The sequence below is a fragment of the Ambystoma mexicanum genome, chromosome 6q (genome assembly GCF_040938575.1).
Source record: "Ambystoma mexicanum isolate Mex_15411 chromosome 6q, UKY_AmexF1_1, whole genome shotgun sequence".
In the NCBI taxonomy this organism is placed as follows: Eukaryota; Metazoa; Chordata; class Amphibia; order Caudata; family Ambystomatidae; genus Ambystoma; species Ambystoma mexicanum.
In genome coordinates this window covers 1132080762-1132152850 of record NC_090937.1, presented here as the reverse complement: position 1 = coordinate 1132152850, position 72089 = coordinate 1132080762, and positions in this window count along the sequence as shown.

Genomic DNA, 72089 nt, shown 5'->3' with positions numbered 1-72089 from the left:
TTTGTAGTTCTAATTCCGTTTGAAAATCATCAGCCATAGTGGTGGGTATAAAGCTTAACACTTTGCTGAGAACTTCAATTTCTCAACTAGAAAAAATATGATCTGTAAGGTTACAAATTGGTATCACCATCCCTGATGCTGACCGTTGTACCATTGGAGGGTCCACATTCTCCATGTGCCTTATTGTTTGTTCCTGCCATGTTTCCCTCTCCTCTGAAAAAGATTGGGGCTGTTGGGCTATTGGTCCCCTAGAAGTCATGCCTTTGGAAGTCAGGCTTGCTTTGAATTTCGCAACAAAATGTTCTAAAACCAGAAACAATAATTATATAATGCGGAACCAGACTACTGCAGCCCATTACATATGTTTTGCAGGAGAACGCCTCCATTCACTGCACATCTACGTTTTGAAGTACCGACATGAACAGAAGAAACATTCCAAATTGGAATGAAACAGACGAAATGAGGTTAATACTGAATAGAATTAACGTATACCAGTGTTTCAAAATAAAATACACATTGAACAGTATAAATACATACTTAGATGATTTTTATAACTGTCTTTTTTCGAAATACTGACTGACTGAATTATCGTCCAGTCTCACCTTCAGACACAAATAATTTCTCTGAACATGCTGCCCATCTCCCCAGTGCCTCAAATATGTTTATATTTGTATTGTGTTTGTATTACACTGCTGGTGTAGTTAAACATCTATGTGGGTTCCTAGATAAAACCACAAAATCGATACCATCTCGTCCTGAAGAAGGCCCTACAACAACAGTTGAAAAGTGTTAGGGATAATACAAGTATCGCGCTCCGAGAAGTGGCTCAGAAGTGGCTGTTGTGCTGGGGATTATGTCCGTTTGAAAGATGACTGCTGAATACTTGAGGAGCCCGTCCGATTTTGGCCATGCCCTTTCCTATCGAGTCATCTTAAACAGCCACCCGCGTGCTCCTGCACACGCGCTCCGAGAAGTGGCTCGGAAGTGACTGTTGTGCTGGGGATTACGTCCGTTTGAACACTGACTGCTAAATACTTGAGGAGCCTGTGCTGGTATGCACACTAACAACTATTAAGCTCTTTAAGTGGACTAATGTGGACATTTTAATATAATTACCTAAGTTTACACTGAATTCTAGTATCTAAATATACTATTTGTTTGACTTTTAGATTTTGGACACGCCCCCTTTCTATCGAGTCATCATAAACAGCCACCCGCGTGCTCCTGCGCGTGCGATCCGAGAAGTGGCTCGGAAGTGGCTGTTGTGCTGTTCTGCTGCTCGGCAAGCGAGCAGGCGTGTTATTATCTTCGGTTTAGGTTTATTCCCCTATTCCTGCTGCTACCACTACTACCGTTGTTGCATGTTGCGCGACGCGACGAAAGTAGAGATACAAGGGTGAGCGTATTTAACTAATTATCATCGGGCTACAGATTACTGGAGGATCTTGCGGATTATGAAATGTAAATGAAACTTGCATCCATTATTTGTGCTGTCTCTGCCTGTTTTATTCGTTGATGCAAGTCGATGCAAGTGTGAAGCTTTGTTTTATTAGGGTTTTAATACGTTCTTTATTTTTAGTGAATTGCGTTTAGTGTTAAATCTGGTGCCTGATGTCACTATAGAAATAGACCATCTACGCTAATTGCTGTAGTTGTGCTTCTACGCACATTAATTCTGGTTGGCTGTTAAGTGTTCCCGTCAGCTCCTGCCTGTTATGAGAATACTGAGGTTCTGGGATTAAGCTGTGTGTTAGTCATACACAGAAGGTCGCTTTAGGAACTCGGCGACCCACATTTGGCGACCCACCCACCCACTAATAAAGTATAATAGCAGTATTGTAGCCTGCAGCGTCTTGATCCATAATAAGTCCTGCATTTGGTTTGTTTGTTTTCTACACATATATATATCATTCCATTATTACTGATTGTATAAGACTTATAGTTACTAACTGATTTGCTCGATTTGTGAGCCGATATGGACGAATACGATAAAGAAATCGCAATGCACAAAAATCTGCGCAATAGGTGAATTTGTGTCCGTAAGATCATTTCATGTCCAAAAAAGGGGGTTGTACAGGGAAACCCAATCACTGATTATTTTGGGAAAACTCCCATTGTAACTGCTCAATCCGGTGTCATAGACAATGATCTTCGCAAAATGGCATCTGCTGATCTAGTATCAGAATTGACATGTGATCTGGGATGTGTAAGCGCAAAACTTTTGTGCGATGTACTATGCGCCCATCCGAATACCAATGGCGAGGATTTGTCTGATGTGACCCATTGTAATAATGTTACTCCACGTGTTATCCCTCGTCTCCTTGACCCTAATGCTGGTGATTTTGCGCCCGATATAGTTAAAATGCCTATATCTAATACTGAAATGTGCAGTATAATAAGCAAAAGCGAGCTACTGGCTAATGGCTGTACCGATTCAGTAGCCCATAGGGAGTATGACAGCAATGTAAAGAGTACCATTGACATATCCATCTCTGAGCTTGAAGAACTCGACATCGAGTACCTGGGTATTGATCCTGAAATGTCTCTGGCTGAGGTTGTTGCAAACCCTTTGTATTTCACTCCTCCCACTACGATGGTGCTGTCATCAGTACCAGACAATACACATGCCATCAATGACAAGTCTGTATCGAAGAATGAGGCAGGATATGATATTAGTATTCCACCTGTATTCACTTTTAATACAAACATTAAACCCAGAAAGATTCTATGTTCCCCCCGTAATGTAATTACTGATTATGGAGATGGGTCATGTGTAAATGATGATGTGGATACTAGTATGAACTCAGATGAAATGTTCAATGCTTTAGAACATTTGCTCTCTATGTTGCTTGAGAAATGCTCTCACTTGGAAACCAAAATTGATGTACAATCCCTACTAATCTACTCCACACTGAAAGAGCAACAATGTAAATTGTGTGCAAGTAAGCAAAGTATGACACCCACAAAAATTTCTGTTGATGTTAAGGAAAAGAAAAATATGAAGTGTCAAGGTGGGATTGCAGGGAAGAAGTTAGCTTTGGTTAAAAGGAAACCCCAATGTGTTAACCAGGCATTTATGTAGAGTAAGAGAATTGTGAAAAAAGAAAAAGCAATTAGTTGTTGGATCTAATGAAGTGCCACTGAATGTCACTTATGCTATTGGGGTTGAAGCACCCATGGCAATTGAAACTGATAATGCGGTTGGCCAAATGATCGATATTTTTCAAGCCAAGGTGCTGCCCATGAGTAAAACCAATACAGCACTTAAATATAATTGTGTGTTGGCAGATTCTCTGCAGTCTTCTGTAAATATCATTGGGCCAGCAACAACACAATCAAGTCCTGTAGGACCAATTGGTGTGCCAGTTATATCAACGCAAACGACACTACCAGAAGCTTGGGTATTGAAGAACACTGTTAATATAACTAACGCAAGTTCCAGTGGTGGTGAGAACAATATTGGCATGCTGTGTGCTCTGCAAATTATGCAAGTACACATGGATAAGTTTCCACTTCCTTTGATCGTGCTGCAGTTTTGAGTATATTCAAAACCATTGCTCCACTAAGGGTCATCACCTCTAGAAACATTTGATTGGTTGACTAGCTTGAGCTTCCTAACCAATATATTACCAATGTATGTTTTGAAGCTGAGGGCACTCTGAATTATATTATGGGATATGAAGTTGATTTACTACATTTGGGTTATGCTGTACAATATATACAATGAGAATCCTGAAGGCTATTGGCAATGGTTGCCTTTGAGCTTTAAGACACACTTTGCCGAATCCCGTCAATAACCGTATCCCTTGCCATTGCTTTACTCTTGGAATACTAGAGGGCACATGCACCTGTTTCAGGATCAGGGTCTCATTGAACATTTGGCACTATTTAAAATCATTGCACTCCTAGAAACCTGGTTAACTACGGAAATACAGTTAGACAATAGAAGTACCGTACATCAGATAGCCTCTAAGAGCCTCTTGGTCGTCCGAAAGGGGGCTTGTTGGTGTCTGTTCAATCGCCATGGAAGATAATTAAATGATCAATCTCTACACAGTATGCATTAGTCACAAAACTAACATGGTTTATGGAACTAATTATCGTTATTAACATATATGATCCTCCTAATATGGCCAATACGCTTGAAAATATAAAGACAGTAGACACTGTGTTAAAACTGTACAACCATTTTTATCCGATATGGCTCTTGGGTGATCTTAATGCAAAAATTGGATATTATAGCCAAATAGTAGAATGGATGGGTGGATAGCCAAAATTAAGAACCAATCCAGTGACTAACAGGGAAGGTAAGAAATGGGTAAATGTCATGAATACCCACAATCTGGTGAAACTAAATGGTTTGACTCCAAGTGATGCCCCTATGAAATATACTAGGATTGAGGGTATATCAGCAGCAACTCCCGATTACATTTTCATCAATCATATCGGTTTCCATTCTGTTATTGATATGGGTGTTGTGGAGAGGGAGGAAAGCAATGATCCTCCTCTATGCCTATTGTTTGCTATCCCTGGTAAATGTGTTGAAAGCCACGATCACAATGCAAATGGGATAGTTAGTATTAATGAAGGTAAAAACAGAATAGTTTGGCATAGCCGTAATATTGGGAATGTAACCCAAGTAGTATCTGTTTTATTACCAGAGTTTATTAAGGGGGGGTGTCAGGAAAGAACACTGAGAGCCTGATATTGAAAAACCTCTCACTGCTTATGCAAAATATCCAAAAACATGTGGGTGAACGCAGAGTCTATAAATCTGTTTGTGAACGCTCCAATATGGTATTACCACGTAGGCCTGGCAATGACAAGATGATCAACGAAGTAAAAAACAATCTCCGTAATGAAATTCGTACTGTGCTAAGGAAAAATGACTCACGGTTGCCAGAGCAAGCAGTTGCATGCAACATTAAAAAACTTAAAAAGAACTATAAACAGTGGCTTAAACTGCACAAACGGGAGTGTGAGATTAAAATCTGGATAAAAATTGCAATGATGGCATTGTCTAATAACAACCAGGGCATATGGCACCTGCTTAGTAAACATAAAAAACGAGACTTGACAATTAATTGTATTACTGAGGAAACATGGGCCCAATATATTAAAGGTACATTGAGTAAGGTTGAACCATCTGAAAACATCATCCTAATCCCAGAGGCATTATGGGACTGTAAAGCATCCGAACTAGACATCATTAGGATTATTGAAAACCTTAAGAACTCACGTGCAGCAGGGCCGGACGGTGTTTGCAACCGAGTGTTAAAAAAACTACGGGAGTTGTGGGGGCCGCTTTGTTGCTGCTATTCAAACAAATCGGTAGGCTGGGTGCTATTCCTCCATCATGGCAAACCAGCCATATATTAACGGTACATAAGAAAGGGTCATGGGACAACCCAGTAAATTTTAGAATGTTGGCAATGCTCAACGTTTCTTCTAAGATTTTCACCAAGGTATTGCTCCGGGAACTCAATGTATGGATAAGTGCGTCTAATATACTACCTTCGAACCAAATAGGATTTTGCGATAAATCTAGCACTACCAACAATCTGTTGTTATTAACATCTTCCATTGAGCATGCCTGGGGTAAACGCAATCTTGATGTATATTGTGCGTACATAGACTTCTCCGCCGCATTTGATACCATTCTCAGAAACAGATTATGGCAAAAATTGAACTCATGCGGGATCCCACGGTCTTCTAAGGATGTTGATGCTGTTACACTCAGAAACTTCTGTACAAATAAGATTAAATGCGGCAGGAAAACTTTCCAAATTCATGGCTACAAGTTGTGGAGTGAAACAAGGGTGCATGATTGCTGTAATCTTATTTAATTTATATCTGTCAGATATGATAAAAGCATTTTTCCTACCGGAAGCAACCCCTGTGAGAGGCAATGGTGTGACTATTGGCTGGCTTGCCTATCCTGATGACCTGCTGTTATTGGATTATACACCAGGAGGCCTTCAGTACATGCTCGACTCCTTGGTCGCCTATTCCACTGATAATGGATTGACCATTACCATATATAAAAGTAAAATAATGGTCTTTTCAAAGAAACGTAGACTAAAGAATTATTCATGGAATTTCACCCTTAAAAAAGTGGAACAGGTGACATCATACAAATATCGAGGAATCATCGTCGATGAAAAGGTGAATTGGGACAAACAATGGTCTGCAATCAAAAATCATTGTTTTGTGACTGCAAAGGCTTTGAGTGTTTTTATTGGCAGAAATTGTGGTTTCTCAGCTATTGCAGTACTCAATATCTATTTGGCAAAAATCAGGTCAATGTTATTATATGCTGTTGATGGGGCCATAAGTTTGTCAAATGCACTGTGGTACTTGAATCTAAACTTTTGAGAAAATGATTGTGCTTACCACCAAACGTTAATCTAGAATATCTGTTTGACATCAAAGGTTTCTGGTATGCATATATCTGCCAATGTGTCCTGTCCTATGAAAACGTGGTCACATTATCCACCGATACGATCATTGTGCCTTATGTGAAAGCGTATCTTAGTCTTGACGGCAATGTGCTGATTGGTACAATTGGCACCTTGCAAAGACTACATCGTACATGGTCATTTGGGTGTGTCCCAGGAACCCTGACTATAACAGTCTTAAAAAAGAGACTAAAGATGAAAGTGTATGACTTTCTTGAACATGATTAATCTGGCATCGAATGTCTATAGTGGATGGTACCTAGATGAGTATTTGACTATAACCATGCCTCCTAAGTATATTAAAGCCTATCCAAGCACAAGCACTTTTCGTTCTTATTTAATGAAGAAATTTAACATAACAGAAGCATTGGAGACAAAAGGCGATAGAATGGGAATTCAACGTACCTCTAGGAACTGTCACCTATGTGGTGTAAATGCTGTTGAGTCACTTTATCATCTTATTATGTGCTGTGAAAGTTTAAATGATTTGAGAACTATGTATTTTAAATCTTTTAACAATGGAATTGAAATGACAGCAATATCTAACCTATGGATAGCTTTTATTAGAGAAAATGATATTAATCGTATATATTATATTGTAGTATTTTATTTAAAGATTATGGTGATTTTAAAATGTATTGAATGATGTATTTTGGAAATGTAAATGATTTTAGATATTTGTATTAATGTTGTATGTCTATGTATTATACAAAGCCTTTTAGCTAGATGTATATCTAATAAATAAATAATAAAATACATAATAACACAATTAAACATAAGAGCCAACAGATAACTTGATTTTTCTCCCAGGCTAGAACTAACAGCCTGCATTCTGCTTCTGCAGCACCCCAGTGGAAAATAAACACAGGGATAAGTCTCTTACAGACTCTTCACTGTGAATGGCTCAAGGACATACATATTTAGCCGACCAATAGTAAATGTAGTATGTGTTAAAGAAATGAAAATTTGCATATCTTACTAACCGCACAATACCACAACTTTTTTAATACTCATGTAATTCAAATATGTTGTGTTTATGTGTTTTATTAATTTATCTTAAAACATTGTTATATTGATTAGAAAAATTGTGTTCGGTTTGAATATAATACTAAAATAAGAAACAGTGTTCCAAAATGTCTCTCTATACATAAGTCATGGGGTTCGGCTGTCTTTTTTCATTGCAGTAAGTAGCTAGGGGCCAAGGACTCAGTGGGAATGGGGAAAACGGAACCATTATTGACGGTGCCGTTTCTATTCACGAAACTCCACGGGTGGTTGCCATTCCGGGACTGCACGCGCCCACAGGGTCGTAGTGTGCTGGTCCAGAAAAAACTGGTACGCTTACCGGCACCGTTGTTTCCGGACCGGCACACTCATAATGAGGTCCATTGTCTTATGACCTGCAAGGAAAAATGTCCAGTCCCACCGCTTTATTTGTTTTGCAGAGTGCGTCGAGTGTTTGGTGCCCTGACTGACATCTTGTTATTCTTGCAGCATTGTTTGTTGCCGTGGACTTCATTTCAACTCTACAAAATCGGAAGTCTTTCTTCTCTTTTCATTAAACCCCAGCTACAAAATCTCTGCTGGCTAGCGGAGCGATGCGGAGTGCATCGAGTGTTTGGTGCCCTGACTGACATCTTGTTGTTCTTGCAACATTGTTTGTTGCCCTGGACTTCATTTCAACTCTACAAAATCGGAAGTCTTTCTTTTCTTTTTATTACACTCCAGCTACAAAATATCTGCTGGCTAGTGGAGCAACGCGTAGTGTGTCGAATGTTTAGTGCCCTGACTGACATCTTGTTATTCTTGCAACATTGTTTGTTGCCGTGGACTTCGTTTCATCTCTACAAAATCGGAAGTCTTTCTTCTTTTTTCATTACACCCCAGCTACAAATACTATGCTGGCTAGCGAAGCGACGTGGAGTGCGTCGAGTGTTTGGTGTTCAGTGGGAGTGTGGAGCTGTGGTTGTGGTGGCCCCACCCGTGCACTCCCGGGAATGCAAAGTATGACTTGCCGTCAGCTGGAACTGCCTACTTTCATCTTCGACTTGTGTAAGAGACGAATGCTATTCTGACTCTCTGTGTGCATTTGACAGTGTGTGCATTGCTCAGTTGAGGACAATTCTGGAGCGGCTGTTTATGCACTAATGGGGGTCGCTCTCTATACTCAGTCCGTTACCTGTGTTGCTCTTATTTCTGCGCATTTTGGCGGGTTACCTGAAGTATTATCTGACTCCAACAAGGATACCCACCGGAGGAGATTTGTTCTCTTAGTCTGTACGGGCATCTATTTGTGGTATGCCTTGTGTGAGACATTCTGTTGTACCCTTTGGGAGAAGCTTGTGCATTCCATGTTGGATCACTCTACTATCCTAGCACGTGTTTGTGCAAAGAGTCAAGTGACATATATGACCTATCTTCTTGCTTTTACCAACTGCATGAAATTGTAGTCTATGTATCAGGGGGTGACTATGGGCGTTGGAGCCTTTGAACCCCAGGATTCCGTGACTAGAGGCCTATTTGCTAGTTCCTTGCCAAAGTGAACATTGTAGCTCCACTGAAGTGTGTGTAGATATTGTGATTAGTTGTCCTGTTAACAACAATTGCTGCCTTAGGGGGTGACTGCGGGCCATGGAGCCTTTGAACCCTGGTAGGTGGGGGAGCGGCGATCATTTGTAGAGCTGCTGGGCCGCTTGGCTGGGAGGGTAGATGGGGAGTGGGGCACTTTTGCGTTCCTTGAAATAGTACAACGAAAATTACCAATACTTATCTGTTTACTGAGAGTGGCATTTTAGACATAGTCTTGAACTTAAAGTTTTGGGTAATCTTGGATTGATTGTGACTTATTACCTACTCTGTATACAACTACAGTCAAGATGGTGAATGGGCTCCGGAGTGGGCAGGCAATTCATGGGTCGCAGAGTGAGCAAAAGTGTGGTGCCGAAGTGGATGGCATTGAAGCTGTTTGTTATGGCTTCATTAAATGAACTGGAGGTTTCCCATGGAGCTGGTATTTCAATTTGGAAGGAAATGCAATATGAAGTAGACCTAGCAAACTCAAAAAAGATGTTATGAGTTTAGAGAGAACACAATAATGTATATACGGTTGAAGATTCCGTTCAAGTACATAATGCTGTGGCATCCCATAAAATCAACTTGAAAGATATGAATCAAGATAAACATAATATTGTTATGGCAGATGGCCCCGAAATATTTGATCGAGGTGGCTTATTATTATTTGGCATTAGGTCAACCAAACCTACTTTCACTGACGTATCTGTGACTGCCCCGGTCATTGAAGCTGTTTTGGATAATCGTATGAGATTTTCTGTGGGTCCTTCGACCCCCGTTAATCGTAGCAGATACGCCATTGAAGACGTTCATGTATTCACTCAATTAATAATGATAATGATGTGTCATTTATATAGCGCCTTAATCCAAAGCACTTTACAGAGCACATATTTACATACAATATCACCCAACCGAAGTTAGTACGCATGTCATCAATGACATTTTTGATGTCATCTTTCATGTCATGGGTGTTAGTCCTAGCAGTGCACGGTGGTAGCGTGAGTTTTGGTTGCTTAGCTTACCATAACTGGTGAATTTCTGGGGTTTTTCAGTTTTACTTGAAAGCATGATATGGATAGGTTGTTATTAGTGCAAAGTAAGTATACTGTTCCTTTCATGTACTTGTTGCACTGAATTTGAATTTTGTTTTTTTTAGGGAAACTGAACCATAACGTCCCTGTAACAACATTGTTTGTCAGTGAATTTGATAGGTTTTTAGTAGCGCAACTTAACCATAACGTCCCTTTAACAATTGTTTTGGTAGTGAATTTCATAGGTGTTTAGTAGGGCATTGCAACCAGAACGTTGCTTTAGCATAGTGTTTTCTGTAAAGGTGATAGGTTTTTGGTAGCGGAACTGAACCCATTTTTTCACAGAATCCTTGGCAGCCCTCATAACAAACCTGTAGAAAGCCCAAATTCCCCTGTGTATGTATCCATTTGTGCTACCCCTTCCCTTTCCTAATAGTGGGCCTCATTACACGGTAGGCGGTAAGGGTTTACCGGTACTGGTATTTTACCGGTACCAGTAAATCCTTACTGCCTTACTACGAGGTCCCTTTGCAGGTTGGGAAATTTAACGCCTGCTTTTTGCAGGCGTTAAAAACCAACCCGCAAAGGGACCCAGGGAGCTAATTACGGTACCGCAATTTGCGGTGCAGTAATTAGCGCCTTCCCCTTTCCCATTATGCCCTATGGGGCAAAAATGGGAATGGGGAAGGGCAATGGTGGAAGGGGGAATTACCGCCCCGCCAACCTTGGAATGGGGCGGTAATTCCCCTTTCCACCAAGGCGGTGCCGGTATTTTACCGGAATGAACCATGGCGCTAATAGCGCCATGGTTCTCCGCCTACCGTGTAATGAGGCCCAGTGTCTGTATATCTTAGAAATGGGAGGTGTACATGTTAAGTGTTAGTGAGTGTGTGAGTTGTTTTTCTTTTTGTGTTAACATTGCATGGTGAGTCTGTGGGGCACAATACTGTTCGAGGTGACTGCAGGTAAGCAATATTGCGGTTTCCTAGCGAGACTACACCTGGCCGGTGTGTGTGCAATCACAATGCAGGTATCCATAGGACTCCAGTGCTGGCCGCATGGGCGCATCTTCTAATGCACTTTTAATTAGTTCTGCAAGCGCACGTCTGTCCATTCCACAGCTATGTGCATGCATAGGGCATCCTCTGTGTGCTGGCAATACTGCCCCTATCGCCAGCACTACAGATTCATATGGTTGGCTACCGCATTTCAAGCAGTCCTGGCGACTACATGGTTTGCTGTGTAAACCTACCAATTTATGACTGCAGCACGTCTGGCTGTATGAGGCCCACTGGAAACAAGGAACAGCAACCTTCAGTGTACTCTGGGCATGGTAAATGTTGCATTAATTTAATTGATGTGCAGCTTGCCTTTCCATGACCCATGAAACAGACGCACCACCTCTGCAGTGAGCACCGTGATAGAAAGTGTCAAGGGTTCGCCAGCGGGTCGTAGATTTGGAGAAAACATTTAACTGCAGTCTGTAGTGAATCTGCAAAATGGCAAAGATGGTGCTGCTTGGTCAATCACATACAACTGCATGTAAAGACAAATAAGCAAACAGCATATTCTTGAGATTGCAAAGAATATCAGTGGTGGTTTGAAAAGTACTGCAGCCGTATAGGGCACGCTGAATAATTATCTTCCTGCTACACGCAATGAAGGTGCGTTTCTCCTTGTTGTAAGCATTTTTGTATTTCAGAATGTATTCATCTCCGTGAATGCTGGTCCTACAGCCAATGTCGTACCATGAAGTGTCCACACTACACGTGACGAGAAATGAAAATACAAGACACCAGCGGGCAGAGTACTGCCCTTCCAACAATGCCGTAGGTTAAATCATGTACAGCATTCTAGACATCGGCTCCTGCCAACAACAGGGACACTCCTGTAGGGGAGCGGATCCTTAAAACATCCTTGCAGACCTTATGCTGCACTGCTGACCCTTACCTGGCAAAGGGCATTGTATTGTGCGTGTACTGCGATGCGCTACTCTACAGAGGGAAGCTACTTGGAAGTACTTGGGAAGGGTCGGTCCGGGAGCATGACAATGACTGCCGCCTATTTAAGTGAGGGCCACCCAACATTTCTCTCTCTGTGCACGTGCCCTATGTTATCTCTTTAGGTGGTGCCCCTTCCTTACCGGCCCTTCCCTTCCTTTCCTTCTGTGTCGTGTGTTACAATACAAACATAAATAGAAACCAACTGGAAAAGGAAAACATTTCAATGAATAAAGTACCTTTCAGAGTTGAAAAATTGAATTGTCACTGAATGGCTGCAGGGCACCGTGCACCGTATGCGCTCCACAGAATGTGCGCTACATACAGGGAGGCGTGGCTCTGTGGAAAACACTGTAGTGGAGTTGGGTAGAAAGGGCTGGCTGTAAAAAGAGGTTTTTTCTCGGTTGCTGTATGTTTGGAAGCGTTTAAGTGCACAATAACTACTCCAAAAAATCTTCCTGTACTTCCAAGAAGGGCAGCAAGGCATTTTGGATATGTCGTGCAAAAATCGGAATGGCAGGAATAGTGAGATGAACGCTATTTGTTTGAAAAACTCTTTGTGCTGTGAAACGTCATATTCCCATTTCGGAAGTACGACATTATAACCACATCTGTGTCTGTGTAATGCGATAAAAAATTATGTAGGAGAAACATACGCATGACCTGGGCATGACCTGGGCAAGTGCCTCCTTCATTGCAATGGCACAGAAACGCTAGTAACATGTTGTGAAGTTTTCCCACCACAATGAAGAAAAATGATGGCGGCATGATCGTGCGTCACCAAAGTCTCACAAAGACAACCCAAATTCAGTCACTTCATTGCAGGTATTCCATACCTGTACAAATCCACATGATATAATCCAAAATGAGCAGCCACTGCACAGTGTTTTCCATTCACTTTCAATCAAAGTTTTCAGAACTCCCCCGAAAGTTGTACGCTGTGGCTCGTGAAACACACAGCCATAACCGCACCTTCTGCAGTTTTGCTGACAAATACACTGTGTACCACAGTCTCTGCATACAAACCACCCCTTGAAAACTTATTGTGCAATACTGTAGCCTCCACAGGGTCATTTCTATTCCCACCATCTGCAAAAGGCCTGGATGTGACACATGCAACCCTGCAACTATTGCAATGTCCGCAGACTTACCTTGCTGTGCGTGTGGGAGAATACATTTCAACCAGGGTAAGGCATTTCGTTTGTAGTACTGGCTCTGAAAAGAGCCTTTTTTTAAGTTGCTTCCATAGAAACACCTTTTTTACGGTTTTTCTAAATATTTTTGTTTTTTGCAGTTCGCCTCACATTCTTACAGTAGCATCTTCAGTGCAGCCTGTAGATTGTAAAACAAAATATCATTGTCACTGGTCATCAAATAAATGCCATTTGCCTTGAAAAGGTGCACATATTGAGACCCAATGTTGTCATTCTCACAGGAGAACATCCCAGCAGCACTCAAGAAGTCACAGATGCCTTTGTTGATAAGACCCCTTCCGACCTCTGGCTGGAGACAACATTCATTGGAATAGTCCCATACTATTCTTGGTGGTATACATGAGAAAAGCACCTTCGCAGTGGTAAAAATGCGCTCCACTGCTTTCATCAACTTCCTCACATGTGAACAAGCCATGGAACCTAAATGTAAGGTTCCGTTGTGCACGACCACAAAATGTACAGTTGCGAAAGTGGCCACTCGTCCACATTATGCAAGCACAACGCCGAAACTGCAGACATCTACAGCGCACCACAAAGCCTCCACTCCCTCCAAATCGAAATTGCCATAAAAGCCTCTTTTAACTGTATACTGGAACAGACCTAGCACAAAGACATCACCCATGATGAAAACTGTGCATCTCTCCATCTATGCCAGCCTCACTACACAGAGTAATGAAAATAATATTGCTGCCCTTTCCTGGGATGCACCTGATTGGACAATCCCCGCAGTCCCATTTCCATTGGCAGCATGCTGAGATGCGCAAAATGTGGCATGTGCACTTCCTCAAGTACCGAGAGGGCCACGCCCCAGTAAAGCAGGAGCAGTCCTTCTTCCCTTTCCACTATATTTTGTCTTTCACTACCTCATTGAGTACTGTTAAATAGTCACACATGCATCAAACAATGGCATCCAAGATGTTAGCAACTAACACTGTCACTTCTGTACAACACTTCATATGTACTGTTACACACTCAGCCTCCTAGAGTTGTGTCATTGGAAAGCACGTGCATTAGAATGTTCAGTTAAAGAATGCAAGAATTGTGCATTAAAATTCAACCACATGAACATCCATCACCACAAAGTGGAGATATGAATACTTTTTCTGCAGTATGTTTACTGCTCCGTTATAAGTGCCTGTGTGCATGGCATCTGCCACTGAGCATCCACTACGTTCTTAAAAAGCTGACTGTTTTTTTCTCCCATCCACTACCATCAAGTAGCACTTCAATTGTATATGCTTGCAACAGTTCCATTTACCCATGTCACCCATTGTAATATTGAAACCGGAACTATCTTCTTTCCTTTCGACAATACTATATGGGCCTCATTACGAGTCCGGCGGTAACCGCGGCAGTAAAACCGCCTGGTTACTGCCGGACTCGTATTACCATTCCACCTCCCTGATTCCCGGAATTACCAGGGCATTACAGCCCCAGTGACCCGGGAGTCACGGAGGCAGAATGGTGTTAATCCCCATTCCCATTGAGTCCCAAAGGACTCAATGGGAATGGGGAAGTGGAAACATCGGCACCATCTTGTGATGGTGCTGGTGTTTCCACATCCGCCCGCAGGCGGGAGGTGTTCAACCCGCCAGGTCAGAACAGGCGGGAAGACCACCTCCCGCCTGCAGGACTCAGGATCGGGCTGTCCAGAATTAACAGTGGCGGCGGGTTTACCGCCACTGTTAATTCCAGACCGCCCGACCCGTTTCCCCACTAACCCATCTCCTACATAAATTGTAAAATGATGGCACCAAAACCAGTTCTGAATGTACGTTGCCAACCTAAAGCAAGTTCCAAAAGGCTCACTGTCTCCACAGCTGTGGGTCTCTCTAGGCTGGACTATTGGAGCAGCCTATTTCTAACTGTGCCTGCTTCTACTCTCTGCCCTCTGCCCTCTGCAACTCATCCAGAAGAGGACTGCGCACCTTGTCCTTGGCCTCAAGTCCAGGGATTGTATCTCTCTGTGACTGAAATGTCTGCACTGGCTCCCAGTAGCCGCAAGGAATAATGTCAAAACACTCTGCATTATGCACAAGGTCTTCTGGGCCCTGGGACCACAATACCTGCAGCTCTCACTATATCACTATATCAATATATCAATATCTCCGTGCTCCAGCTCTTCCCTCATCCGCCTCCAACTCCCTCAGGGTCACTCGCTACTGCAAGCAACCAGTTGGTGGTAGATCTTTCTTTGGCTGGGGCAACCGGAAACCTTAATTGAACAATCTCTTAGCCTGCACAGTTCCATTTCGATGGGTACCATCCTGATAAGGGCCATATGTGACACGTGTAATCCTGAAACTACTGCGGAATCCACTGAGTTATCGAGCTAGGAATGGGGGGAAAGAAGTATGAAACTGGTTAGGGGATTGGGTCTTTAGTGCTCCCTCTGAAAATAAGTGTTTTTCATTATTTATTTCTTTATTTTTTCTTGCTTACAAATACCTTGTTTTTGTTTTTGCTCTTTATCTGAGTTTCTCTTTTGTTTGCTTCGTTACATTGTTACAGAATTGTCTTCAACACTTATTGCACAGTGTAAAACGAAACAGCATTGCCAATGTTGTTTAAAAGAAATGCCATTTGTATGGAACCACTGCAAATTTTGCTCATTAATGATGTCATACTCAGTGGAGAACATCCCAGCAGTGGACATAAATTGACACATGCTTCTGTTAATGAAACACCTTCCGACGTCTGGCTGGGGACAAATTACACCGGCATGGTCCCATGTTCCACTTAGTGGTATGATTGAGAAAACCACCTTGGCAGTGGGAAAAGTCTGCATCACTTCTTCTATCAACTTCTTTAGGCGATGGAGCAAACGTCCACATGACATCTACTCCAAATGTAGAGCTCCATAATGCAGTACAACAACATATACAGTGCCAACAGAGGCCACATATCTACAAAGGTTACCCATACCACCAAAACTGCCCTCATGGACAGTGCCCCAGAAAGCCTCCACTCCTTCCAACGCAAAATTAGCAGTCATGCCTCTTTGCACGGCATGCCTGTCACACTCACTACACAGACTAATGGGGGAAAAAGTAGTAGCGGCCCTTCCTGTGAGGCACACCCTCGAGACCTGATTGGCTAATTCCCACTGTCCCATTTCCATGGCCACCATGCTTAAAAGAGCAGGATGTGGCACGTGCGCTTTCTGAGCTACAGTGTGGGCCGTACCCCAGTAAAGCAAGGACAGTCCTTCTTCCTTTTCCACTCCAGCCATGCAGCCAAGGTGATATGCCCTCACCACACACAACACACCATAGTACACCCTATATTTAAATGCTCATGTCATACGCAATGCACTCCCCTTCTGCAAACAAGTCTGCCAGCTTTCACCCTGGCCACCTGTTTGCATGCATGGCTGCATAACATTGCCTTGGGTGTGCTGAACAGTATGTAGATGGCTGTGTACATTGTCTATATTTTGCATGTGTGATGCTCAGCACTTCCTTTCATGATGCAATATCTTAAAGCACCTCCTAAAGCAATGGTCTTATAAGAGCCTAACTATAGCAAACACAAAGGGTCACATGTGGCTCCCTAATGTGCAACAGCTGCAATGATCTACACCATATGCTAATGTAGGCATAGCAGCTCACTTCTGCTGTTCTACCAAGTCTACAATGTCTACCAGAACCATTGTGTAAAGGCCACCAACTTCAAATACATGCAATCCAGACTACGCAAGCACATATAAGAACCAGTTGACTCGTACCCTCTTCCATATGGACACTATTACAACAGTGCACCCAGTGGACACACTACAGGACTGCTCACTGCAGCATCTCCAGCCATGCATTGACAACTGTAAGATGTCCTAACAATCACCACATCCATGGAATCAACAATTTATGCAATGCAGCCAAACCGCACACTCAAAGCAACAATGTGAAACCCACTTGCAACCAGTGGGCATACCTTTTCAACCAGTGGACATACTTTTCTGTGCAAGGGTTCCAGCCATGCATTGAAGGGGCAGCAGACTTACCACACACAACACACCATAGTACACGCTACATTTAAATGTTCATGTCATGTGGAAAGCAATTCAGCCTTCCACCACTAATCACAGAAAGAGATCACTGCTGGAGCTGTCATGCCATAAGAAAGGGCTGCCTTCAATCACTACACAAGGTTGTTGCCTGTTGAAGTAACCGCAAATTGGTGTAGTAGGCACAGAAACCGCTGGCACACCACCGTCTTCTTCTAATGAGATATATCAGATGAACCACTTCTCACTCCCCCACCCTTTTCATCCCTTCTTCCCACCACCAGATGAAGTAAAGTATGTTTTCCAGACCCTTTTCCCGCTGCATTGTCCTTGGATAAAACATGCCAGCGTTATCGAAAATGTATGACGCACATCAAGTCACTGCACAGTGCAGTGGAATCAAACTTTTGACTGTGCAGCTAACAGGCAAATGGGAAGCTGGACCGGAGCCAGATATAACTAATTTCCGTGGGCACACTGTTACATACAAGAGGCCAGCCAAGCACACAATGCCTTAGGGGCTTGCCACACACCACAACACTATCATCCGATACACCATGGCAGCGTTTCCCAAAAACTTTGACACACACCACGCTTCCCTCCAGCCAACCACCGGCCGTGACCAAAGATCACCATGCACTGGGCATACTCCAAGCCAATGAGACCTCTGTCCGCGGAGTGAACAGGGAAATCTGTCCATGGAGCGGAGCCAGATATCACTAATATTTTGAGATGTACATTTCAGTTCTTTGCAACAAAAGTACTGGTCGGATTACCACCGAACACACAAAAGCACGCTTTGGAACTAAGCTGCCACTCCTGTCACAAATTTGGTGAAAATATGTCCAGCCATTCGGGCAATCTATGGAAAAAAATAATTTTTTGGACCCCCCTATAACTTCCACCCCCCTGCATGTATCCTCACCAAACTTGCCGAAAAAATTCAGAGCGTCCCATATGCTTTTTTTTTTGCAAAGTTTGGTGAGTATTCCTCCAGGGAGAGCTAAGTTATAAGCCCCCAAAAAAGTGCTCTTCGTCTGGGTTTATTAACTTAACCATAACTACATGCCAGCTACCGCGGGCCGTGTGATATATATAAAACTTTCCTCACGCCTACAGCTGAAACTGCTAGGAGGATTTTCACCAAATTTGTTGAAGGAGCTGGGTTGGTCTCGAAAGCGTGCTTTTGTAAATTTGGTGGAAATCCGTCCAGTAGTTCTTTTTTAAAAAATGTCTGGTTCCGCTCTGCGGACAGGACACCGATTGGCTAGTGGGTCTACGTCATGTCTGCGGACAAGCAACGTGTTCGCTGATTGGTTGGAGTGAAGCGTGAGGTGCGTCACATTTTCCCAATGCGCCCGCTATGTTGGTTCGGCGGGGAGTGTGTTGATGTGGAAGAGTGGGTTGAGAGGTTGGGGAAGTGAGAGATGGGTCAATTGCTGTATTTGTTTAGGTTGAAGAAGGCTGTGATGTGGTTGCTGTGTCTGTGGTCACTGCGGTTGTCCGCAGACACACTAAACACTGGCCACACTACTGGGTATTTTACTATGCTTGATGTATTGGTTTTGGGTAGTGATTAGAGTATTGGTAAAGAGGGTATGTATTGAAGAGTTTGTGCAATGGCTGTAATTATTGTTTTAGAATGTTATTTGAAGTGGATAGGTCATGTTATGTTTCCCCAATATCTGATAAGTCAAAGAATGTATCGCAAAACTTAACTCTTTATTTGGCGCGGACTACCCCGAACAGTGGAACCCACCTTGCTTTGAATTAATCTGCAATTCTTGAGGAAATTAAATGAAAGAAATTCCTAGTGTCAAGTAAATAACAACACTAGACATTGAGCGAGTGGGTTATCCGTTTGGGCCAAATACAGACATTGCAGAAGTCAAACTGAAATCAAGATTGGGTTTTAAATCCCTCTTGGGGGCAAACTTTGATTGGGGCAGGAGGGGCTTAATGATAACAAATGTTTTGCAAGATGTAAAGACACTGACCTCAAGCTCTGAGTCAAATATTCCCTCTACTGCCCTGTCCATGGTGAAAGTAAATGCTCTGCCAGCTACTCCATCAGTCCTAGATTTAGTGCCGGTGATAGTTTTGCAGATCTTTCTTAAGATAGGGCTAGTGGAGAAGACTCTCTAACCAAGTCTTTTATAAAAAACTTTGTCCTGGAACTCAAGAGGCTTTAATTCTTTTTGTACTGAACCTATGAAGAGCTATGTGTTTGGATCTTTTGATGTGATTTTATTTCAGGAATCCTGGGCGAAACTGGCCTTTGATATTGAGGGGTTCTCCTCTTATCATCAGTTAGCAACTAATGCAGGAGTGGGGTGCTCAGTTGGGGGGTTGTGTATATTCTGCAGAAATTTGATTTATGATAAGTCTGAGATGCTCTATGATGATTTTCCAAGTATCCTGATGATAAGAGCCAGGTTGAAGAGCAAAAAAGGCGCTCAGGGATGGGTTCTGACCAATCTCTCTTGGAACTCCGCACATTGTTCTCTTATCGAGTTTCTCCAGAGTTTAGATGATCGTCTGACTCTTGCAACGTCGTGTTTCCCTAGGGATGAGATTGTTATCATGGGTGACCTAAACTCACATTGCCTTGAAGTAACCCATCTGGCAGGGGGAGTGGATAGTCGAAAGATACGTGATGGGAGCTTCTGGTGTCAGCTCATGGAAGAATGGGACCTGCAGGTTCTTAATGGAAGTATGACTGGTGACATCCCTGCGGCCCACCTGGAGAAGGGGGTCTCTCTATTCGACCATTGATTATGTGTTTGTTTCAAGGGGTCTTTTTGAATGTTGTAAGAACTTTAAAGTTACACAGGGGGGTTTGAGTGACCACAATGTCTTGGAAGCTCAGTTTGAGGTGGTACTGGAGCAAAAAACAAATGTCCAGTCTAAAATCTCACTGGTTAGATATACTGGAAAAAAGACTAGTAAGATTTGAAAAAGGGGGTCAGATTTTAAATATAAATCTGGAAGGATACGTAGAATGGTTTTCTGATCAGGATTTATCACGGCAGTACACTCCGTATACTTTCGTAGATCTGCTCTGGTCCTTTAACCCCCCGCATGCACACCATTCAGATCTGCAAATCTTGGAAAAAAAGAGAGAGAGGAGAAGAGAGTTAAGACTAATTAAAAGAGAAAATAAGCTTAACCATGGGGTTTTCCATGAGCAGATCAGAAGAATAAGTAACTTATATAGGAACTGGTTTAGATCTTAGCAGGCCCTTAGACTGCATAAAGATGGGGAGGAAATGTTGAGAGCGGTCTGCCTTAAGAACTCTCGACATTTTTGGGCTCTTATAAATCCTACAGTTAATCAACCAAAGGATACAATTATTCAAGAACATGTTTGGGTTGATCATTTTGAGAAGCTGTATCTTGGACCCATATGTCCTAATTTTGGAAGCTCTTCTTTACCACCTTGGGTTTTAAACTCCACCATTGAGGAGATCATAAATCCAATGGCCTCACCAATGCCATACTAAAAGGCAATCCATTAGTCTGGGCTAGACTACTGAAGAGCCGTTTTGACCAGATTGTAGAGACTAGACGTTTCCCAGATTCCTGTAAAAGTTACACCATTGTGCCCATCTTTAAACATGGTGACCGGCTAGTGACCCGCCAATTACCCCCCTGTATCGTTCCTTGATGCAGATAGCAAAATCTTTGCAGGGGTTGTATTAAGAGACCTGGAAGTCTGGGCTAAAGAGCATACTATAATCTCTAAATGCCAAACAGGATTTAGAAAGGGCTTATCCACGTCATTAAATGGCTTAGTCCTGAGCTATATCACAGCGAGAAGCTTAGAAAAAGACTGGGGTATGCTGGACAGTTTGCTGTCAATTCTGATTGAATTACATTAGAACTCAATACTCAATGTTAGGCTGTCTAAATTGGGGGACTTATCTAAGAAAGTAACGATAAACAGGGGTGTCTGACAGGGATGCCTTGTTGTCCCCTTTCTCGTCAATCTGTTTCTAGCAGACCTCTTTGATTGGCTGCAAGGTCTGCTTCTGATGAGCCCCAAAAGGGGTACAACAAGGATAGTGAGTCTGGCTTATGCAGATGACATCACTGTCTTTGATAATACGCAAATTGGTTTACAGCATTTACTAAATGCTCTGGCAGATTATGCTAAGATAAACCAACTGATAATAAATCCCTCAAAATCAGGTATTGTAATTTTTAAATGACCACAGGAAAATGTAAAATCTTTTACCTGGCAATTGAATAATGAAGTTGTGCCAATTCTAAATGAGATTGCTTACCTGGGATATAAGGTTTCTGTGTTCCAAACAAAAAAATTGGTTCTTCCTGACCTGGATATCAAAATTCTGAATCTGGGATCTCAGATGATAAAAATCCAAAAGAAATTTTGTAAATGTTCTATTCTACTACTGGTTCAGTAGTATGTGGGAAAAGTTGTTCCCTCCTTACTATTTGGTATGGAATGCATTGCCCAGAGTTTTGCCATTTATTGCCAGAAACTTGAGGCAAAGCTGTGGAAGAGAACACTTACTCTGACTAGCTCAGTCCCGATGGTTGCCGTGCGTTTTGAACTGGCTTGACTTTTCTTCTAGCGTTGATGGAATGGAGGTGGATTTCAGTGTATAGATTAATTTGTGTGGCTTTATCTCTGTCCCTCTACGAGGATATGTCAGTCCAGTTTCAGAAGGGAGATAACCGGTTCCTATGCACTCTTATGGAGAGATCTACTGAGATTCTCAGGATAATGGATTCAGATGCAGATACCCTGGTACAAAACCCGCAACAAAAAAAACAAAGCATTAAAATAGGGGACTGGATACGAACTATTGATCGAATGAGATTATTAAAGTTTTCCTCATCTCTCATCACTTGCGAGAAACCTAGATCATTTTTGGCCTCATATCTGAGAAGGTGAACAGATCAGAGTGTGCAAACTGATTTTCTTAGACTCAGACTGGATATACTGCCAACATTAGAAATTTTACATGTAAGCGATAGAGAAACATACCCATCTGATATCTGCCAGGGATGCGAGCTGGGTCTTAAGCATTCGATTAAACATGTCTTGTATGAATGTTCGGGGACGTGGACCGCCAGGGCCACACGTTTTAGTAGATTTGTTCATAACATAGATTCCTTGAATTCCACCATATTTTGGGAAAGACTAACTTCTGGTAATGAGATTTTTTTTAATTAAAAACGGTAGTGGACAATCTCCTGAGGTCCATGAAACTTATGGATAAAACGGGCCGGGTCAGGATGGAAGGCAAGTAAGGGGTTTAATGAATGTGATATGGAAAAAAAAAGAAGAAAAAAAAATGTAACAACTTTCTCTCTACTGTTTTCTATTTGTGTTGGTTTTGCTTGTTTTATGCTTTTATTTGGTTTTAGTAATTGAAAGACTCTGGGCCTCATTACGAGGTTGGAGGTAGTCATGGCGCTATTAGCTATTGGCGCCATGACTACCTCCAATACCGGTACTGTGTCCGGTCCCGTTCAATGGGGACTTACCATTCTATTCCGACCTTTGCGGGACCGGTAAGTCCCCATTGAAAAAGCCATTCTCTTTTCCCATTTCAGCCCCCATAGGTCTCAAGGGGAATGTGCTAATAACGGTACCGCAAATTGTGGTACCGTTATTAGCTCTGAAGTCATTTAACAGCTCCCTTCCATAACACCTGGTAAAACCAGGCATTACGGAAGGGACCCGCTAAGGGACCTCGTAGTAGGGCGGTAAGGGATTACTGGCACTGGTGTCCTTAACAGTGCAGGTAATCCCTTGCCACCTACCTCGTAAAGAGGCCCACTATGTTAATTTCAAATGTAAATGATTCATATGACTATGTGTGTGTAAAAAGTCTGAATTATTTTTGGTTAAAGCACATTAAATAAAAAAATAAATTAAAAAAAGTTATGTTTTTGGGTTCTGGTTAGTGGGCAAGTGTTTCCTTGCATTGGTGTGTTATGCTGCGGTGGTTGTGGCCAGGGCCTATAGTCTTGAGTGCATGGCAGAAGTCCTACGGCCAGCCTTCGGCCATGCACCCAAGACTCTAGGCCCTGCCCACAACCACCGCAGCATAACACACCCATGCAAGCAAACATTTTGGATTGTGGTCAATGGTCAGTAGTTTGCTTGCATGGGTGTGTTATGTTACGGTGGTAGTGACTGCAATCATTGTATACTGTTTGCTTTGTTAAGGCTGTATGCACTTGTTTGCATGTATGGAAAAATGGAACAGACATATTTTTTTTCATTTTCTGTGATAAAAGAAAAGATCACATGTTAGTGTGGGTAGTTTATAATTAGTTATTGCATTGCATAGCAGACATTTCTGTACTTTGTCGACCATTATAGTTAGTACTTTACAAGTACTGTGCTTCAAACCAGTGTACTCTGCAATTTTGCTCAGTTCCTGTGTTTGTTTGAATAATCATTGGAATATTAGTAAATGTGGAAACCTTTTCAGTAACATATGGTAAATATGCTGTTTCTTTGGCTGCTGTCTCTGATACGTAATTTCCCCCCAAGAAATTAAAAATCGATACTCTTTATGGACAGCACACTTAATAACTGATAATGCAGAAGCAAGGGGTAATACATCAATCAATCTGGAAAGTAAGTCTGCATGTTGGACCAGTGAGCCGTCACACTTCCTAAATCCTCTGCTTTTCCATTTTGCTAATCTAGAATGCACTGTCAATGTTACATATGCAGAATTCCAATAAATAGTGGCACAACACCCCTCTGACATTTCTACAGCTGTTATTAATGCCACCAATTCTGCAGCCTGCACAGAGAAATGAGATGTCAATCTAATCTTGGAAACCACTTCAAACACACCCTTCTCATGAGCCTACATCTGCCAAAACATTGAAGTCTGATTGATCGTCGGTTACCCATCAACAAAAAATATCTCCCCCTCCACTGAGGGGTCCTCCTTAATGTGGCTGAGGTTATCCAGCACTTCCTGGTATGTAGCACAATCATGCACATCCACACCTTCCTGCATTGCATCTGCAAAAAATGTTTCTGGATTAACCAAGCTAAAGAAATCAAAGCTTTTGACAATATGACCTCATACATTGATGCCTATTGGGTGGTGAGGGTAGATTTAGATTTTTCCAATATGGCAAACACTGCATGTTTCACATAAAGTGTCACTGGACAGACCTTCGTAAAAATGGAGGATTTCTGAATGGCAAATGCTGTTGCAAGTGTCTTCTCGCAAGGAAAATTACCTTGCATTACTCGGTGTAAAAGACCAATGTAATAAGCTTTTGTCCTTGTGATGTTTTTTTGTATAGGTGCTGTTGTCATAACTTGTCCATTAGAATGGGAAAACAGGAAAAACTGCTTCTTGTAATCTGAGGTAGCTAATGCTGGTGCCTTGCTCAGTGCTAATTGCAATTCCATGAATGAAATATCAATTTCATCTGTTCATTTTATGGTGCCTTTCACTTTCTAGGCTTCATTTAGCCCTTGTAGAAGGGGATAACTGGAAAAATCAAAGATCCAGGGCCAGAAATAACTGCAGAATCACAAAAACTGTTCCATCTGTTTGACTGTATCTGGCTGCGGTGTGTTCTGCTCCCCCGCTGCCCTCTCTAGAGTTAATATTCTCCCTTCTGATTATATTATCTGACACAGATACACCACTTATTTATGACAATACTGTGACTTGGCCTTGTCTACCTTGTACCTATTTTATGCTAAAAGTGTCAAAAGAAGTATTGATTACTTTCTACACTGCTTTTCCATGGTGTTGCACAGCAAAGAACTGTCCACATACTGTATCACTGTGATATGGGTTTTTAAATGTTCCGAGTTCATCTTCAGCACTCTTTTAAAAATGCTTGGGGATTCAAAATAACCCTGTGGAAAACGGCTAAACATGTAAATGTGTTGGAACCTCATCTCATTAGTAAAGGCAGTGAGTTGTAGAGAGTCTGAGTATAAAGGAATAGAATAAAATGCAATTTTAAGGCCCACTTCTGTGAAATATGTTGCTCCTGTAGGAATGTCGCAGAATATTGTGGCTGGATGTGGTACCACTGGAAACTCCTCCTCTACAATATTGTTCAAGGGGTGCAGATTGTGCACCATGTTCCAAGACACCCCTTTTGATTTTTTTCACGGGGTACATTACTGTATTGCATGGGTATTCAGATGTCTAGATAACGCCCTGACACCATAATGCCAAAACTGTGTTATATATTCCCTAGTCAGCTTCCCTTGACATGGGGTATTGCTTTACCTAGGCAATATGGCCCCTTGCTTGATGTGGACCACTCCAATCCCCTTAAGAAGACCCACATTGTGGGGGCCAGTTATCCATACCTCTTTGGACATGTCATCCAAGTCTAGCTGTAAATGTCCTGGTATTGTCTTTGAAAGAAGCACCTTCTGAGGAACTTTTCTGTCTTCTATAATTACCTGACAAGGTGTGCTCATATGAAACACAAGCTCCCCTATGTCATCATTATCTGCAAAAAGCTATTCATCTGTCAAATCTGTCAAACTCAGTAGCGGGTCAATGCACAAAACAGTGTGCCACTCAATGCCGTGCTCATCTACACCATGTAAAATAACATTGTTGTTCTGTGTAATAGCAGCTTCTAAGTGTACGATGATTGTGATGCCATATGGTACCTCCTTGTATACTGCTGGTCTAAATACAAAATTCTGTGGATAATCTAAATGTGTGATCTTCTATTCTGGGTACCCTACCTAACAGCACCTGCATCCCATAACTCAATAGCTCTGGGTTGAGAGGTGGTCCTCACAAAACACTGTGAGTGCAAAATGCTTGTATAACTGTTCAAACTCGCATGGAGTACATGCTTGGAGTAGAACACGCTATGCTTGTGTCATAGAATAATACGGTCATGTTCAATTTGCTCATTATATCTCTGGCCAATGTATATATTGGTGTGTCTTTTGAAATAATAAGAGTGCTACAAATGTGTGCAGACCTAAAACAAGGGGTGGGTCTTCTGTAAAAGGAACTGTCATAACAGCCCCAGAAAAACCCTGTGTGTCCATTACTTTGTTCGACAAAGGAAACGTTCCTTCCTTAATACAAGATTTGGTAGCTCCTGTGTCAACCAAAAATAAAAATATTCTGTCGCCTATGTTCAATGCTATCTGTGGTTCCTCTTGCGGGTCTGCGGTTACTCAAAGGACTGGGCACATCAGAGCTCTCTGTTGGATGTCCTAGTGTGGATGAGTGTCAATGCCTGGAAATAAGAAAGCGCTGCCCCTAGTACTTTTGCTCCAGTGTAATGTACTACCATGCCCTGTGGTAACAAATTATCTCTCCATTGCAGAGCGGGTGTCTGTGCATGTGTGTCTGCCTGTGTTTGAAAGGGATTTAATTGCGAAAGTTGAAGCATCTGTTGATGTGTGGTGATTTGTGCCATTTGAAACAATTGAGGCTGCTGGTGAAAAGGGAATGACGTTTGCATCTGCTGCTGCAGGATATTTTCTGTGTTTGGGTAATATATAGATTGAACCTGTTGGGGCTGTACCTGGGGCTGTGAATGCTGCAGCTGCTGAAACATCAGCGGCTGTTGCACTGGTGTTTGTGGGGTATTAGTACATGTTTTCATTTTTATTTGGCATATTGGTACATTTGACCGAATTTGGCCTGGACCATTTGACGGAATAAAAACGTACTCATTGGCTAATTTATACCGAACATGTAGAGTGAGGGTTGCAGGGGTGTTCACCGCTCCTATGATCGGTAGGCATTAGCCTTGGGGAGTTGTGGGGGTGTCCCTCACTTCCGCAATATTGGAGGTGGGCGACCAAAAAAATAAAAATAAATAAGAAAAAGGGACATTGCGGTGTCGGATTCAACCCGCGTTTGAGGGATGGATCTGATGCTGCAGGGCTGCAGTCAACCAGGCAGCGAGCGAATAGCTGAGTAGGGAAGGGGGCTTGTGGTGGGGGATTGGTGTGAGTGTGTTTGATCCTCTGAGAACTGATCACATGCAGGCTGTTTTTATTTTAAAAGTTTGCCGCAATCAGTTCTCAGATGGTCAAACACACCTAAACCGTGTGTGGATGTACTCGTTGTGGTATCTGCAGTTTTGTATCTGCTGGGCCTGTGCCTGATAATACTGGTATGACTGCAGGGCCATATACTACTTGAGTTATGCTCCTGCATTCTTTTTCAAAGTGTTATGTCTTCCCACAAGCCAAACACTGTCTCCCAGATCTTAGCCTCACTCCCTCCAAATCCAAACCCCCTTCTCATTTGGAAACCCCCTCTACTCTGTGAAAAATATCCTCCCTGTTGGAAATATCCTCCTTGCTGAACCTGTGGTGCAAACCCTCCTTGTGGTATCTGTGGAATACGTCCTCCTTGTGCGATCTGTTGGGTAAACCCTGTCTGCGGTACCTGTAGGAAAAAGCCTGTCTGTGATGATTGTGGAGCTGTCCCGACCTGTGAGGTGTTGCTGGTGTGCTATCCAGTTTTCATTACTGCACCCTCCATACTATATTTAGCCATCAGCTTCCTCTAAACTTACTTAGCACCTGCCTTCTGAGTTTGATCTATCTTATTCTTTTCTTTGTCTTGATTTTAGTCTGCAATGATATTCTATGTGTGCCTGTATCTCTGCCGATGCCTTTGTCTCTATTCCCACCCCCTTTCCCAGCCCAGTATGTACGTCTCTGGGGAGACAGCTAGACAAAAGGTGATGAAAAATTGGAATATTTCTATCCCTAGTTGTTCTTTTTCTAAGCACCACTCCTGTATTTGTTGAACGTACTATGCAGTGTCTTCTGTTGGTCTCATGCAGCAAGCTACAATAGACTGCATGTCAGATGTATCTGGTTATAATTCCCCTAGTTCCCTGCATTCATTTGCTCGACAGTTATTGAACAGCACACTGTCATGAAAATTGCGGCCCGCATAACCACTGCATTTCCTGCCTTTTGCCAAAGAGCATCCACCTGTTCCCCCAATAAAGAGGCGAACAAGGTCTTCATGTCCCCTACAGCTAAAGTCTTTCCTGCAGTCCTTTTCTACAGGGCATAAATCCACTTGCCAGCCCCTGCAGTGAGCGATGCAAGCTATTCATTAAAATCTCCTTATCTATATTCGTCCAGGTAACATACTGGCCACCTCATCTGTCTTTTCAAAACAATGGGAACTGCATTCCCGGTGTCTGGGCTTGTTCCATTTTACCTCCTCTGCTTATTTCCACTGTTATTCTGCTGGACAATGTTCTAAGCCTCTTCTTATACGGTGTCACACCTGCATGTAGACAAGATCGGCCACCACCTTTGTCCTTGTCAGTTTTCCTTTCCTCACAACATACTGAGTGTTTGTCTGCTACCTGTTCTTCCTCCTCCACTGTCTCTTGGAGCGGTAGTACTGGTTCATCAATTTGTTTACTTTCAATCTTAAACAACATCTATCCTGCTTTCCACTGATCAGTTGGTATCATCTCACCCTTACTATCATGCTGCTCTGATGAGCTCCTCCTCTGCCTCTCTGAGGGCATGCCCTATTGCCTTTGTGTGCTCTTCCCTATTTCAGATAGTACCATGTTATTAAGAGCTTTAATGGCTGATGTTATTGACTTCTTTGTCTGTACCTTTTTTCCTTACGACATGGGTGCATGTCGATGGTTAGTGTAGCCTGCTACAGGCTGCAGGGTCCATGTCCCATAAGGAGGCGGGGCCAATGTAAGTGAAGGAAAGGACAGTAATGGTGTTTTCGCCTCGTTCACTGTGGAAGAGCAGGTCCCGGCAGAGCAGAAGGCTGTACTTGTGTTGTTTTCTCCTCCCTCACTCTATCTGGTTCATAATTAGGTGCATTGGCTTCCTCTTTCATTTTCCCTCCCTTGTCATCATGGGCATCTACCTCTACCTCGAACATCTTCCATAGTTCTAAAATACTGTGTCCTTTTTGTAATTTTTTTGTTTATCGCCACAAAGTGCCTTTATAAATTTCCATGAATGGCCCTGTCATGCATGCCTTCTCTTTGCCAAGGTGTGAACATGCTGCCTGTGATCTCAGGGACCCACTAAGCATGTTATTTGAATATTTTAGCCCTATACTGGGGAAGTGTATCACACATATGCTCCAGTGGAGTCACCATGGTGCACTCAATCTATTACAATTTAACAATATCTTATATTCAAAACTCTACCCTCTCTTCAAAACACAATTTTCACAAATTCAAAGACCACCCAATTTACACATGTTCAATTGTCACCCCAATTTAAGCAGGTGTTATTAATAAACAGTTCTCTATTTTACTAAAACTTAAAATCACACACAACCCTTCATTCTTATTATTCAAACTCTTCACAAAGAATTATACATACCTCACAACAACCCACAACAACAAAATATAAAACACCCAATCTAACAACATAAACCTCTCAACACCTTACTCTACCAAATACAAAAACACTTCTTAATTATAATCAATTGCTCACGTCCCACCACCGGGAAACACCAAAAATCAACATCCTCTACATACAAAAGACAAACAAAAAACAGTGTCCCCCTTACAGGGACAAAATAACACTTTGTCTACTTCTACACAACACCGTCTGGGGGCATATCTCAACACGATGACCTAATTTAGCACTTTGCTTATAAAGGAAAACTATACACATAAAAAAAAGAAATGCATGCAGAAAGAAAAGCACTTTTACTTCAAGAAAGAAAAACACCTTGCTCTCTTAGGTTTAAAGGCTTTTGCTACAAGTGTGTTTCAATATTTTGCTGAAGGTATATTTTATAAGAGGAGATATCCAACATTGATGCACAGTTCTACTCTATTATGACATCATCATCTGCCACAGCAGGGAAGAGTCACATGAATACCTTTTTTAAGACATACAATACGTGACACACCAATTTCCTTTCCGTTAAGGGAGATTCCCTTTCTCCATAATCTATGACAAAATACCAGAATAATCTACAATTAATATACACAATATTGTGTCTACATGCAGAAGTATACACACATCGTTCTAGATCCTCCAAATGCTCTTGATGCTAAGACCCCCTCTCAACTGTCTGCATCGACTGCTTACCAAAACGGACCAGGCAAGCCTTTTTGATAAAATGGGTGCCTGTGTTCCTCTTCAGGATCTGTGCATTCAAAATTGGTACTAGGCCGAGGACACTTCTGCCAGGCATGCAGTTGGGTAGCCCATCTCCTTGGGGGCGACTGTAGGATCTGGCTGGGGCCTCCAAATGTAAAGGTGGAGCTGTCCCAAAACGACCCAAAATTAGTAGACAAAAAGTGCTCAAAATAGAGTATATGAACTGCAGAAAGAACACAGCTTTATTTCCGGAACAGCTGAGAGAAAGCAAACCACATAAAAATGGAAATTGTCTCGACATGCCCATTTGGGGCTACACAATGAAAACCTGCGAACCACACAGTTAGCATATTTGATAAGAGTTACAATCATTCAAAATGTAAGTATATCATTGGCCACACGTAACAAAACCCTATAGAATATCATACATGCTGCCCAAATATGGGCAGATTCACCCTTGTCTCCCAAAAAATCTCTAAACACTCAAACCATGACCACATTTATGTTTGGACCGTGTTCCAAATTGGCAGACTTGTATGAGATATTCCAAAAAGAGAAGGTTGGTACTAATTGGATTATATGTTAGATAATTTTGAGCCTTTGAGTCCCACCGAGATCTGACCAATGGAAATGTGGGAAACAATAGGGAGGACAGATATGTTGCACAGCCCCTGAACATCAAAATTAGGTTTCTCTCTTCTCCAAGCCCTGCAGCTGCCCATCATGCGACTCCCATCTTTACACAAGCTGCAAACTCATACACCATGACCTTCCAGCTTTCTTTTTGATGAACCGCCAAGCTGAGGCCCCGCTGTTCGAATTCAACTTTGTCTATTTTCTTCAGGTTACCAAGGCAGCCACCTAAAAAAAAATAAAAAAAATAAACAGGGCCTTTCGTGTCACTGGGGGCACTGTGTTCACGCTATAACTTTGTAAATTGGCACTAATGGCATGTGTTGTTCTTGTACCTTTTGTGTATTTATTGAAATGTCTCCACGGTCTTGCTCCCCCTTATCTCTCCTCCCTCCTCTCTTTCTACACTCCCTTCCGCTCCCTTCGCTCTGCTGACCACTTCCTTCTCACTGTTCCTCCATCCCCTTGTGCCACATCCCATTTCCGCTCCTTCCAACTCCTAGCCCCCCTGCAGTGGAACTCCTTACCTCTCTCACTTTGCTCTATTTCTACCTTTTCCTCATTCCGCACATCCCTTAAATCTCTCCTTCTCCATTCCCTGCCATGAAACCCTCACATTTGCCCCCCTCTCCCTTTGCCTCATCACCTTGATCATCTCCCTCCCCTCCCCTCCATTCCCACCCTTTACCCCATCCGTTTCCTTCCTCCTCCTCTTCCCCACCCCTTCCTCTCCCTCTCAGTTCTACTGCACTACTCTCCTCTTCCCTTCAGTTTAATTGCTCTACTTACTGTTTTGTTGGTCTGATTCACAATTGTAAATTGCTTCTACAGTTACTGTTATAATGTTAATTTTTTTATGTATCCTGTTGTTAAAATGTGCAGCGCTTTGGAGTAAAGCGCTATATAAACTAAATAAATACAAATACAAATATATTTATTCACCTTTCGCCTTGGAAGGCACCTACTTTTCTGGAATTTGGTTTCAAGTTATGGTGGGTGCTTCATTTGCAACAATTAATCAATGTTTGCTTTTCCTACCAAAACATCCTGACTTTGAGGAACCCTCACTCATCACAAAATAAAATTCAATTAAAAGGGCCTTAATTCTGTAGAGGAGCAGATGAATGCCTCTGCAGGAAGTCCTGCCCCTATTTTGCCTATATGTTGGAGACCGGAAATTGCAACATGTGCATCGCCAGTGATGGTGCTGATTACACAAAAAGCCTTTGAGACAAGGTATACACTGAGAAAACCCTATCTGATGTATCCCCGAAGAGATGACGGTCTCCTGAGGGAGAGCCCTGAAGAAGTGTGAAGATGTGAAAAGGAGGCTGGTGACGTCACAAGAAATGAGCGTGACACACTGAGAAGGATGACCAAAGAAGAGAAGGCATAGACCTTTTAGACTCTGATGCTGAAGTAAAAAATCAAGAAGACTTTCATGTGCGGAATGAAGATTGCAGATGTGAAGAAGCAGTGAAGAAAATGCAAGTCTTTGTATAACTGTACAAATGCCGTAACGCAAGTAGACTAAGTAATCATAAAGGCTGGCTATATGTCGTGAATAGATTGCAGGCAGTGCCGCAAATAAATGTATATATATATATATATATGTGTAGAATCTGGACATTTGATGTCACAACTTTAGTAAGCTCAACCCATGGAGAAAGGCAGATTGATAGCTGTGTGCGTGTCGCAGAAAGGAAATAAGCTGAGGCTTGAAGATGGACCAAAGGAATACTGTTTGGCCTGGTGTCAAAGGCTAAAGCAGCCGAAACTGGTTATCATTCCTTGAAGAACAGTGAATGTGAGATGCTGAGGCATCCCTTGTTAATTTGCAAAGAGAGAACACCATGAGTGCCAAGTTTCTTTATTCAGGACAAGTAAATGCTATAAAGTGGGTAAATTCACAGTATCTTATCACGTGAGTCCAAGATGGAAATAGATGTGTGGCATGCAAGCCTAAACCTGATAAGAATGTGCTCACACTTCCTTATATTCCGAGGAGCAAGAAGCAACCACAAGTCCAAGTTCAAAGACAATCTGAATGTCAGACAGCATGAGTGATGAGAAATGATGGATTAATTGGGTGGGGAGATACAGTCAAGTCCACCCACCAGCACATGGGGTGCCAGCTTACGTGCTGCTAGAGAATCGAATGTTCCAGAAGGGCACGAGTGTGCCAACCAATTATAGAAGGGCATATAATGAAGAGCCTTATAGTTTAAGTGCCAATGAGATATTGTTTCTAATCACTGTCAAAGGTGTCTTGCACAAAGGGAGGGCATGAGTTGCCACCTAACTAAAGAGACCCAATCACAATCCAAACCATTATAAAAAGTATACTTAGATACTCGCCTTAGTCTAATCAAAATCCCATGTAGGTTTTTGTAGTTTGCCACAGAGTATGATGACATGTATGATGAGTTGCTGCTATAAAAGTAATATTTTTTTATGAAATGTGTTGAAACCATGCTGTGAGACATCCGTTGATATCCGTTGTACTCCCTGTTTTAGACAACTGAGAATAAAACAGACACTTTGCCAACTTCCTGAGTTGGTCTTCTTATGTGGTGTGAGAGTTATTCTCCATCCCATCCATCGTACAAGGTGTTACCTTAATTAAAAGGACCATAAGGGTTAACTTCTGAAACGCAACATAGAAGAATAACATGGTGACATTGGCAGCTTGTAACACTGATTTTATACCAAAGTGGCTGTTCTCTTGCGCACACTGCCCAAATACAACTCCATAATGGGGGCATATCTCAACTCGATGACCTAATATAGCACTATTCTTATAAAGGAAAACTATACACATAAAAAAAGAAATGCATGCAGAAAGAAAAACACTTTTACTTCAAGAAAGAAAAACACCTTGCCCTCTTAGGTTTAAAGGCATTTGCTACATGTGTGTTTCAATATTTTGCTGAAGGTATATTTTTAGTTGCGTGCATGTTGCTGCATGAATATTTAACTATCATCCTAAAGCTCTATTATAATGAGGCAACTAACACGTGTCCACGTGACAGCCACATCACCATTAAAGGCCTAATATCTAGCTGGTGGGGGCTTTCTCAACTTGTATTTGCGCATGCTCCTGGAATGCTGGAGCTGCATATTAACACTAGTACGGAAGCGGAGGAGTGCTAGAGGGATATGGTGGTCGGGTGGTCAGAGGCGAGTAGAGGGCGGATGGAGGGCAGACGAGAAATGCTGGCAGAAGCATGGAACACTCTAATAGTTTAGAATGCAGGCTGGGGTTGTTCGTTTTAGCCAGTGAGCCAAGCAAGCTGATTGATTTACTCACCCACTCCCGGCGCTAATATTACATTACTTTGGAAAAGGAGAAGACCTGCACACACAATAATAATTACGCATTTATATAGCGCTACGAGCCCTCAGGTATCTGAGCGCTGCCTATTATATTACCCACGGAGTTTGGTGCTCATTTATCGTCCTCTGAAAGATGAAAAGCTGAGTTTGGCCCTGCCAGGATATGAACCTGCGTCAGGGCTCTGCACATACATCAAAGCGAGCACTCTCCTTACTGTGCTATCGGACCGGCTAACATTCACACCATGAAAAGGAAAATATACACATGGAAAGTGTTTCTCAGTTCTACCATTTTGTAAAAACACATGCATACACCTGTATACAACTTGGTGTACATTGTATTAAATATCCGAGTATACTATACGACTGTGCAACTTGAAATCATAAAAAAATCCATATTTTCATATCCCAATAACTTGTTTATGTATATTTAAAATTGTGCTTCATATAACCTAACTAGGCAGAAGTCGACTCATTAGTAACATGTATAAACATGCCAATAATGCACAAGCGTTCAAATTCACATCACCTGTTACTTAAATCAAAACGGACACCACATTGTCATTTCAAACCTACAGTGAAGCAAAAACTGATGTTGTCTAATACCCAGGCATTTGCTTCAAGCAGCCTGTGACCACTGCTTAGAATACAGATTGGTGGTGTATTAAAAACTGATTGCAGTGGTGCACGTGCAATAAGTACAGGGGCAGAAATTGTCCTAATGGAAAAAATTACACTTTCGATGCATTTTGTCATCGGGTAATGTTTGGCCTAGCACATGTTTTTTGCGCTGGTATAGAAATGCTTTGAAAGACTGGGTATCACGATGTAAGCACTGACCTGATCTTCGATGTTGATTGCAGCTGAAGAGGAGCTGAAGAGGAGCTGACAGCCCAGAAGACTCTGGAGACTCTTAAGGATACAAGAGCCTGGAGAGCCCTCCGGGATGCCAGCAAGGTAAAAACCCTTGTGGGGAATAAATCACCCTTGATGAGCTGCTGCTTCCAAATACAGGATTCAATTGAAGATGGATTTAAAGATCGGACTGCAATGTAGATGCCAAGGTCCTTCCAGGAATGCACAGAGGATTTTGAGCGGGAGAGCCAGAAAGGAATAGAGCGGAAAAAAACGACAAACGGGGAAAACTGGAGAACAATGTCAGAAGCGAAAAAAGGAAGGGGAGACTGCAACAAATGGAGTGGCACAGGCTCTGTATCCAGATCAACAGAATAAAGAAACAAAGGTCAAGCAGTGTCAATGTTTAGTGAACCAAGAAAAAATTCATTTGCTTACCGTTCTACTATGAATCAGAACTGCCTTCTGCTTTTGCAGTCTCGGCCAGTAGCTGCAGAGCGCCATCTTGTAGGGGGACTATTCTGCACCTTGTAATTGTAACTGAAGGACCAGCATTGTGCCATCTTGGGTGTAGTACGGTATAAAATGAACCATGTTTTTTCGATCTATGCCACAAGGACCATTCTACATTAAGGAGTTTCCTAAAAGTATGCCCTCTCCACTGAGTTCCCGGTCTGGGTTTCCAGGAGTGGCTCCTATGAAATCTTTGTAACACTCTAGGGCTCTTGGAATCAGTTTCGGATGTTCATGCGCCTAGAGTCTGGGCGCATGAACATCCGAAACTGATTCCCAACAGTGAGCTGCATGCCCATAACCCTTCCAGTCAATGAGGTATTGAAGCCTTCCTCAGAAATAATGTGAATCACAGATTGCGGCAACCTCATACTCAGGTCCTTGTGCGGTGTCCACTGGTGGAGGGTTATTAAGAGCAGCTCTTTGGAAACGTTCAAGGAAGGGGGGCTTAAGCTGTGAAACATGAAAGACTGGATGGATTTGATTCCAGGAGCGGGGCAACTTCAAACGATAGTCCACAGTTCTGATAATACTGGAGATCTCAAAGGGTCCGAAGTGTTGTGGTGCTAGTTTTCTAGGTGTGAGACATCTAGGAAGGAACCGAGAGGATAGCCAGACTTTGTTGCCCGCATTGTAGGAAGGTGCAGAAGTCCTTTTCCTGTTGGCATAGCTCTTGGCCGTGACTCTGGCATGCTCCAACACCAATAAGGCTACTGCATGTCCTTTTTTGATGTCACTGATAAGTCTATAGCAGGCAATTTTTGGATTTCCTGTCTGAACAGTGGGTACAGCAACCAGATGAAAGGCATACCAGCAATAAAACGGACTAACCCTTATCGAGGTATGTAAGGTGTTATTGTAGGCAAACTCTGCAAATGGCAAGAGCTTGCTCTAATTGTCCTGAGTAGCAGAGACAAAACAATGAAGATACTGCTCTAAAGACTGATTGACTCTCCCCATCTGGCCAATGGTCTGCGGGTGATACCCTGGTGAGAGAGCCGTTTCAATTCCCAATAATTTGCACAAACATGTCCAGAAAGTAGAAGTATATTGTGATCCTCTGTCGGAAATTATTTTAACAGGTAAGCCATGTAAGGGACAAATGGTTTGAAGGAAACACCTTTGTGAGGCCGTGGGAATTTGAGGTAGCAGAAGAAAATGAGCCGTCTTGGTGAGTGTGTACACCATTACGACGATACTGGTATGATGTGATGAAGGAGGTAAATCCACTATGAGGTCAGTTCATATATATTGAGAAGGAAGTGTGGTTGAACCAAAAGTCTGAAGGGCCTCCGACGGGGAACATTGACTTGCAGACATACTGTACAGGCCTGAACATAGCCCTTAACAGCCTTATGCAGGCTTGGCCACCCAAAATGCCTGTTAATGAGTTCAAGGGTATTGCAGATCCCACGATGACCCATGCTCCTGGAATCATGACACATGGATAGAACTTGTCTTTACAGATATACTGAGGGTACAAACAGCTTTTGTTTGTGGAATAGTAAATCTGGAGACCTCGTAAAATGATAGTAGCAAATGACATCTTGTAGCTCAAGTAATTGATCTTGAGGCTTGTTTCTGATACGTGCTATAAAGTCTAAGACGGAGAATACAAAAGTTACTTGGGGAAAGAGTCTCTCACCTTGAGGGACTTCCGACGTCTTTTCTGCTGAATGTGACAAAGCATAAGCTTGTATGTTTTCCACACCTGGAATGAATGTTAGACAGATGTCATAATGTGCAAAGACGTTTAGTCCCACGAATGGCTTCCAGAATATCCGCTATCAATGGCAATGGGTATTTATCTTTGACAATGATTTTATTCAAACCCCAAAAGTCTATACATGGTGTGAGCTCCTTAGTGTCTTTTTTTGGAATGAAAAACAAGGAAGTACCAGCTGGAGATTTAGACTCAGTAATGAGTTCTTGGTGAACATTGGTAGCCAGATATTCTTGTAATACTTACTTTTCCGTCGCAGACAAGGTATACATCCTTCCAAATGGGACTTCATGATCAGGGACCATTTCAATCGAACAATTGTCCTTTCGGTGAGGAGGTAATTCCTAGAATTCCTCATTGGAAACCACCTGGTAGCAAGCTGGCAAGGCATGGATCGTGTCTACTCTGGAGGAAGTAGTGATGTTGTGAACATGTCCCAAAGGAGCGTACATTCTGACAGCTCCTTCTTGTAAACAGTGTTGAACACAGTATGCAAACCCCAAAAATATGGTGCCTTCCACTCAGTTTGTCTAGGGATTATGTACTCTGAGCCAGGGTAGCCCCAGTATGATGGGATAGTGAGCTGCATGTATGAGATTGAATTGTATTTTCTCAGTATGTGAGGATAAAGACATGGAGAGAGTTCTGGTACTTTCCTTAATTAACCCAGAGGACAAGGGTTTAGCATCTACTCCTTCCACCGGAATATGTACATCTTTGGATTGCTTGAATATTCCGTGAGATCCAGCCCAATCGTCATCCATAAAATAACCTGCTGCTCCGCAATCAATGAGACCAGCAACAACTTTAACTGACACATTGCAATCCCACAAAGTCACTTTTATTACTACCATAGGGGTGGTCTGCACATTCACTGAATTTATTTGGGAACTCACTGACCCTTCCCGAACCTCTGTTCCCTTTATGTTTGGAATCTGTCATTTCCAAAACAACGTGGAGGAGCAATGGGACAGTCTCAAAGTAAATGTCCCTTTGAACCACAGTACATGCAAAGCCTATTCTATCTCCTGCGTGTACGCTCTTCCGATGTAAAGGGGCCTCTTGCAGCACCTACTTGCATGGATTCTTCCTCTATATTCGATTTCACAGGGTTCTTGAGGTATTCGACAAAGGGTCTTCCACTCTGTTGTTTTCGTCTCTCAGCTCTTCTTTCTTGAATTTGGCATACTAGCTGCAGAACTAGGGTAATGAGTTTCTGCCTCAATTTCTTTGGTGAGCACCCTTCTCATTATTTTCTATAATGCCTCGTCAGGCCAGGCTGTCTCAATGTCCATTTGTTTAAACGGAGTGATGTACATCAAGGTATCAAGCATGACTTGCTTTAAATTGAGTACATTTTCCTGGTCTGAGACAACAATCTTGGTTGGACCGAATATGGTACGTGAACCATGCACAAATCCAGGGAAGGAATCGAGGCTCTAGTTGGGGTGTCCCAAGCCAAGGCACTTCCTGCCATGTTGGAAACCATGTAACTTATCTTAGAGCGGTCAGTAGGGAAATAGGAGGACTTCAAAGTATATTGCACTAAACGAGCATTGATTAATTCTTTTAATTTATTTGGGTTTCCTTCGAATTCTCCCCCTATTAGTGGTTCAGGGTGCATTTCATGATGTACAGGGCTATGCAAAACTAATTGTCGTACATCGCCATTCTCAGTTTGCAGGTTCTGAACTTCCTGAGTCAAGGCCTGCGCCGCAGCTGTAAGCTGCTGCACTTGTTCCATTTTTGAAGGGTTTTATTTTATTTTATTTTTTACGAGCATCACTTATTATCACAATGTAAGCACTGACCTGATCTTTGGTGTTGATTGCAGCTGAAGAGGAGCTGACAGCCCAGAACACTCTCGAGACTCCTAAGGATACAGGGGCCTAGAGAACCCTCCGGGATGCCAGCAAGGGAAAACCCCTCATGGGGAATAAAAAACCCTGAATGAGCTGCTGCTTCCAAATACAGAATTCAATTGAAGATGGATTTAAAGAACGGACTGCAATGTAGATAACGAGATCCTTCCAGGAGTGGACGGAGGATGTTGAGCGGGAAGCCACGGGAACAAGGAATGCCAGGAAGAAGGAGAGCGGAAAAAACAACAAAGAGGAAAGCTGGAGAGCAAAGTCAGAAGGGAAAAAAAGAAGAGAAGACTGCAACGAACGGAGCAGCACAGGATCTGTATCCATGGGAAGAGAATACAGAAACAAAGGTCAAGAACCGTCAAAGCTTAATGAAGCAAGAAGCGACGCATTCGCTTTCCATTCTGTTCTCCTTTTGAATCGGGACTGTCTTCTGCTTCTGCTGTCTCTGCCGGTAGTTGCAAAGCCCCACCTTGCGGGGAGACTAGTCTGCACCTTGTATCTCTAACTGAAGAACCAGCATGGCGCCATCTTGGGTGTAGTATGGTACAACACGAACTATACTTATTCCATCTATGCCACAATGACCAGTCTAAATAGGGGTGTTTCCTGACACTGGGCCTGATGTACACACGTTTTACAATGGCGCAATCCCAGAAAAAATGCTTTGAAATGAAGGCCCTTTCAGGGACGTAATTTGGGGTCGCCAGGGGTCACAAATTAACAATGCAGACAAAAAGTATGTGTAATTTGCTTTTCGCAAGTTGCAGTTATAGCATCTTTTTTTCTGCCCTTGTCTCTGTTACGATCATCACAAAACTTTCCATCTCAGTGTCCTCGGTCACTTGCCAAAATCCTTGTGCCTAAAAGCTTTTGTACAGTGCAGAATTGTTTGACCGTAGCACATCAAGTGGCCCTTGATTTCATTGTGCCACACTTAATGCTTTGTTGTAATGTGTCTATTGTTCCTGTCTCCCTGGCATGTTGTTCAGGATGGTTGTTTGCATGTATGAGGTAACGAGTGCCCAGAGTATGGGATGCTGTGTGAGTGTGCTGCACTACTCTAAATTCTTTAATACAGTTATTAACCCTCGCAATGGTATGTATTTTACCAACCTCAGAAGCCTGAAAAGTTAGATGCAAACAGGCTTGACATGTTGCTAACTTTGCACCAGACTTTGAGAATATTCAGACATGTAATTGCCCATTTTACTATAGCTGTCAAGATAGCTGTACCTGGTAAGGTAGATCAGTGGGTTGAGTGTTCGCTGCAGTGATGTGTGTTTGATCTTCACGATGCAGGTTTAAATCCCAGCTAGGCTAACTCAGCCTTTCATCCTTCTGAGGTCTGTAAATCCGTACCAACACAGCAAAAGTGATATTGAACGTTTATTTGTTCTATATAAAGTGATTTATAATAACTCATCATTATCAATTGGCCTTAGAAGTCTGCTTGCATTCCAGTAATTTGGTAATATTGGTCTATACACACTGATATTAACAATACGCATGGTGATTCATTCTTGTATGAAATGTATATCACATTACAGTGATATTGTAACCATATTTATCATAGTGTCCTTAAGATACAATGCTATGTGATGCCACTTCCTGTTTTGTAGGGGTGAAAGGTTGCATCCCATTGCTTCCCATGATGTCACTTCAGGGTGGAGTCAAATGACATCACTTCCTGTGATCTCATCAGAGGTCAAGAGGATTCTGTGAGGTCACTTCCATTAACCCTGGGATTTTGGTGTAATGACGTCCCTGGGCCCTATGTCTATTTTTGCACTAGGGCAAATGTCCTATTGCTAATTGATAATCATGCGAAAACATTTGTAATTCCTGCCATTGTTGCCCAGAGAGTCCAATTGTATATGGTAGGGTTCCAAATCCTTCCAAGTGTCGAAGTGTGGTGATCATTCCCCTCTATCCAGCATTTGCCTGCTCATGTTGTCTACTCGTGACAATGATTAGTGCAGATTGTCTAAGTGTAAACCGCATTAGCAACAGTAAAAATACAGTGCAGATGTATTTGCGTCTGTGTTTTTAAAGGAAATGTGACCAGCTTTTCAGTATATGGATACAGCAAGGCTGGCCCGGAGAGAACCACATTTCTATAGCGCATGGGCACCATGTCAGGCCCGACTATCTGTGACTGCGACTTCAAAAAGCTCTGTTAAATATTTCCTGGAAAAAAAAAACCTTGTAGAAAAAAAAGCTACTGCTGTGTTTTTCCTGACAATTCAGAAAAGAAATAAGCTCAACCCTTCAGAAGAAAGTCCTGCAAGCAAGCGTCAGTCATAAGATGTCTCATTAACAGTTTTCATCCCGAATAGCTCGTGGAACAGGGTGCCAGCCATCAATCACAAAGACTGCGCCATCAGTAGAAACAGCTGTTACCGCGTGGCAGCGATGACATTTATTGAAGAATGTGGAAAGTTTCACCCAGGCACTCTTATGCCATGTAGATCTAACGCGTGTGCAAGGCTTTTCAATTTGCCCAGCAGCAAATTAAGACACGAAAACTGCACGAGGAAATGGGCTGCACGTGTGAATTAAATAGTAATGTAGGTTTGCCTGAAGTCCAATTAAGAACATATATCTGCATTTTAGCCGTCGTGGCTGCCCTGGGAGCAACAACTGTAGACCAAGGAATTCGGGATGCCTCCAGCTCACGGCCATTGCAGCTGTTTACGCTGCATTAGCCAGCATCACCTCCTCTTTTTAAAATGTCGGCTGTACAATCTGCGTGACTTGGAGCCTTTTTTTAGTTTTAATTTCTTGCTAGATCAATGCGGATTTAAGCAATTGTGGATGTGCAAGGCCCATCGTTGAAAGCAGGAATTGATATTTTTGTTAAAAATGTTGAGCAATCGCAAAGAGAGGTTCCATGTGTTTTTATGACTGAGTGCACTTGAACATGTATGCCTTATCTTAAACCGCCATAATATCTTTATTATGAAAGCCATCAATTGTTCAACCATTCCCTGGGTTCTATGGCTGTAGAAAGTTTGTTTTCTTCGGCTGTGATTTTGCGTAGCGCAAGACTCCACAACTATAGGGAGTTGCAAAGTTTCCAGTTTCTTTTTCTGCCAACAGCAACGTTTGCTGACTGCACGATTTAGTAGAGGTAATTTCCCGTCAGCTCTCATTGTGGCTACAAATCATCCCCAGGAGTGGACTAAGATCCAAAAGAGGCCCTGGAAATAATTTTTGAAAGTGGCCCAGATTCCAGATTTTAAGCCATTCCAACCTTTTCCTATGGGAAAATGTGGAGATACCACAGAAAAGAGGCCCCGAGTACAGAGGACTACGGGGAAATGCTAGAGTTCCCTATAAGCCAGTCCACCCCTGATCAAACCACACGAGTCTGTCTGTGAAGTAGTTCACAAAAATATAGTTATGCTGAATGAGATTTGAGAAGAATAACACCATTTGGGAAGTTCCTTATTTGCTAAAGTGCATTCAGCAAAACATCAAAGACAGATATCCAGGTTTGCAAAGTTAATTAATAGCCAAAGTACATTCACCAGAATACAAAATACCACAATTGTGGAAGATTATTCAGGCTCAGTGCATGCAATGTAGCGAAAGTCCTTGCACAGATTCAGCACACGAATGTCTGAAGTCAGCACTGCCCCGCATGCTCTAGTTGCCATTTTGTCTATCCTCCCTCTGCCAATTTCTAGTTTTTGGAGTTTGTCCCGAGGAGCAGCAGGTTTAGTGAGGTGGAGATGGCTTACTGTTATAACTGGTTTTCTGACTTGTCCATGTCCCCTGAATGCATGGTGCCTGAATGCAGGGTGTCATGTCATGAATTGAATGTCATGTGAGGGTCTGGAATGTTTGCGGTTGAATGTGATTCCCCTCAGGGCGATTGGAAGATGTAGCCTGGGTGGTGGGAGCTAGTGGGCCCACCCTCTGTGCTTCCCTTATCTCTTGATGCGCCTGATGTCACCTGATGAACCTTGTAACTTGATTAAAGTAACCTGACCAACCTACCTGTGGACCACATGAGTATCCCTCATACTGAAATGTAAGAACTGGTGATTAGATTTTGAGGATTGGCGCTTTCAATGTGCCTGGCGTGCATCATGATGTGACAGGACAACCTTCCAACCAGCAGCTTCTCCGATGCATCCTGCAGCGTCTCATTAAAGATTAAAAATAGGGTGGAACGATCGCGTAACAGGAGCAGAGAACGGAAGATTTCCAGTGGCAAAGATGGAGATCTGTTTAATGAGAATCCAGGAGTGGTCAAAGTTCTCCTTTCCTTCCCTCCCATCCTGTTTTCATGTGAGGTAGGACTGGAGGTAATTCTTTAAGCTCCTTTATCGCGATGATGCCAACGTTCTCACAGCACAGCGGCTGCTGTTTTCAAAGCCACAATGGAATATATCTTACTCTTAGCACGGTTTGTCAAGCTGCCATTAAGCAGAACTAAAGCATTACAACAGTCATTTAGTTTGTTTATCTTTCATTGCTTTATGCTTGTGTAGCGGCGGGCGCACAGTGTTGGAGCATTTTACCAGTGCCCAAACTGAATAAGGAAGTATCAACATGTCTCTACATCACAGAATGTACATTTAATCAAGGCAACCACATAGCTTGATATTCCAGTTATAATTTGGTATAACGTAATGCAAATTAGAAAAATTTAAAAAATGTTGAACAATGATTAAGCACCTCCTGTATTTGAAAGTTGGTTTGGGTTGATTTATGGACAATTCACCAAAATGGTATTAGCATGAGTTACTGTTATTAGCCTGAGTTACATTTGGAGTTGATGAGTTGTCTCATGTGGTGCTGCATACACATGTTTGGATTTTTCAGCTGTATGTACTTGTTTATAATGTTGAGGATTTGATGCGTTGGTGTTGCTGACAGTATCTTAAGTTGGGGTGTGCTCTAATTAGTTGGTGTAGCTGGAATTGTGCTAGATTTAACCAATTGAGGATTTTCAGCTGTAGGGTTGCTCAATCTAGCAACAGGGTCTTATAGCCTAATGAGCATGTGTGGAGGTTAAGCCTTAGTCATGTCAGTCTAACGTATTGAGGAATTACAGCATTGTTTTAGGTTGTGTGTGCTAGCAACATGGACATTCGTTGATGTGCGTATGGGGTGTGTTGAGTTTTGATATGCTAGTTTAACATTTTGAGGCTTTGCAACATTTTTAGGTTGCCCAAAACCAGCAACATTGACTTTTAGGACAGCAATTAAAGATGGCTGTGTTATACCTTTGCTGTGATAGTAATTCACTGTTTGTAGTCCAGCACACCCCATTTTTGGATGTGCTGTGATCCATTGTGGTGTGTGGAGATCACTCTTTTGATATTGTTCAACTGGTATGGGTAGGGCCTCCTGGTTGAGTATGTGTTTGTATTTGTTCTTTCCTCAAAACAGTGTGTTTTGTGAGCGACTGCAGCACATGCTGGATGGTGTGAGGCTGTGTGTCGATGCACAGATTGCATGGCTGATATGTGTTTTGTGCATGGCGAAGAGCAACCACTGGGAAAAGGCCACACCTGTTGTTTGCTGGTTGAGAGAGGCTCTAGTTGTGGTACCAGTATCCAGTTGCAAAAGTTGTCACTGGATTGAGGCCTTCTCTGAAGTTTTGATGTCACATGCAGATGTGGTTTGTAGTTTTCTGTGGAGGCGAATATAGGAACTGATGGTTTGAACATCCCTGTGTTGGAGGTGAAGATGGGAATTTTTAGTTGGTTGAGTGAACCCCATCTAGGATTATCTCATTCCATCCAAATCTTGTGTTTTTTTTGTTTTGTTTTGTTCTTCTGGAATCATCCTGATCCCCATTCAGATGGTTATGGGGGACTGGGCAACCCTCATCATCTCTTTGTGCTGGTGCTCAGATGGTCCAGTTATGAGCAGCCTTCTCAGTAGAGTTTCACATAGGAGCCTCAGGGCGTCGGGCCAAAACTCTGAGATTCTGGTTTGTTTGGGCAGTTTGATTTTTGCTGAGCAGGTTAGTTGCTGGAATATATGAGCGCTGGGTGTGTGTCAGGTGAGAATGTTTGGCACCTGTGTGTCATTCTGGTCAAAATAGTCTGTGATGATGACTAGCTCTATTTCTGTAGCTGTGTAGACGGCCACGTGCCAGCCCATATAGGGACAGTTTGTGTTTGGGTGTGGCAGTCCTGAGGTTCTCAAGTGGTAGTGGTGGATGGGAGGTGTTCTTGGTTAATCATGTTGGTTCGGAATGTGGGTTGGTGGCCCATTGTGGGGCCATTAGTGCTCCAGCATGGCAGGCTGAGGACCTGCCAGTTGCAGTGGTGGATGCAAGGTGTTTGTGTGATATTTCTTGGTGGTTGTGGTTTGTGGTAATGTTAGTGTGATGCTGTTACCTGTGGGTTAGTCACGCCTGGTTGGTCAGCCATCTCCCTGTTGGTTAAGTGGATGTGCATGTTTCAGAGCTGCAGGTATATGGCGTGTATGTGTGCAGTGTTGCCTGGTTGCACAGTGTGCCTTTTGTGGTGTAACAGAAGGAGATGTGTTATGACTGGTTTTCCTGCCCGATTCCCGTCCCCTGAATGCATGAGGTTTGAATGTGGGGTGTGATGTCATGAATGGAATGTCATGTGAGTGTCTGGAATGTTTGAGGTTGAATGTGATTCCACCTAGAGCAGTTGGAAGATGTAACCTGGGTGGTGGTGGGAGCCAGTGGGCACACCCTCTGCACTTCCCTTAACTCTTGATGTACCAATGTCACCTGATGAACCTTCTAACTTCATTAAAATAACCTGACCAACCTACCTGCGGCCTACATGAGTATCTCTCATACTTAAATATACCACTTACCTCACAGCCTATGTGGGCTTTTACATGCCCAGAACGCTGGATCAGAGTCACAGGTCATACCATCCAAGTAAAAAAGGACATGTAGGAGAAAGTAGTAAACAAATTAAGATGAGAAGTGATAGGAATTGTACGCCAAAATAGGCCGATCATCGCTCGGGTAAAGTGTTGAACTGGGACCCAGACCTGCTTGGGTGCAATGTAATGCAGGTATTGGAGCCAATTTGGAGGCTATGAAACCCAGGTCTGAAGCAGCAGAACAAGGAAGCATTACACGAGTGCTGGCAAATGGTTACATTTGTGTATCATTTGCATTTTAACTTAACTTCATACACGTTCAGATACTCTAAATTCCCAACACTAATCTATGCTAAACTATAATTCCAAATTATAAACGATTCTATACAATATTTCCTATACCACACTATACTATACTGTACTATCATATACTATGGTATAAATGCTAAACACATTCAAAGGTAAGCCCTCACGTACAAAATCTTTCAGAAAGACATGTGTTTTTATTGATAGGCATCAAACAAGACACTGCCAAATTCTGGAAACAAATAAACGGCAGCAATACGTAGTACTGACAGCAGAGTTCCACACATGCTTAAAGCTAATGCCAGTTTGCAATGATGACAATGGCTGACAAATGGAAAGGAAATCTTAAATAAGCTTCAAGTAAAATGCGCAAAATACTCGTAGCATATTTTTTTTTTAAATTGTGTTACAGTTCATTTCGAACTATTCACATAGGAATTAAGACAACACCATTGTACAAACATGAAAACATATCACAGAAATACAAAACTTCCCAACATATATACGATTTAAAAGTGTTTAAAATAAACATAAAAAATGTGCTATTAAATCTTCAACATCATCTATTTTAAATCAAAATTGTACCTCATCAGGGTCCGTGCAATTTATAAAACAAATTCATTGCTAAGATGCATTGCCTAGTTCATACTCAAAAGCCTGCCATACCTCAACCATAGCAATTGATTTGGACAAACGGCACCCTGATAATCCATTTAACCAGAACAGTTTAGTCTGTAAATCCAACAATCCATCAGCCAAGTGCATATGGTGACCGACATTGTGATTTGTCATGACGCTACAAGAAGTGAGTACATGTCTGAGCGATTCTGTTCTATCGCAGTATCCACATATATGTCAACTTCGCTCTTCCAATGGTATACCAAACCAAAACCCCTTAACTGCCACAACCGCTAATTTGCTTAATCTCATTTGCATGAACATACACCTCATAGATGGACTAGGAAACTGGTAGATGCATTTCATGGCCTTCCGATAGGGAAAGTATAATTTAGCGAAGGTACTCAAAGAAGGTAGCTTTCCTACATGGTCATGATTCTGGGCCAAATTCCATTCCAAAGATTTATTTTTAATCAATTCTAAAAGTACACCCAAACCCAAGCCACAGTCCGTGCTATTTTCACAAATAGGTTTTCATTAATAGTTCTAAACTCTGAAAGAGCATGGCTAGACCCCTTATGCCATTTGTCAGTCAGGGTTAAGGGCACGTTTTGCTTATCAGCACACATTGGGCCTCATCATGAGTTGTGTGCTAGCCCTTAAATGCTGTGGTAATGGTATTACCACCACATTTAAGGGCTGGCCCTATCACGAGTCTTGTGTGTTTACCCCCAGATCAGAGCTGGGGGTAAACATGCAAAGAAAATGTGCCCATTTTCAGAGCAATTACCACTGGTGGTATTACAGCACGGTAATTGGACTGGAAATTCCCAATTGGGTCTAATGGGGAATGGGAACTTACAGTTAGTGCCCAACCTGTGATCCGGACAGCTGGGCGCTAATGCTAATAAAGTTGGGAGGTATTACAGTCTAGAACTTATGAACAGGTTTCCTCTATTTATGCTTACCACCATGCTCAAAGAGGTCAAACCAAGCTCTATTCTGATAGCCTGTATGTGGTTTGCACCAGAAAGTCTCATGATGCTTCACCAGTTATAGCCTTCAAGAGAATGCGCCCAATGCTCACAGTCCAAAAACAAATTTACTAGTGCATAGGCAATACAAGTTACCAATTTGTGGTGGTAAAGCGTAACAAAATCATATTAAGATAAGTCCTGCCTCACAATTGACGCATTTCTTTATGGAAAGCATAACAGCCAAGGCCTTATTGTGGCGTTTCTTCAAAACCAACAGTTCCCTGGAATGGGACTCAACTTCATACCCCTAGATCTTGCTCGAATTGCCCTCAGTTGTCACAATACAACTTGTATCCTTCTTTACATTCTCAAATCTCAAACATTTGGATTTTTCCAAATTAATCTCCAAGTTGTTCTGCTTCTTGTACTCAATCACTGCGCTTACACTTATGCACATGACAACAAATATTGTGTCGAAAATTGACAAATCATTAACATAAGTGAGGTACAAGAATGTTGTATTGCCGAAAAGTTATGGGTCTTCAACAGGCACTCAACAATATCAGACAGGCAGAGATTAAACTGAACAGGGGAGAGAACACACCCCTGTTTTACTCTCTTTCCAATCTCTATGGGGGCAAACAATTTGTCAGCACCATTCAGTTTAACAAGTGCAATTGTTTTTTCATGCAGCAACTGGCATGCATATAGCAGGTGCCTGGTCATATTCAAATTATTCCGTTTTTCCCATAACTTTGGGTGATCGACCGTATAAAATGCTGAAGCAAAATCAACAAATAAAATATAGAACGGTGTTGTGGATCCTGCTTTCGCCTGTCAAATCAAAGAATTTACTATAAATATATTGTAATTTGGAGAAAGGGCCTTCTGAAAGCCCGTCTGTCAGCGGCTCAATATATGGTTATCACCTATCTACTTCTCAATGTCACGAAGTCAGCACAAAGACAATATTTTTCTAGGACCATCCAGTAGTGACAATATTCTACAATTACTGGGATCGTCAGTTTTACTGCGCTTAAATATTGGGATAAAATGACAAAGGATTATTGCCCGTTCTAGCAATCTGCTTGAGTGGTATTAATAATATATCCGCCCATAAGCTGGGATTTGCACTCATAACCATATTTGAGATGCTGTCCTGGCGCTCTAGATTTCTTGAGTTTCTTTATAATTCTTACCAAGCAATCCTTATTAAAACACAAATCCAAAGGGCTCTGATGAACCAAGTTAGAGGATGTTTTGGCCTTAAATCTTTCCCCTAAGTAGACTTCCTAAATTTTAGCAGCAATGGGATTCGACAAGGCGGCCTGAGATTGTTTTCCTCTTTTGTTAAATATGTGCCACATCGTTTTACTGTCATTCTTCCTAAAACCTTCATGTTGTGTTCTCCAAAACACTATTACAGGAGGACATATGGTGCCACTTAAAACAATTTCTATATAATTTTGTTACTTTCCTAACAGCTTTGTGTATAAACAGGGTGTCCATATTATACTGGCCTGCCTGTCTAATTTCATGTCTGAAGGAGCGATTTTCTTGAATCATAACTTTGTCATATGAATGTAGATGCTTACATCCCTGTCTAAACACAAGACATTTACTTCTCATCAAGAAATGGGTAGTAATGGCACTATTAAAATCTCTGAGTCCATACAATGAACTCTAGTTACAGCCATAGTATATCCTTCCATTTGTTCCACAAAATCAAAGTCTCTACTAACTGGCTAAAAAGTTCAAGCAGTGAACTACGATTTGTATGTTAGGTGCTGTCATTAAATATCCTTCAAATAGTAAATATTGTGGGAAAGAACCATGCCACGTTTTCCGTTTGGTCTGGTTTAAACACCTTAGGAATGTTTGTAGCAATATTTGTTGTTACCACAGCATCAGCAACAATACATGATTTAGAGGCAGATGAGACTGATAAATCCTCCTCTATCTGTGCTGACTGAACAGACACCTCTCCAGACATTATATATCTTCTTCATTTCATTTTCAAGTCCGTTTTTCTGTTTTTTTTTTTTTATCTTCACAGTTCATTAGCCACAATGTTAAATTACCAGTACTGTTCGTTGTTTTTCTCATTCTCCTTGTTGCTTTCTTGCATGCTTTCTTCTGTAGTGGGGTACTTGTATGTGTATTCATCTCGGATTCCACTGATCCCGATATATCGGGAACTGCTTAGATTTACACATCATGGGTATATTTTCCTTAGCTGCCTTCAATCTCTTCTTTCTTTCCTTCCTTGACATAAGAGAATCAAGAAGTAGTGTTCGACACTATCACCAATCTTAAAGCCTCCAACTGTAAAGGAGACAGTATCCAAGCTAAACTAGTCAAAGCATGCGCCTTCACACTCACACCCACTATCACTAACTTTGTTAACTCTTCCTTCAACACTAACACAGTCCCTGCCAGTATCAAAGAAGTGTGGGTCACTCCACTTCTAAAAAACCTACTCTGGACCTTACAATACAGACAAATTACCGACCTATAACCACAGTCCCATTCCTACTCAAACTCATAGATAAAATAGCTTACAATCAAATACAAATACACCTTGAGCAGAACCAGCTCATTGAAACAAGGCAATCATGTTTCAGGCCAAACCACAGCACGGAAACTGCCCTACTAGATTTCAAAATCCATATAGACACCATCAGAGACTCAGGGAAACTCTGCATACTTCTGCTCTTAGACCTCTCCACAGCTTTCAACCTTGTAGACCATGACAAACTGTGTAATTCACTTGCCAAGGATTTTAACTTCGCGAAGGACGCCACTATGTGGGTAAAATCCTTCCTGACAGAACGCACTTCGAGAGTGGCCATAGGCAAAGACGCGGCGGACCTGATCCCAGTTCCCATTGGAGTCCCCCAAGGCTCACGCCTCTCCCCCACACTTTATAATGCCTGCACAAATCTCCTATTATCTTCACTAGACAATATGGCTGTCATCTGCACTAATTTTGCTGATGACACCCAGATCCTCATATCCTCATACCCATCACTGGGAACTACGACCAAGACACTGTGACAATTAACAAAATATATGCCATCATCCAAAACTGGATGGCATTAAACAGTCTCTATCTCAACGATGAGAATAAAGACATTCTCATTGTGGGATCTCCAGCTAAAATAGCCACCCTCCACTCATATTACGCAACTATCAACGTTGATGGTACTCCAATCCCAATACTCAAACAGGTAAAACCCCTTGGTGTATACCTAGACACCAACCTTAATATGACCAAACACATCAGCTCGCTCTCATCTTCCACCGCTTACACATCCAAGCACATCTCACTAAGTACACAATTTCTGACACCCACTAACTGCCTCACCTTGGCCAGGGCCCTTGTACTTTCCAAGTTGGATTACTGCAATGTGTTACTGTTAGGTACCTCTAACGCCAACCTCGCTAAAATGCAGCTGCTGCAAAACAAAGCCTTAAGGGCAGCACTAGGGATAAAAAATGTTAGGGAGAATTCTCTGTTTAGGCTGAATTTCCTTACCTAGTGAGTCCCCCAGCAGCTTTGCTGGATTTCTGGAGTTTGTTTTTTTCCATCCTGCCAAGAGTGAGACTCTTGTTCTCCCACTCTTGGACATGAATGTGTGTAATTCCTTTGAATGTCCATGTGTTCTATGGGCTATGGGGTCTTTTACTCCATAGGGTCTCATATGTTTTACTATGTGTGTTACAACGCACCCTCCGTGCCGTAGCACTGGGGCGTCCTAGCGGCCCTCCATCATAGACTCCATACCCGGGGACTGACTACTGTCTCCCGGGCATGTAAAGTCACCATTGGCTTTACTAGACCTAAATTTACTAACAGAACTAGTACAAACCATCCTATTGTGGACGTACTAGTAGGGGTAATTCGATTACTCCTGGGTCTGTTATTCGAGTGGGCACTGTCCCGTCCCTCCTCGTCGAGTTTTGGCTGGTGGCAGTGGAAACTACTTGTTATATTCGACCCCGAATATAACCCTATGGGATTCTTCCCATTGTTGGAGATTAATACTTTTTCTCTCGTTAATCTCTAACATACCACCGATTTACTTATCTTAAATAGGTCTATCGGATGGTATTTTCTGCCAGAACTCGGTTTGTAAAATGGCGTCTGTGTTCGTCTCTGTGACTCCTAAACCAAAGGTTGAGCCCTTTGTTCCACTTTTGGCGGGCTTCTGTACAGAGGCCCTCCAAAGTGGTGCCATTCTGTCTGGGTTACCATAGGAGTGTGGGAGGGGGTCTAGGCACCCTGGACCGAGTTGCCTTGCCAACTCCAGTCGCACTCTGGTGTGATTGGCCCAAGTGGTGAGCCACCCCGCTCACCACTTAGCGTGTTTTGATTGACAGCTAGGCTGAATGAATGGGGGTTTTCTGCATAAAAGCAGGGCTTTTGGGACTGGATCTTGAGAAGTCGCCACAGGACCTAAGAATCCAACGAGGGTAAAGCTGAGCCGACCTGCAACGACGACACCTCCGGTGGAGTCCTGCGGAACCGACTCAACACTTCCTGACAACAGAGGAGATCTCCCTGCCGGAGAGTCTCTTCCCCTGACTGGTGGGAACAACCAGTCCCCTTTGCTTTTTCTTCGCTCCAGGACGCAGTGGTCGAATTGCCCGTGCAGAGCACCTCGGCAACCGGATAGCCACTACCCCTGTACCGCGACCAAAAGCTGGTGCCTTCTGACGGAGCACTCCGCGGCTGGTCTCTTCCCTAGTGGTGCACCGGACTTCACTTTTCTTCGACGACGAGATCATCTCTACTCTTGGCAAAGACCAGACGTGCATCCACCACCAGGAACAACTGCCGCCGCCTGAGCTGTCTCTCCACAAACAAGGTACCGTGTTCGCCTGGCTTCCCTTTCTGCCGGATAGAGTGAGGTGTCTTAAACCTCGCCTTTCCATTGGGTCGCCTCCAAGCTTTCTTTAACGTGTTGTTCTGAACTGGTCCAATCTTCCATAACAATTTTGCGATAAAGACTTGAAGCGCATTTCCACTGAGACACTTTTTGGGACATATCGCCTTGCCTCTCTCCGAGTGGGCCTGGCCTCTGAACTTTGTGATCTGCAGTAGACCCTGCCTTACTTGCCTTGCATTTGCCCGTAAAGTATTGGTACCGAGTTGACTTCATAACCTGCCTTATTTTTCTCTCCCGTCCTAACGTATACTAGAGTGCCATCTAGGTTAAAGCATACACCTCTGTCTGCAAATAAGTGATGCCGGTGAACCTAGACTTGTCGAACTATTGTTAGGGGGATTGATCTTTTTCTTCGTATAGTAATTGTGATTGAAGTTGTTTGCCGTATTAGTGCCAGAGTGTTTTCTATAGATGTGTTGTCATAAATAAATACCTTTATATCTTTACACCGAAGCCTTGTTCCGTGTTTGCTTGTTCTACTGTGTAGATTGCCCTATCCTGTATACTCCAAATACTGCCTAACTCTTCTTGAGGGAAGTCTGACTGCTCAGCCACAGCTACCAAGTGAATCTGTGTGGTACAGACTGCTACCAAGTGGGTTTACTGCCAAACACCTGTAGTCCTAAATCTTTTGCAGTGGTCCCAGAGGGAACTGCACAGATTTCCGTCTAACAAAAAAGTTTCATCATATTTCCAAGGCAAGGAAGGAAGCCCACTGGCTTGCCATTAAAGCCAGAATTATTTTTAAAACTCTGCATCACCTACAAATGTCTTGCCAAAAAATCCCCAATCAACCTCAATAACGCCCTATAGATAAAACAGTCCTCAAGAATACTTAGATCCACTGACAACATATTACTAGTGCCCCCAGTGGTAACTTGCAAATCATGTAAATTAGGCCCATGAATGTATTGTATATTTTTTATGTATTTTTTTCTTTTATATATGTTTGTTTTCTGTATAGCTATATGACTACTGCCCAACTGTCTGTAACCACGCCGTGATACCCCAGGGTCTGGGCGTGTAACAAGTGAAATAAATAAATACATAAATAATTCACAATTAAGCTCCTTTTGAACATTCACACACTCAAAGGCAACAGGCATCTCCACAGGCAATTCCTTATCTTTCCTCTGGATCTGGAGAGGATACCAGTACCACCAATTCTATTGAATTAGTCATTGCTTTCCCTTTTCCACTATTACCGTCTGTAGCATTAGCCAGTGTGATGTTAGCTCCCGACATCAACTGTTCTAAAATATATGTTTGATGCTGGTACTCATTCAACAAACAATTGCATAGTTTTAACAAGCTTTTCAGGGCAAAATGAATTGCATCATTATGCAGGTTCAGGCCCTCATTCTCTTCTTCAATGATAGAGCTGTGAAGCGCCTTGTGTTCTTCCCGCAATAGGCTCACACATTCTTGAATTAGACCTGTTCAATGTGGAGACCCCGACAATCATTGTTTTGAGTGATATACATTCGAATCAACCCTTGAGTTAGCTTTATGCACACTCAGATCATCCGATGGCTTAGAGCATTTTAGGTTGGCCAGCTGCAGCACTTCTGCTTGTAGCCAGAGGCATACATTAAGCAGAGAATTATTATTACCTATCTCTGATAGGCATTTGCCGTGCCCGTTTGCACTCCCGTTTCGGGCATAATTACCCTGGCTTCCACATTAGCGTCACTCTGTGCCAAAGCCTTAACGCACTTAGTGATATTTGGGGCATCCTGTTGTGGTGCTTATGTACTTTTAGGGAAACAGGCGATGGAGTTTTATTAGCATGCCTTCCATTTAGAGTATCAGAAAACGCATGGACAGATTGCAACACTTTTTCTGCTTTATTTTTTCTGTGTATTTTGTAATTTCTTTTCACAGGCATTGCTGTTCGCTCACTAAAAGACACAGAATAGCAATGAAGATGCTCCATGATATCGAGACGATATCGAGACTAGCCACTCACTGTGCTTCACCAGGTTAACAGTGTCAGTTCAGTGGCAACGTTCCGCTCTCTTGCTCCCGCAGAGGCTGCAGTGACTGCTTCAGCCTGTCACAACTTTCCACAATGCACAATCTAACATGCTCAGGTGCAGGATATGAAGCACCAGGTATAGTCCACGGCGTAGCTAGCCGAAATCCAAGGGGAAAGTAGCGAATTGCCAACACAAACAAAAGCCTACTGCAGTGACTCCTTCAACTTGTCCTAACTTCCCACAACAAGTGCGCTAATACGCTCAGGTGCAAGATATGAATCCCCAATTACAGTCCATGGCATAGATAGCCGAAATCCAAGGGGGAAGTAGCGGATTTCCAACACAAACAACATCCTGCTGCAGTGACTGCTTCAACTTGGCACAACTTCCAACAACACGTGCTAATATGCTTAGGTGCAGAATATGAAGCCCGAGGTACAGTCCATGGCATAGATAGCTGAAATCCAAGGGGGAAAAGTATTGGCCTGCCAACACGAACCATAGATGGGAGCAGGTGCAAGTGGATCTAGGTCACCAGGCCTAAGCCCCACCCACCTGGCACCTTCCAGGTTGCCGCTCTTTTTCCCCACTTAGCAAGTTCTGCCCACCTGGTGCCTGCCTGGTTGCCGCTCTTTTTCCCTACTTAAGGAGCCCTTCAGCCTCTTTTCCTTTGCAGATGGGGAGCAAGATTCAACTGGATCTAGGTCACCTGGCCTAAGGCCCACCCACCTGGCACCTTCCAGGTTGCTGCTCTTTTTCCCCACTTAGCAAGCCTAGCCCACCAGGTGCCTTCCTGGTTGCTGCTCGTTTTCCCTGCTTAAGGAGCCCTCCAGCCTCTTTTCCTTTGCAGATGGGCAGCAGGTGCAAGTGGATCTAGGTCACCTGGCCTAATCACCGCCCACCAGGCGCCTTCCAGTTTGCTGCTCTTTTTCCTCACTTAGCAAGCCCCACCCACCTGGTGCCTTCCTGGTTGCTGCTCTTTTTCCCTGCTTAAGGAGCCACCAGCCTCTTTTCCTTTGCAGATGGGGAACAGGAGTAAGTGGATCTAGGTCACCTGGCCTAAGCCCCACCCACCTGGCACATTCTGGGTTGCTGCTCTTTTTCCCCACTTAGCGAGCCCCACCCACCTGGTGCCTGCCTAGTTGCTGCTCTTTTTCCCTACTTAAGGAGCCCTCCAGCCTCTTTTCCTTTGCAGATGGGCAGCAGGTGCAAGTGGATCTAGGTCACCTGGCCTAAGCCCTGCCCACCTGGCGCCTTCCAGTTTTCTGCTCTTTTTCCCCACTTAGCGAGCCCCGCCCACCTGGTGCCTGCCTGGTTGTTGCTCTTTTTCCCTACTTAAGGAGCCCTCCAGCCTCTTTTCCTTTGCAGATGGGGAGCAGGTGCATGTGGATCTAGGTCACCTGTCCTAAGCCACATCCACCTTCTTAGCCCTGCCTCTTCCTTCCTGCTCTTAACTCTTAGATCAAGGGCATCTCTCGGCCAGGCGTCCGAAGCGACGGGCTTACAAAGAAAAAAACAATTCCTGTTTGGACCTGTATGGGCTCAGACAGCCGGTAAGCATGCACCAACATGTGTTTACTCCCTCTGTCCTCACAGGTCATCCTCACCCCCTCTGGTCCCCCTGTGATGTTCCCTTGTGCCCCCCTCCCTTCTCACACACAGGCATTGTCTGTTTTGCTTGATTCTTCTAGCCTGCCCCCTCTCCCCCCTTTCTCTCCTCTAGCCTACTTCTGCAGGAGTCTGTCATGATACATTCTGGTTTCACCATCACCGTCTTGTGGCCAATGCTGGATTTGACTTTTATGGACTTCATTGATTCACGGTACGTCACCCTTTCTCAACTCTCATCCTGGACTTCCTTTGCATCTTGTACTCATGGTGTTCCTGAATCATGCTGTTCCTATCTTCATCTTGTATCCTGGCTTGTAACATCATGCGTTACTACTGACTTCTGAAATTGTATTCGCTCTCCCCTCTTGCTTCTACACTCTTTTTGACTGCTTACTCTCTGTTCTCTCCCCCTTCTCCCTTTTCCTATCTCCTCCCCTCCTCCCCTTGCTCTCTTCTATGCACTTACTCTATCAGAATGGTCCCTGGACCTAGCATGATAGCAATCTTGTTTGTCTCCTCCCCTTAATTGCCCCCCCCAGCACTGTCTGAAATCTGAAATGTCATCAGGCCTAGTATGATAGTTGCTTGTTTTGTTCCTCCTCTCACTTTCTGCACCTCTCTCCCTCACCTTTTGTTTTTCTCTGGCTCTACCAGAAATGGCGTAAGGCCTAATATCGTAGTCTATTATCTGTTTCCATTTCCTTTCCACTCTCCCCCTCCCTTCCCTCCCTTGGCCACTTTTCCTATTACTGCTCTAGAAAAAACAATTAAACACAAATTAGGGATTGAAGCAGTGTCCTATTACCTGGACATACAATCTGCCAGTTACTTTCATTCCAATAATATTTTTTTTACAGATATTGAAGATTAATATGCCAAAACAATAGATGAACCTTTAACGGCATGGTTTATAGCCAAAAACTGGAGTCACTATGGATATTAAATGTGCCCTTCTGTTAGTCCACCTGTTCATGGACCAGCATGCATCATGTATGGCATAAAGATACCTTGAGGCTGGGATGTGGTACCCAGGTTTCATTTTGGTTGATCTTTCGTGGCAATGAACACAAACTCATTGACTTTGAAACTCGGCTTAAAATCAACATTTACTTCATTAAATGAGCCGTGTTGTATAACCATTTCCCCAGATAAGATTTTGAAGCAGGGGTATTTTACTCCCTACTTTTTAAAGTTGGTAGTACCATTATTTTTTAGGAAGTAAAAAAGTAAGTCCCATTCCCAATGGGAGTATTTTATAAGTGAGTAACCATGTTTTAACTGTAAAACATAATTTTATTTGACAAAATATTTCTTTGAACCTAGTTCTTCAGATCATGCAGTAATAACATCAGTTTCTTCCTCTGGCATTATGCAATGTATATATCCATGGAGTTAGCTGTGTGGGCGAAAGCAGGGGCACTATGTGTCTTTTTCCTGTTTTTTTTTAATGGTAGTATTTTTAATCCCCATTTTTCTTTGGTATTTGCCTACTTTTAAGGAGTAAAGGTGGCTGATACACCCCTTATTTGCATGGCTGTGTATAGCCATGATGCATTACCCTTTCTAGATCTAAGTCAAAATATCTGTCTAATACAATATCCTAAAATGCAGAATTCATCAAAAAGTTGCTGCTGTGAATTTCATCTTACTTGCAGCAAACAGCCAACGCAAATACACAATATAAAATATCCTAGTGGGTGATCCTATAAAAGAAAACAAAATACTGATGAAAAGGAATAATAGCTTGAAGCGCAACACACCCATCATCATTTTGAGCAATAGAACTAGCCACCCAACATTATTAGAGAGACATACAAAACATAAAGCAGAATCAGAATTCAACGTTCAATCTCATCAAATACAGAAAGCATTTTTGGGTACAAATATGAAAGTTTACTGCAGGGGTATGCCAGCCCAGGCTGTGCCCTGGCCCCCTGCTGTTAAGCCTATATATAAATGGTGTATATCAAGCTCTGGTAACCACAAGCACGGATGTTCCAAAACTGGGGAATAAAAAGCTACCCTAACACAGCGTTCATGAATGGGCTCAATTTGAAAGCTAATACCATCAAATGCACTATCATGGTCTGCCATAGAGACGGACGGTCTCCAGGTGTTAGCAATGAATCTGTGATTCCAGTGGTGAAAGGGTTTCACTATTTGGGCAAACTCTTTTCATTTTCCCTCTCATCTACACCACACATTTCAAACCAGACTAACAGGTTCAAACATGCACTGGGCGAAGTATTTTGGTTCATGTCCAAGGCCAAACCAATAGACCTAATACTTAAAGTCTACCAATGTAAAGCAGCCTCAGTGGCAAGACATGGGAGGACACTATGGGGCCATGAGAACACAAATGAAATCCAGACTATTGAAAATTATTTCTTAAAAAAATCTCAGGGCTCCCTCATGTAGCACCAAATGATGGTGTACATATGGAATCGTGATGTACTTACTTTAAGGATGTGGTGTCCATGGAAGCAGTGCTACACTGGTTGTGACTGTTCAAGAACAGGAAGGCAGAAAGTATAATTCAGCAAGCATACCTTGGATAAAAGATATAAAGTTGAAGCTTAATGGAATTAATGCAACAGTCATTTTAAGCCAATTGATTGCTGGCACTTTGAAAAGGAGATTAGTAGTCAATTCCAAGGACAGACGAGGGCTCTTATAACTCTGGAAACCATCCAACCAAAGACACACAATTATCACAGAATGTGATGCCCAAAACTACGTATTAAGGGCATCTAGCCAAAATCAGGGAATACTTCTAACAAGGGGTGGTTTCAACTGCTTACCACTCACAGACATAATTTCGACATTGTCAGGAAATAATAATGCTGAACAGATATGCCTGTTGTGCCAAGTGGCAACATAATATTTGGCACATTTCCAGTTCTTCTGTCCGGCATATAAACATATCAGACGTCGACTTTTGGTACCAATACTAAGAGAAAGCTGAACTAATACAATAATATATTTACTCTGGGCAGACTCTCCATAAATGGCCCGAGAGTTTTTAATGTATCTGAAAAGTGCATAGTATAAGAGAAAAGCATTACCAGCACTCAAATAAGTTCACAAACTAAGTCCATAGTTACATTCTTAAGTGGCAATGTCTTCTTTAGTTAATTTTATTTTGAGAGTCTCATGATTGCACTGTAATTGTAATTATGGCACTTTATTTTATAGAATGTTCTGTATTATATTTTGTGTTATGTAATATGCAAAATTGCTGTGAGGTTTTTATGGAAAGTCTGTTTATTCTTTCCGAAATAAACTTGAGAATTGAATTGATATGACAGATTAAAGGTTCAATCCCAAGGTTTGTGTTTACCAGATAACAAATGATTGGAGCAAGAGTTTCTCCCAGTCATTTTAAAAAATTGTAGCAAAAGACCACATCATGGCTGTCCAACAAAGCACATGGCCTTTCCAAGTGAAGTCCTTGTAGCACTTACAAATATGTCCTTAACACAATGAAAACGGTGCATCTTTTGAGACTAGACAACGTCAGAGCTGCAAAATCATAAACAGCCACACAACATATATTTTTTGTGCAATTATCTGAATCTGTGACCTGATATACGTTGGCAGTGCAATTTGATTTGCTCGAGAACATATGGTTGTACATCTAAGAGTGATAAGATATCAGACAACTAGAGTTCTTTTGGCCTATCATTGGCAAAATGCACTTCCAACAGGGAATCTTGATAACATCATATTCAGGATTCTGGAACACGCTGAATGTATGTTGATGGGAAGTAATATAGAATTACATCTCATTGGATATGCATATTATGGGATACCTAATAAGGTACCAATCAAAGCTCAGAGATGATTGTTCATTTACTGACTGATTAGGTGGTAATATTTTCATTCATATATGTAATTAAAATACTGTATACACTTGTGAATTTTGTATATTACTCGTGTTGTGATCCACAGAGGGCTAATTGTTATCATCCATTATTACTTATGGACGAATTGACCGATTTTTTAAATGTACTTGTTCACACAATGAACAACCATTGCACCAAACTGAGTATTGCTCATCCAATAAGATTGTGTACATTACACAAGCAGGGATGTCATTTCACCAAAATGCCAGGGGAAGCAGAAGTGATGTCACTTGATGATCATTGACCTCTGATGACATCACATGAAGTGATGTCATTTGACCCCAACCCAAAGTGTTATTGCGGGAGCAATGGAACACAACCTTTCATCCCTTGACAAAACATGAAGTGGCATCACATAACATTGTTCCTAAGTACACTACGAAAAATATGGTTATGAAGTCACTATAATGTGATATACATGTCATACAAGAATGGATCATCATATTTATCGTTAAGAGCAGTGTGTATAGGCCCATATCACCAAATTACTGTGAATGCCACCAGACGACCATGGCAAAATGATAATGATGTGTTACGCTTAAGCGCTTAATATAGAAAAAATATACATACAATATCATCCAACCTGTGTTGGTACTCTTTTATCGACTTCAGAAGAATCAAAGGCTGAGTGAGTTGTTTAAGAACAGACTTATTCAGTGACTCACCCTCTGAAGTGTGCCTGAAATAAACATTTAATGAGTCTAGCAATTATTGTACAGAATTCCAGTAAGACACATTATTTGGTATTCCTATTCTTTCTTATTTAGGGTCACCGTTGAAAGTGTTAGACTGCTTAGACTTGTGGAACACCTGTTCATTTATTTTTTAAGAGGCCTGAACAAAAGAGGCAGCCACTCCAAAAGCAAAGAGCCACAGGCACTGGCCACAGCGCAGGACTATTTTTTTTGTTTGAAAGACACTTTTTTCCACATTTTTTTTCGGGGTAGCAGTTGCGACCCCTGGTGACACCTAAATGACGTCCCTGTGCACAAGGCAAAAATCAGGCCCCACATATCGCATCCCAGTAACAGTTACATATGCAAACATTGCAAAAAATAGCATATTTAAAAGTCATAGTCACAAAGGATCTTTCTGGCTAGTATGTTGAAGCTACTCTGATTCATCAACAGGCTTAAGTTCTGTTTGTCAAAAGGAGTTAATGTGCCAATCATACACTGATAATATGATACAATTAGGGACATCTAAACATAGAATGCAAAATCAGAAAACACATGTAAAATGATCTGAAAACAGCCAGAAATCCTGTGATAGTACAGCAGTGCCATCTCACCCGGGATCCCTCTAAATAAACACAGCCAAAGTAAGAACACAACACACTCGTCACCCTTAGAAATTCTCTTTCTCTCTGCATCGTAAACCACTATCACCCACAAAGGCAATTTAGCCATCCGTGAATATTGGGCAGGTGAATACATTGCGAATTACTTTTTTGCCCTGCATACTCAGAGATCGATGTGTCCCAATGTGCATCTGCAGCCGCAATGCACAATGAGAGCACTGCTACTACAAATTACATGGTGTCTGGATGGCAAAATGGAAACAAGAGAGAAGCACTAAACATAGCTGCCTGAGTTGGAGCCCACCGCTGTGGGTCATGACAAATAAAGGTTTGCAGCACCAACATCATGCCAGCGAAAATGTTGACACCCACATTTTGCAACTTGTCAAGGTGCTCAATCACCTTAACAGTTAATTAATTGAGTAGTTAAGGCTTAACTACTCAATTAATGGCGATATAACAATGCACACTTTATTAAGCTCCAGGATATCTTTATCAACTAATCAATGGTTGTGACACATTTTGCTGACACACATATGAAAAAACACATACATCTGTGGCTCACTAATAACACATGAATGCCCATCCCTCGAGAAGAACATGTCCCTAACTTTTTCACTTGTCATGTAGCAAAACATAAGAAACACAATATGTGCAATCAACACAATTTCTGTATGCCCATTTAAAAAAATCACATAAAACACAGCAAGGGCACGATTCATAGAATAGTGCACAGAGATCCTGCAATGCCTATGTGCCGAGAACAGCTCTCTGTGGGCTTGTACGCAGAGGTTTTTCTTCACGCTCTGTGTATTCATGGAATTGCTCATGCAAAGAAATCGTATACGCAAGTCGCGCCAAACTGCCCCCGTCATGCGCCCACGCAAAGCAAAAACAAACAGAAACAGCTACCTTTGCATGCTCCGTGGATGTGAATACATGTACCCTTAGAACAGTGCATGGAGTACCCCACAAGCAGGCCAGCATCTCAGGGTACCTATGCAGGGTCATCTGTAACTGTTACTGGCACCCGAACAACATGCGTACGATTTATCGTAACTTGGGTAGAACTCAAAACAGCATGCAAACCCCCGTAAACCATTCCTGCACCCCGCTACACTGTGTATGCACACCCCTAGGCGAGATCAGCACCCCAGCTTCATACATGCACTGCTAAATCCAACACCCGATTATGCCTCTGCACGTAGAATCCTATGCGCAAGTGTCTGTACACCTGCATTCGGGTGGCGGATATAATGAGGGCTTTGCATGGCCATTTCCCTGGCGACAGGTTGCGTGGTTGGATTCATGAATACGTATTGTTTCATGCAATAGTGGGCACGCGATGGACTGCCTGCGGGCTGTCCCTCGTAATGCTCACATTTCCCCTTGTTCTTCCACATTTTAAGTGCTCCGCCCCCTTCCCTGCACTCTGCACAAGCCAAGCTCCCTGCTAAGTACGTAAAAGTGACGTGCAGTCGATTCCATGAATCAACAAATAGGATTTTGCACGCAGTTTAGCGCACAAGGTCTCTATTTACCGCACAAATAATTCCATATATCGGGCTGTAAGTCACAAAGCTAGGGAATAACTGACAGCAGAAAGCTTACCACATCCATGTGTGCCATTTTGTCCAAGGGGTAAGGACAGTGATCCCATAAACAGAGACCTAACACTCCATGATATCGACAACACTCAGTAGCACAGAAACGTAAACTGTGTAGCATGAAATGCCAAGAATACAATTATTTCTGTGAAAAGGAAAAGAGTGCTGTGTCTCCAACATATCATCCCTATATAATAGGAGATGTGAAGGGGCAAGGGAGCAAAAAGCACCACATGGCCACTCCGGATTACATACCTATCAGGGTTCCACTAGACACACATGCAGAAGTCTTTCATGTTTATCACCATATGCAGTCTGGTACTAGTAGTTACAAAAAAATAACAGCAAATTGTCCCAGAACATATAGCAATGCCAAAGTGAAATTTGAAAGCAACACCCTCCCCACAAAAGCTCAAGTAAAGTTGTATCACCAAAACCATGGCTAAACATCATACACTCAACCACCACAAAAGAGCACACAGTAAGGTCATGCCATTACATGATAAGTGCAAATGGAGTCAACATTGTTGCAAAGCAAATGCAGCCAGACTTGTGATGGACTCATGTCCATCACTCAGTGCACCACTCTTGTACCAACAACCACAGTTCCTGGAATGACATCCCTGGAGGCTTGCAGACTCATTGAATTGCACAGCATCATGTTTTGTCACACAACAGTATGTGAACCAAACTGAAGTGACATTTATCAATGCATAAATAATGAACATTGGGAAGGGCGGAATACATTGAACATGCAGTAAAGATACTGTTGCACAAGTGTGAGAGGGCATAAGCCCTGATAGTACTGGCTGCTGGATGATGAGATGGCTCAGGTCCATGAACAGTGTATCTGCAAAGCCTAGGGGATAGTCTTGTGCTACCGACTCTGCAGAATTTTCAGGTGGAATCAGATTATAGTACTTTGTTTGTCCCAGTCAATGGCAATGTCACACCAGCTGCACTGATGCAACACATTCCCTTTTTGCAGTTCAAAGAAAGCAAGAGAAGACTCTGCCACAATGTTACCTGGGCCCAGGATGCTGCCTCATGTCGCCCAACAGTGTGCTGATCCCACACACTGTTTGTCGGGTGGGGGGGCTGGAGATGGTATGTGTGAGGAGCTAAACCTACACTTTCCATTCTGCACAGCCGATTGGAATGCACTGGAGGCTCCTCATAACAATTACCATTGGTTTAGTACAAGAGCACTACCCACTGAGTTTTGTGAAGTTTTCGAAGTGGGGACAAGTGAAAGCAGTCTGCAGTGATAACTGCATCTGGTGTTTGCTACATTTGTCGGCAGATGTAAATCTACATGGGTCTTTCTTAGGCAACTGTGCTTTTTTCTGTCTTTGGCTGTGCGCAGCGAATCAACTGTCTCCACCTACCAGGAGTTAAAACCCAGCATCCCCTGTGAAGCGGGCACGAAGTGGGGATAAGTGGAAGCAGTCTGCTGTCTGCGGGGAGCGTGGGAGCAGCAGCCCTGGTGTGCAGCTACATACAAATAAGTTACTTGCAAGGACGCACTGACATGATTTTCGGCAAATGAAAGAGGTTGAAGCAGAGTTGGGCAGAGTAGAGAAGTCCCTGCAGTCCGAGCAGGCAAATAACGGACACGAATGAGTTATTACTAGCTACTTCTCAGCCTGAAGGCGCAGAGTCTAAAGATTTAACTCACTAACTCATTTAACTCATTTAACTCACTAACATTTTATTTCGTTCTCTTCCGATACTGTGCCACCGCACCCGCTACTTACAAGCAGATTTATATAAATCTCTGACCCTTGTTCATAAGATTAAAGCTTAGTATGCATCACTCCATACACTAAGTTTATCCAAATAAATGCCTAGAGAGTCTGAGGAGCCTGCAGGGCTAGTCCCTTTGATCCACGGTGCTGGCTGACACAAGCATGCAAGGTAAATCAAAACGTTACCCGCTGCAGAGTGCTGTTACACAACCTGTAGACAATGCTACTAAACACAATGCGGCACACCAGACAGATCCTCCTTGTACAAAGAAACAGGGAAAAGATATCTCCGTTCTTCCCCAATCATTCATCCAAGCTGTTCAGCCAAACCATTAAAGAAGGATGTATGATCTCAGATAACACTTTAATAACAATAAACGACTTGCAATTAAACAAGAAAATTGCAGGCAACTCAGAACTCGAAATTTCAGGTCACGTTCTTACGAATGTGGAACACCAAGCAAACTACACTATTTTAGACACCTGCATGAGCCTAGAAAATGAAATACAGGCGATAGAAGGCCTGCGTGAATGACTCAGTGTGTCTCCTGGCCTATTTAGAACTCAAGAAACCCTAAATGAGGTGATTCCTGACACACTTAGACAGCAATGGAATAAATGATTCCACAAAATCTAGAGACCACCGCTTGCTGCCTTTCCAAGGAAACAAATCAACCTTCCATGAATCAATGGAAGGTGGGTCCACATCTTTGGCTGCCCTTTACTTTACTTTATAATATTTGTAACGTGTAACCAGGGACCCATAGGCTTAAGGGCGCAACAACAATAAAAAACAGACCTACAAGTAGGACAAAAATACTAACATCAGCTCAGAACAACCGAAGACTTGGGTGAGCAACTAATGATGGAAAGGGGAGCTAGGAGAATAGGAATGTTGTTTGTTTTTTCTTAAAGACTTCTGTTGATTTTGTATCTCTTCGGTCAAGTGGAAGGACATTCCATGCCCTTGGAGCTGCTTTCTCAAAGGCCCCTTTCATTGCTTTGCTGGTGTTTCATGTGGGTATCTTCAATTGATATGAGTTGTTAGATCTAAGAAGTCTAACATTAGATTTCTCAATACGCAGCTCCTTCACATAGACTGGCATTAGTCCTGTATGGCATTTGTGAATGATCAGAAGCAGGCGATACATTGATCTGGATTCCACTGGGAGCCAGTGCAAAATCTTTCTGGCCTCCGAAACATGATCTCTCCAGCTAAGGCATTTAACCACTTTAACAGCACTGTTTTGTATCACCTGCAGATGGTTACATTCCGATTTAGAAATGCCAAACAAGAGACTACAGCAATAATCAAATGTATGCTTTCTTGCAAATATCGTAATTCACTGTACCAATCTATAATAGTGTGTTATGTTCTGAAAGTTCGCAACAGCCGGTCCCTGTTTCGTGACGTTGTGTGTGCCCCCCACCCTCCCCATGATCGTCTGCTATGTGGTGTATGCCCCCCACCCGCCCCATGGTCACCTTTGAAGTGTTGTGTGTCACCCACCCCATGATCGCTTGTTATGTGGTATATGCCCCCACCCTCCCCATGGTCGCCTGTGAAGTTGTATGTGTCCACCCACCATCCTCATTTCCGCCTGTGATGCTGTGCCCACCTCCCTCCCTCTCCTTGCCCCCTTCTCCTTTCCTCGCTTCAAAACCATGCCCGCCTATCTGACCTCTGCATTTGTATGCCGCTGCCGCCCTGCAACATGGGGTTGGGCAACATGCTGGTGCCACCTATACTGACTCTATTCACTTTTATGCTGCTGCCACCCTGCAACATGGGGCTTGGCAACATGTTTGATCCACCTAAATTGACTTTGCATTGGTATGTCGGTTCTGCCCTGCAACATGGTGTTGGGCAACATGCTGGTGCCTCCTAAATTGACTTTGCATTTGTATGCCACTGCCGCCCTGCAGCATGGGGTTGGGCAACATGCCGGTGCCACCTAAACTGTCTCTATGCATTTGTATGCTGCTTCCACCCTGCAACATGGGGTTGGGGAACATGTCTGTGCCACTTAAACTCACTCTGTCTCTGCAAGCTCTTATGTAACTAAGTAAGCCGCCCTGTAACATGGGGTTAGGCAACTTGTATGTATGTATGTCTATCAAGCACTTATGTAACTAAGTAAGCCTTCTGTAACAGCGCTGCGATGCCCGAAGGCTGTTGTGCGCTTTATAAATGCAAATAAAATAACATTTTAAAAAATGTAGTAGGCTGAAGATGAGATCAAACTACTAACATGCCCTTTCAAATTTTAGTTCTGATCAAGTACAATGCCTAGAGTTTTCACTTTCTTTTTCATGGCAATGTTACACTCTGCGATTGAAAAGCAATCATAAGTGGGTCCCAGCTTCTTTATTTTATTCTGGGTGTCGATCACCATGAGTTCTGTCTTTTCTTTTATCAAAGCCAGACAATTCTGCGTCATCCATATTTGTATGAGGTCATATTCCTTGTTTATGGAAATTTCATCTTCTGCATGTGATCCTGTAAGAGGGATGACACATTGAGAACGCCATAAGCTAAAGTAACAGGCATTGCCTCCGCCTATCCACTGTAAACTCTACACTGTCTGTCGCTCAGAAAGGAAGAGATCCACAGTGCAGTACCATCAGAGAAATTCCACACATCCTTCAACCTGGTGATCAGAATGGAATGATCAACCAGGTCAAAGGCTGCAGATAAATCTAGCAGCATAAGGAGTGAAGCCTGGCCCTTGTCCATAGAGTCAAGAAGCCTATATTTCAATTCCAGAAGCGCTGTTTCCGTCCTGTGACCCTCTCTAAAACTGGCCTGATATTTATTAATGATCAAGTGTTTATTCAGGTAGGCTGAGATTTGAACGTAGGCCACACAGTCCAGAATTTTCAGAAGGAAATGTGTGTTTGTAATATGGCTGATAGTTTTTAAGCGTTTTAGGACATAATCCTGATTTCTTAAGAATAGAGGTTATCCAAGCCTTTTTTATCCCAATCGGGACGTGATTTTCTAAAAAAGAAAAGATGTGTTCACAAATTACATATGGCATGAATAAGAATGGGAGAGCAGGATTGTATTATAATAGCTGAACATGGATCACACTTACATCTTGTGGTTTTAAGATGTTCAATGGTGTTGGCCAAGTCAAATACTGATATTGGGGAGAAGTTAAACTAGTGCATAGAGACCTTCTCTACAGGTGTCTCTGCTTTATATGCTCCCATTGGCGTGTTTGATGTTGACTTTTTAGAAACAATCTCTTCCTTAATTATTTCCAGTTTACCCATCATGGCCGCTTGGATAGAAGTACATCATGCCGCGTCCTTCTGCGGGATTCATTATTCTGTTCATATGGGGTTTCCTGTTCTCTTAGAATTTTAAAGAGTTACTTAACTTTGGACTGGGATCGCTATCCTCTTATTAAGCATATCTTCTTTGGTGGCAATAATTGCTATTTTGTATTCCTTTGCTGCAAGTTTGTATGCTTCCATGTTGTTTATGTCCTGAATAGACATAGGCATAGAAGTATCTGATTTGAGATGTTTTAAGTTTTTTCAGTTCGGGAGTAAACCACAGATTATTTGTCCGTGTATACCTGAACTGTTTCTTTTTTAAAGGTGCCAATGTTTCAGTAATGGCCCTCATTAGGACCCTGGCGGAAAGGGGTTTACGCCAGCGTAAAGCATGGCGTACCTTTCCGCCTGACTACGAGTTCCCGTAGCGCCATGGTGATTTCTACGCCTGCTTTTTGCAGGCGGAAAAATCCATGGCGCTACGGGACTTGTTGTTAATTACGCCATTTAAGCAGGAAATTAGTGGATACAGTTTCTTACTGAAAAGAGAGCCATTGTTTGAAGAAGGAGGGTATGACATGATAGATTTTTATTGGATGCACGTCACATGAAGGGCTGTAACAGAGGTCTCTTGGTGCATCTCGGGGAGGAAGAAAGGCAGTGAACATTTTTACACAGCTTGGGTGAGAAGCCTGAGGGGAGTTGCTGTGGGGCTTCCTGATTGAGAGGTGTCGTCCCAGTCCATTGCTGACTTTCCCAGGCTGGAGATTCCAGTCAATAAGCACCGGCTTGAGAGACTGCAGATCAGAACTGCATGTCCTCGCTGGGGTGCTTTGAAGGAAAGCCTTGAGCCATTTAAAGAAAGCGACCAGTCCGGGGAGTTCGCGTGCTGAACAGCTACAATTTGCTGGTAATTATCTTGTATAAAAGTGAGGGTGCGGTATGTGCATGAGACCTATTTTAGACAGGCAGCGTAGCGATAGCTTTTCACTGTGTTTAAATGACACATTTTAATGTTGCCAGCTGAAGGCAAAAGAAACAATGTCATTTTTCTCTCTCTTGTGCAAATATGAAATGAAATTCGTAGTGTTCTTGCATTTTGTCTTTCTCACGTTTTTATTTCAGAGATAATTTTCTCACGGATGGTAATGTATCATTTTAAAAATAAATTGTGATAACACACAGTCTGCCTAAGAGTATTCTTGTTTCTGTTTCATTTGGTGTCTAAAAAAAAATATGCCGTAGAGGGAATGATGCTTAAAGCGCCAAGTTTCTATGCAGATAAAGTAATGTTATGAGCAATTATAAATAGCTGTGTGCGTGGTTCCACTCAGTGTATATGTGTGTGTGTGATTTCTGAGTGGAACATAATGAAATAGTTTGCTGGATGTATATGTGTCAGCAGAAAGAGAGGCCTCTGGAAATAGTTTCACTGATGTAAATAATTAGTGATAATACCACAGGGGTTTTGAATACTGTATGTGAAAATTGTGGTATCCATAAGATGTAGGCCTGAGGTCTCTCTATTGATCACACAAACTGACTAAGTAAGGAGAAAGGGGGTTATGGATATTGGGGCCACAAATAAAACAAAGGAATTATGCTCACCAAAAATACCACCAACAAAATGTATACCAACTAAATATATAACTGTGTACTGAAATAATGCATATCCACTATATTACTATAATACCAAACCCAATCTGAATGCAAGGAGTGATTATTGCTGAATTACTTTATTTTTGGCAGTAAGAAAATACTGCCAGGCCCCAAATCTACACAAAATACCCTACAGATATCCAGTGGGAGGAGAAAGACAAATACAAAAAAATCATAACACAACGATACAGACATTGGTGTAAATTACACAAAATACAAAAATATATTGGGAACCATGATTTATTATATAAGATCATGAAAAAGAATACACAAGCTATTTGGTCAATACTGAACAACAAAAACAAGTCACAGGAAGTTGATCAATCCACTAGCGTCAGCAAAGGTGAATGGGTTGAGATTTCTTTGAGCAAATAAAATGCTGACACTGACACAAATAGCTCACCAGTAACGTACGGATCCAGCTATCAATCCATACTTCTTGCCTTTGATTGTCTCGATATCGAGATGATAATTGGCAAGCTAAAGAACTTTAGAAAAAGTGGTGCAGATGGAGTAGTGAATGGCATACTCAAGGACAATCCTGTTTACGCATGAAACGCAAGATCACATCTGCCCCACTTCTTGGCCAGAATCTATACTGATTCCAATTTTCAAAAAAAGAACAGAGCAGAGCCATCTTGATATACACTGATCTCTTTGCTCGACACCTCCTCAATGGTCTTTGCTAATTTAGTATTAAAGGAATTAACGTCATGGGCGAACAAAATTAATCTACTTAGCTCCTTGCAGACTGGGTACAGGAAGGGTGTTGGTACCATAACGAGTGGCCTAGTTCTAAAGGCTTGCTTGTCTGATGTTGGGTCTTACTCTGGGTGTTTAACAATGTTGACATCTCTAGGCTGTGGTCTCAACTGTTGAAATGGGGGATATATCCTTCTTTGCTAGCAATGATCCAACTTCTGTACTCTGATAACTCCACAAGAGTAAGATTAAATATATTAGGAGAACTATGAAGGAAAATTCCCTTGAAAAAGGGAGTGCATCAAGGGTGTGTGTTGGCCACCACTCTATTCAACTTCTATCTGGCTGACTTGTGGGAAGCCAGTAAAGAATCAGAAAGGGTCGTGCCCACGTGGTCAGGACTGAAACTTCGGTGCATCGCTTTGCTGACGATATCTTGTAAATGGATTATACCCCTGGTGGTCTCCAATCGCAACTTGACAGGGTTGACAAATATCTGAAAGAAAATTCCCAGCAAAGAAACGCGGCTAAGTCTTATGTAATGGTCAGCAGTACTAGGAAGAATTGCAGGGAGTACTCGTGGAAATTGAACAGCGAAACAATACAGAGAGTCAATTCAATCCAGTATCTAGGATACGAGATTGCAGTTAAGAAACGGTGAAAAGGAAAGGCCAGAATTGAAGAAAAGTTTTAATCATGCTTGTCATTGTTGAAGATGATAAAAAGCAAACTGTGTGAATATTCCTCAGTACCGCTAATAAAATTCTATACAGTGAAAGCTTTGCCTATTTTCCTCTACGAGTGTGAGCTGATGAATATCTCAGAAAGAAAGTTCTTTATATATATATTCAAGGGTAAAATCCTGAAACAAGTGTTGGGGCTTCCAGTTTCAGTTCCGATCAGGGTAATTAGACTTGAATTTGGTCTAATGGCCTGGTGGCCCCAGTACATTAGTAGGAGTCTATCCTTAATTCACACTTTGGAAAGTGCAAATGAGAACTCTCTTGGGTTATGAATCCATTTTTGAAAAATCTAAAAAAAAAGATGTGACAGTTTTACCACCATGATTGATTTGGCCGGCTTGGGGTCGGAAATAATGTTCAAGAATATAATGAAAAGATGGGACAGCTCAGCCGACCTGTTGTATCTGAGCCGCTTAAATCTGAACGCAGGTAAGGAACGTGTATACTTAACCCAAATTCATATCTTATTTGGCCAAATTTCCAAGATCTAAACACTGTGATTGGTGTTTGAAATTCCGGCTAAACTGTCTCCCTAGACTAGAGGTTTTGGCCCCAAGGTGGAAGTCCCACATGAACT